Below are 58,833 nucleotides of genomic sequence, written 5' to 3' on the forward strand. Positions count from 1 at the left end.
CAAGTATTGCAGTAGATTGTATTTCAAGTAAAGAGAATTGGACCGGGGTCCACAGTTCACTAGAGGTGTCTCTCCCATAAGACGAACAGCATGTTGGGTGAACAAATTACGGTTGGGCAATTGACAAATAAAGAGAGCATGACCATGCACATACATATCATGATGAGTATAGTGAGATTTAATTGGGCATTACGACAAAGTACATAGACCGCCATCCAACTGCATCTATGCCTAAAAAGTCCACCTTCAGGTTATCATCCGAACCTCCTCCAGTATTAAGTTGCAAGCAACAGACAATTGCATTAAGTATGGTGCGTAATGTAATCAACAACTACATCCTTAGACATAGCATCAATGTTTTAGCCCTAGTGGCAACAGCACAACACAACCTTAGAACTTTCTGTCACTGTCCTGGTGTCAATGCAGGCATGAACCCACTATCGAGCATAAGTACTCCCTCTTGGAGTTAAAAGCATCTACTTGGCCAGAGCATCTACTAATAACGGAGAGCATGCAAGATCATAAACAACACATAAGCATAACTTTGATAATCAACATAACAAGTATTCTCTATTCATCGGATCCCAACAAACGCAACATATAGAATTACATATAGATGATCTTGATCATGTTAGGCAGCTCACAAGATCCGACAATGATAGCACAATGGGGAGAAGACAACCATCTAGCTACCGCTATGGACCCATAGTCCAGGGGTAGACTACTCACTCATCACTCCGGAGGCGACCATGGCGGTGTAGAGTCCTCCGGGAGATGATTCCCCTCTCCGGCAGGGGTGCCGAGGCGATCTCCGAGGATCCCCCGAGATGGGATCGGCGGCGACGGCGTCTCACTAATGTTTTCCGTATCGTGGCTCTCGGTACTGGGGGTTTCGTCACGGAGGCTATTTGTAGGCGGAAGGGCAAGTCAAGAGGCGGCACGGGGGGCCCACACCACAGGCCGGCGCGGCCAAGGGGGGGGGCCGCGCCGCCCTAGGGTTTGGCCACCCCGTGGCCCCTCTTCGTCTCTCCTTCGGACTTCTGGAAGCTTCGTGAGAAAATAGGCCTCTGGGCTTTTATTTCGTCCAATTCCGAGAATATTTCTTTACTAGGATTTCTCGAAACCAAAAACAGCGAGAAAACAGACAATCGGCACTTCGGCATCTTGTTAATAGGTTAGTTCCAGAAAATGCACGAATATGATATAAAGTGTGCATAAAACATGTAGATAACATCAATAATGTGGCATGGAACACAAGAAATTATCGATACGTTGGAGACGTATCAGCCGCCGCCATCGCGAAAGTCCAATTCGGGGGACAGAACTCTCTGTTCCGGCACCCTGCCGGGGCGGGGAATTGCCCCTGGAGCCATCTCCACCGCCGTCTCCACCGCCATCTTCAGCGCCATCGCTGTCTCCATGATGAGGAGGGAGTAATTCACCCCTGGGGCTGAGGGCTCTACCGTAGCTATGTGGTTAATCTCTCTCTCTGTACTCCAATACAATGATCTCGTGAATTGCTTTGCATGATTGAGATCCATATGATGAGCTTTGTATCGCTACTAGTTGTGTGCTACTCATGTGATGTTATTAAAGTAGTCTATTCCTCCTGCATGGTGTAAAGGTGACTAGTGTGTGCACCGTGTGGTTCTTGTCGTAGGCTATGATCATGATCTCTTGTAGATTGTGGAGTTAATTATCATTATGATAGTATTGATGTGATCTATTCCTCCTTCATAGTGTAATGTGGACAAGTGTGTGCACTATGTTAGTTCTTGGTTTATTTTGCAATGATCTATTATGCTCTAAGGTTATTTAAATATGAACATTGAATTGTGGAGCTTGTTAACTCCGGCATTGAGGGTTCGTGTAATCCTACGCAATGTGTTCACCATCCAACGAAAGAGTGTATGTAGCACATAAGAGAAAGAGTTATTTATTATGCGATCAATGTTGAGAGTGTCCACTAGTGAAAGTATGATCCCTAGGCCTTGTTTCCAAACATCGAATCTCCGTTTATTTATTGTTCTGTTGCATGTTTACTCGCTGCCATATTTTATTCAGATTGCTATTACCACTCATATACATCCATACTACTTGTATTTCACTATCTCTTCGCCGAACTAGTGCACCTATACATCCGACAAGTGTATTAGGTGTGTTGGGGACACAAGAGACTCCTTGTATCGTGATTGCAGGGTTGCTTGAGAGGGATATCTTTGACCTCTTCCTCCCCGAGTTCGATAAACCTTGGGTGATCCACTTAAGGGAAACTTGCTGCTGTTCTACAAACCTCTGCTCTTGGAGGCCCAACACTGTCTACAAGAATAGAAGCACCCGTAGACATCACTGCACTGCAACAGATAGCTCAGAACAATCAAGGCCATGGAAACCATGATCACCCTGGATCGAAGCTGAAGAACTTTCAGAACACCAACCCTCCGATGTTCAGCAAGACTGAAGAACCCCTAGATGCAGATGACTGGCTCCAAACAATGGAGAACAACCTGGAAGTTGCGGGAGTAGAAGCCGCAGAAAAAGTACTGTTCGCCACCCACTACCTGCCAGGACCTGCCAGAGCCTGGTGGACAAGTGCCCGTGCAATGAATGCGGGACAAATGATGACCTGGGAAGACTTCAAGCTGAAGTTTAGCAAGTACCATGTACCCCAAGGACTGATCAAGAAGATGAGAGACGAGTTCCGTGAACTCAAGCAAAGAAGAATGTCCGTGGTGGAATACCGCGACAAGTTTCTTACTCTGTCAAGGTACTCCCCGGATGAGACCGACACCAACGAGAAAAGGAAGGAAAGATTTCTGAACGGACTGCATGACGAGATGCAAACTGTGTTAGTGAACATTCCGTTCGCTGACCTAGAAGCCTTAGTGGACTCAGCCATACAGATGGAAGGGAAGCTGCATCAAGCCAACGAGAACCGCAAGAGAAGAATGATGAACCAGAATGGACCCCACCATACACAGAAGCACCGCAACAATTCAACTGGAGGATTTACCCCAAGACACAACAAGCCAACTGCTCAGACTTATCGCCCAAACTACATCAACAACATGGAGGACCCCCGAAGCTCGGAGGTAACGACAACAACCACCACAACAACAACAACAACCACAACAGCAACAACAACCATGGGAACAACAACAACACCAACACTAGCCCGAGGACTGGAAGCAATGCCATCCCTGTCACCCCAAAGGAAAAATCAACGGTAACCTGCTATGAATGTGGAACTGTTGGACATTACTCCAATGAGTGCCCCAAGAAACTGGCAAAGACAGCCCCCAATACCACTGCACCTTCCCAGCAACAGCGCCGCTTTGCCGCCAGAAGGAACCAGAACAACCACAACGGCCGTCTCTACCACATGAATGCCACTGAAGCCCAGGAAGCACCCCAGGCCATGCCAAGTATGTTTTCCCTGTTAATCCAATTTCTCAATCTCTCTTAGGAACCTAACTTTTCTTAAAATCTCGGGATGAGATTTGTTTAAGGAGGAAGGGTTTGTAACATCCCAAATCTTTAAACAAAGAGAAAATGAATTTCCCTTTTTCCAAAAATGAGAACCAACAAAAACTTCTATTACAAATTATGCTATGCATAGTACTCATGCTTAATTCTTGTGCTATTGCCATGATTGTTGGTTGATGTATTTTGAAAATATCTTAAACCCTAAACCTCACCCTCTTTTCACCATCCAAGATAAAACAAAATAAAAAGAAATTAAACAAGGAAAGGGCCTATGTGCCTATGACTATTTTAGTGAAACTTTTACTTAGACCTTTCTACCTTGTGTAGAGGTTTTGAAAACATTAATCAACCCTACCTAGTGCTCAACAAATCAAATCCAAGTTGAAAACAAAGTAAATTAAAAAGAAAATAAAAATGCCATAGAGGCAAATGAGAGTAAATAGCCAAATTAGGAAATTTAGAATCTTGACCCTAAGACTTGTTGTGAATGGTTGGATCACTCCTCTATACCATTTCAACAATCAACAACATCATTTGGGTCAAAAGAAATCAAATCAAATCAAAGAAAAATCAAAAACCATGTGGCATGTGATAATGGTCACTTGTGCCATTTTTAACAACCTATCCACTTTGAGCCCTTTTATTAAGAGATTCTTAAACCAAACCCTAACAACTCTTTGCACCTTATCCAAGACCTCATCAAGATGAACATTTTTCGTGTTGACCACTTTGACCAAAGCTTTGACCATTGCTCCATTTAGTCAAGCCAAGATGCCACCTTGAAACAAATTCTAGATTCCCTCCACTATTTGAATTTTCACAAAACCTCTCCAAATTTCAAACCAATGCCACACATAGTTGCCCAACATCATGTAGAACACATCCATGCAGAAATTTGATCAAAAGTAAATGCTAGAGAGATCATTGCATTAAAGGGAAGAAGTACACATAGAATCAAATGGAGGTACAACCACTTTACTCATCACTTTCTCACTTTCTCTCTCTCTCTCTCTCTCTCTCTCTCTCTCTCTCTCTCTCTCTCTCTCTCTCTCTCTCTCTCTCTCTCTCTCTTGTCATCCTTGATAGTACACCATGTACTCTGAAAACACATCAATGAAGTGACACCACCTTGGCCATGATCACCATACTCAAGTATGCCACTCATGTGCATGTACCACATACACTTTTTGAATAAATCCAATGTGCACACATCTAGCCTCTCCAACCTGGTGCACCATGTCAAATAGCTTCACCTCACCACACTCACACTTGCAGCACCATGGTTACACCAGAATTGGGCACAAATGGATCATGCCAAGCCCATATTGGACACCACCATGCCAAACCCTGCCATCCTACCTCTATGGTCACTCTCACCTTGTCCCTTAGTCTTGCCTCATCATACTGACCACAACCATGCCAGAGTTGACCTAGGGAGAAGCTCTGAACCTCCATGCCATCACATGTCAGCATGGTGCTCACCACCACGCCCAACCCTACCCTGGACCTCTCCTCTCCACCTCACCTTGCCAAACTAGCTACCCTACTCATGTTGAATCTACTAGACATGATCCCACGCCAAATCGTGCACGACATAGCCCTGGCTGCGACGTGATCACTACGCCTGGGCGCGCTAGAGCGTGCACCAGCACCACTCTGGACGCGCCAGTACCCGACGTCGCCTCGTCGCGTCTGTCCTCCTCTCCCTCTCTCCTTGCGCACACGCACTCTACACCACTCCAGTACCTCGCCAGACAAGCGCCATTGGCCGCGCGTGCACCGTCGCTGTCGCCATGATCAAACTCTGCCGCGCCCGTACTGCAAGAACGACGCCCTCTCCTGCACGCCTTAGTCCATCATTTGTCGTGCCATCACGCTCACCAATACCGCCTAGACGTCACCTATCTCACGCACCCCTCGCCTTGCCCCTTCCCCGCTCCAGACGGCTGCGCCATGATCGACTTCGCCCGCACCCCACGGCCACCTCGCGTTCCTATAAATAGAGGCCATGTCAGCCTTCATTCTCCACAACAAACTTGCTTCCCTCCCTTCACTCGATCTCCTCGAACTCTCGCCCGTCCACATTGTGCAGTAGCCAGTCCCAATTTCACCGAAGTCTGCCGCGACGGTAGCTCGACGACGCCGTCGATTGCGACCACGTCAGCCCCTCCTGCGACCCTCCATCAAACCGCCGTCGTCTCCAACGCCGATCGCCCGCCTCGCCGACCCCACCGGACGTCGGTAAGCCCTCCGTCGCGGCCCCTCTGCCGCGCCCAGGGTTTGCTCCCCATCGATGAAGGAGACGAGCGTGAGCCGTCGATCTTCGTTATAATCGTGCGTCTGGAATTCGTCCATACCGTTTCGCTAGCTAAGTCACACTGACGTCTGGGCCCACCTTGGCAGGCGGCCCGCTCGCGCCAGACGTGTAGTTGGGCCAGCCCAGCTCGTTTCCCCTCTTCTGGCCCGTTTAGTCTTTCCCGCCCAGGCCCATAATTCAAATTCGTTTAATCTCTTTTAATTTCAATTCAATACTGATGCTCACTTAGAATTTAAATAACTTCAAATCCACCAAACCAAATTGGACTAATTTTATATGGTTGGAAAGCCTATCAAATGCTCTATCCAACCCCACAGGTTTCAAACCAAGATCTGTTGTAGAATTTGAATAGTAAAAATAACAAGTTAGGGACTTTTCAGATTTCAAATAATTATTAAAAATCAACCCTAATGAGTTTTGAGGTGAATCCAATTGCTATGATTCGCATTTTCAATTATCTATTTGTTTATGCAAATATATGATATGGTTACTGTACATGATCATGGGCTAGAATCCAAAATTGTCTATGTAGTCAATACTAGCCCATTTAAACTATGTTCAAATTTAAGATTTCAAATCTATGAGGTGTAGCACCTCATTTAAATCATATTCCCGAGTGGTATGAAGTAATGTGATGACCTCTATTGCATGGTCTTATATATGCTCACTTGAGGATCTTAAATCACATAGTTATTTAAATGGCATGAGATGATGAATCTCATTTAAATCATGTTTCTCAAATGATAAGTGTGAAGTGTTGACCTTGGTCAACATGTGATCATACATGGTTATTTGAGGAGATTAAATTTTAACAAGATTCAGTGAGAGGAAATTATTTCTCCCAAACTAAAGAGAAACCCTAATCCACATTTCAATGAGAGGAAATTATTTTACTAACACTAAATCAGAAAACCCTAGCTTAATGTTGAGTAATGTTAAGTGATGATGCTAGATCATTTGTGTAAGCCATTAGGGCTAATTAAGTCTACTTAAGCATTGTTTGGTGATTGTATCCTCGTATTCGTTTATAGACGCTAGTACCGGAGACTATCAAGAGGAGGAGGTATTCTACCAAGAGGAAGGAGAAGAGAACTTTGATCACTACCCCAACCAAGGCAAGCTATTACCAATGCAAGCTAGACTAATGCAAGTTATAGTGTTGCAAGCTATACCCTTGCAAATTACCTAAGTGCAAAGTTCTACAAGAGCAAGGCACCATTACCTTTTCTTTATGTCTAATGGTCCTATCCCAAGTTTTTACTCTACAAGCTTTATTGAATCTTATTTGTCAAAGTAATTTTTGATTCATGATTCACTTAGTTTAGTTATGGAGTAGTACAAGAGCATCAAACTTAGCTTAGAGCAATACAAGTTGCTTAGCACCCCTCATGACTAGTTGCTATTGCTAATCTAAAATTGACTACTCTAGATGGGAACTTCTGAAAACCAATGACTTTGAAAACCTTAGAATGATGAGTCATTCTATTGAAAGATTTTTGAAGGTGAATATGACTTGTGAATAACTTGGTGAAATTTACCAAAAAACCGATGGTTGGGTTCGGATGCGATACCATTCCAATTCTTAAGTATCCCCACAATACCTGAATCTGGGTAAGGCTTAACTGGAAACTTATGTATTTTAGTATGGGTTCCCTCTGAACAAGCGTCATAGGGGTTATGCAGAGGCTGCCTCCATTGAAAGTGAAATGACGTGAAATGAGGTGAATGTCCTACCCAAGCCCTGTGTAGTTCCCGGGTTGACGGTTTGTTTTCACCGGGAGGCTAAGCTCATGGGGAGAGGTGCCTATACTAGGGTATGTAAATGAAAGGTTATGATTGGTAGTTCGCGCACTGCGTGCGATAAATCAGGGCCAGTTACCCCTGACGTAGTATTGCAATTATTGTGGCACAAGTGTACGACCTCCGCAGAGTGTAAACCTATTCGAATAGCCGCGTCCGCGGTCATGGACAGTTGGAAAGGCCATACTGTTCCGTCATCAGAATTTTTCTAAAATATGAATGGTGACTTGTGACTTGAGTTTGAATTATGACTTTGACTTTGAATCACAACTGAGTTGTGGGAATGACCCTAATGTTCCCACTTGAGTTAAGTTAGGCAAAGGAAGAGTCTTTGTTTATAACTGATTACGAAATAAAATTGGCTTTATGCAAATAAACTTAGAGCTTACCATCCCTTACTACAGTTGATAGTACTTACACTAGTTTTAGTTTGCGAGTACTTTAAAGTACTCATGGCTGTGTCCCTGGCTATTCAAATGCCAGACTATGAAGAAGAGCCCCAGTACCAGGATGAAGGACAGCAGGACGTCTACGACAACTAGGACCACTCCTGACGTCAACAGTTGCCTGTGGAACAGATGGACCACGACCGCTACTACTTCGCTTCCGCTATGTATTTTGTATTTGGATCTCTAGATCCCCTATGTTGTATTAAGACTGGATCATGTGATCCTTTGTTGTAAGACGATTATGGTATGTAATGAATGATGTGTTGTGATATCAATCTATTATGTCTCGTAAAAACGATATTCCTGGGATTGCGATGAATGGCATAATAGGCATCTGGACTTAAAAATCCGGGTGTTGACACACATCAACGCAACCTCCTTCCATTTCTCTCGCCAATTTAAACCCTTGTTTCATGTGTAGCACCTTCTGCAAGTTGCGAATAAATATGATTGATTTGGTTAGTTGTTTGTGTGTAACACCTTCACCAATTCCTCACCAATTCCTCTCTTTTTCAGATGACCAACTCTTATATATGTGTTTTGTTTTGCTCACCAAGTCCTCTCTGGTTGTCCAAGTCGGTTTACTTTTATTGTGTTACTACATTTTATTAGTTCTTATAATTTATTATCTCTCATAATATATGCTTTGAAAATTCAAAGTTTGCCTCTTTTTTTGCAAAAGAAACATGTAGCTAATAAAAAATAGTGTCACATTTGCACTAAACCACTTGTTTCTCAAACACGTTATACCAAGTACTCAGTCTGATCAAAGGAGGCATCTTAGGACATGAATAACACAATATTATATCGGCGACATATGACCACTTGTCTTTGAATACAAAAAATATACAAAGCTCCATTCTGAATAAATACAAGAGTGTAAGAAGCTGTAGAATAAACATGGCTAAGCTCTTTGTGATATCCAAACCATAAGTACTCTTAACAAGAAACAATAGGATGTTTATTTTATATTTTGTACATGTTTATTTTTCTTTTTATTTTAATTTATATTGATCTATTTTACGTAGTTTAATATTTAATTATTGTAGTTTCCTATTTTTCGTTCTATTTTCATTACTTTTTTTAATTTCTTGTGTGTAATATATATATGTTTAGTTTCTATCCTATTTCTATCTCACTTCGTACATGAACATATTTCCAAATATTGTAAAAAAATAACATATTTTTTCTTTCTATTTCATTCCAAAATCACTTCTTATTATTTAAGTATTGTATCAACTTGATTCACCCACTTACAAAGAAGTGTCTGTATGTATCATATAAAAGGTATATGAGTCACCTACATTGTTCTTATTAAAATATTTCATCTCACTCACAAGAACATGTGATATATTTTTTTTGGCTCAAAACAAAATCTATTCAACACAAAAATATCTCTCAAGAAAAAAAGTATCGTAAACATTTTTTAAATTCTAACAAATTTATCGGATGAAACTGGAAACGAACTACAAAAATCGAACAAAGCAATAATAAGTAAGAAGTTCAGAAAATTAATAGAAAAATAATAGATAAAAACTAGAAACAAACCATCAGCTGAAAGAGAAAATAGAACATAAAAATGAGTAAACTACCTGTTAACCCGGTCGATGAGGTGACCGGCGTTCACGCAGCTTCAACACATTCCTGACAAAAGCCGGGAATAGGACTATAAGAGTACTTATGTTGGAGTTCTTCCATATGTTCTGTTGTGAATATTATGGTCTTGCCACACAGCAGAGCACATATCAGATAACAGATATTATAGCCATATCTAATTTGTCTACATTGAACAAGCTTGGTAAGAGCATCTACACCGGCTCCCCCATACGTCCCCGATAGCGATTTAAGGGCTGGGAGCGAAAATGAGCTCGCACCGGCGCGCCCCAAACGACGCCGGCTAGTTTTCGAGTTCAATAGAATCGTCGGCAACCCCGTGCCGGCCCCTTTGCCAAGGACGCGAATCGGGTGCGCGGCGCCTCGCGAGGCGGGAAATTTTGGGTGTGGGAGCCGCCTATCAGTGACGCCAGGGCGCCGCGCGGGATATTTTACCGCCATGACGCCGGGCCGGAAACTCTCCCGCAACGATGCCGCGCGGGAAATTCTCCCGCCACGACACCGCACGGGATGTTTCCCGCCTCGTCGGCGGTCTATATTATCCCTCCTCCCCCGCCATTGCTGCAAAAACCCTAGAAAATACCACAATGTGAAATTCATGGGACAAGGTGCAGGGGCGAAGCTAGAAAATTATTCCCATGGGGTCATTTCTATTTCCTCTCCATTTCACTGGTGTCATCCTCTATAACTGCATAGTAGTTTATGCTAATTAGTGAAGGATTTCTTGATTTTCGTTGGTGTCAGATTGACCCCATTGCTTCAAAGGCAGCTCCGTCCCTAACGAGGCGGTGGCCACGGATAGAGCCGCCTACTTGACGTTCGTGGCGGAGAGAGCAGCGGGAGATCGACGACGGAGGAGCAGCGAAGAGACCAGGGGAGAGAGCATGGGAGAGAGCTCCGGTCGATCGTCCACCTCCACAGAGCCGGGTGGGCAGTAGGTAGTAGGCTAGAGATAAGCAGATTTCAAATATCATCAGAGGTCGAGGAGTGAATAATGTTTTACTCAGATTTGGCCGAAAATATTATTCATTTCTCGATCATGAATACATTAAAATGAAACTCTAAGTATAAATATTTAGTTTATGTAAAAAACTTATTTCGGGGCCGCAGGTCTGGGTGCGCTGGTGTAGTAACAGCTTCCCAAATAGAGGATGCAGTCTACGGCGTCCTCCGTACGGAAGTGTCGGCCTCTGCCGGCAACTATTGGGGGCGCCGATGGAGATGCTCTAAAACATGAGTCGCAATCCAATGATCCGTTATTGGCATAGTGGCATCGGGTACCTATGTGTTTGTCCAAAATGTTCGTCCCTCCTGGGGTAGCCGACGATAGGAGCCAAACGTAGCAACACATCCGGATACCGGCTATGTACGCTAGACCCAAATCTGTGTGATTGGCAAGTGTAGCTTGCACCGGCGGATACGGCTACAGAGCAGGCAGGCGCACATGCATAAGCATGTGCCTATCCCTTGCAGCAAAAGGAAGGCACCTTCTCAAGCTGTCACTGCGTTTAAAAATCCTGTGACCAAACAGCAAGGAATGAGATGCCGGCTGCCCTGCATGTTCCGCCCAATTGCTCTGCATGTGACAACAGTAATTCAGAGTATACTAAACCTGCTTACCTGCAAAGTACAGTTCCGATCGATACGAAGCAGAGTTGCAGTAAGCTACACGCGAGGATTACATAGGAGTGGTATTAATACAGAGCTTCATCACGGTTTTGGTCGGTCAGCTGCATGGAAAGTTACTCACTACCGAAAGTAGCAGCAATGAAGAACAGATAAAGGTCGGAGATTCAGAAAGCACGCATTTTGATTGATGAGATGCAAAGGGGAAACCAACCAACCAGACAGACAGACAGAACACTCGGCCTCAACCAATCTGAATTACACAACTCTTAGCTACAACCTTCGCCCAAAATGCCGGGGTAAAAATCGAGTACAAATCAGGGGGAGTAGAGAAGAATCACAATTGAGCTAGCAGCACCAGCCAGCGGCGGCAGAGGACGCAAGAATTAACAAATTACAGGCAACCGGAACGAACAGATCGAGTTTTACATACATCACACGCGCCCAAAGAATCGCAAGCCAAAGCAACGCACGCACCAAATCCTATCAACAGCGACGGCAGGAGGAAGAGGAAGAAGAAACAGCGACAACGGTGGGTTGTCGTGAGGCCGACGGGCCGGATCTCGATCACGAGGGCATACATGGAGCGGCGGTCCCCTCGCTGGCGATGAAGCCGTTGTTGTTGCTGTTGTTGTTGTCGGGTGCCGGGTGTTCCGCGTTCTTGAGGCTCTGCTGCTGGTAGATTTGCCTCAGCCTCTCTATCTCCTTCTTCAGCGCCTCCTGATGAGCTGCGCATGCAGAGGCAATTTGATTCACAAAGTGTTAGCAATGGTGAGAATTGTGGTGCTAGAAATTGGGGTAAAAACTGCAAGAGGTGGGTGGGCGGCAATGGCGGTCACCATCTTTGAAGATCTTGTCCTGCGCGAGCGCCGCGATGCGCTGCTTGAGGTGGCTGTTCCCCAGCGTCAGCAGCGAGCGTTGGTGGTCGAGGAACGCGACGCGCGGGGACAAGGCCGACACCTCCGTCTGTTTTCACACAAAATTCAAGCTCAAGATTCACGGCCCAAGATTCAAGCTCCAAAGGAGTAACTGTTATGCATAGTAATTCGCACCTGGAGCGACGTGACGCTGCGCTCCAGCTCCGAGATGTACTGCAGCTTGCGCACGCGCGACCGCTGCGCCGACTGCCGGTTCGCCAGGATCCTGCAATTGTTGTGACAAGAAATTGGGGAATTCTGCGTTTCCGAATTGTGCATTGTGGTAATTCTGCGAGAGCTGGGAGCAAGGAAGCGAAAAAAATCACCTCTTGACCCGCTTGGGGTCAGCTGTGGCGGGCGAGGACGTCTGCCTGCCGTCGCCGTTGCTGTCGCTCTGCGCCTCCTCGGTGTCGCCCTTGTCGTCGTTGATGCTGTTATGATCGGACGGCGACGACGCGCTCGCCTGCTGCTGCTGCTGCTGCGTCGGCGGCGGCGCCGCCAGGTGGTCGGAGAACATGGACATGAGCTGGTCGTCGTCCAGGCGGTCGAACTCGTGCGCCCCGACGGCGCCGGCATTGCCGGCGTCGTCGAGGAAGGCGACGGAGTCGCTCACGGTGCGGCGGTGCGCGCCGCGCTTGGCGGCCGAGAAGTCGAGGAACTCGTCGACCCACGACGGCTGCCCGTTGGCGGCCGCCGGCTGCGCAGGCGGCGGGAGCGGCGGCATTGGCGCGGCGAGGAAGGCGCCCATGGATGGGCTGCGCTGGTGGTGATGGTGGTGGCGGTGGTGGTGGCCGCCCCCGAACTCCGGCCAGGCCGGCGCCATGGTGGGGACCTTGGGCGGCAGCTGCGCCATGGCCGGCCGCGCGCGCGCCTGCCTGCCCGAATCCAATCAACCCACGCACGCACGCGACGGGGAGCGCGCGATCGATGGCGCAACGCCCAAACCTTTGCAGCGCCGGGGACACGACCGGTAATGTAGCCGTGCCCGCCCAAAACAGAGCCGGCCTCGTTTTAGCTCACGTTTCTATTCCTGGCGCCGCCGCCCGCCGGCGCCGCCGCGCGAGCTATGGCCGCGGAGCTATATCGGGCAATGGGAATGATAGGGACAGAGGAGAGAGAGAGAGAGAGAGACTGGAATTGGGCTGTGTGTTTGTGCAAAGAGAGAAATACTAGAAAGCAGATATGGATGGGGGAGGTCACATGAGCAGAGGAGAGGAGAGAAACAGCTAGCACCAGCTTGCGCTTACAAGCTGAAGTGGCGGGAGCGGAGGGTGGAAATGGCGCGTGGGTTAGGCCCATAGGGTTGATTGGTGGACTATATCACTGACATGTGGGCCTCCATGTTTTATTTGTGTGAATAATGAGGCTTCCATGCTTTTGAAGCTCATTTGTGTTGGGGCAGGAGCTATGACGTCATTCCTTGCGGCAACCACTGGAATATTACAGAACGATCTAAAGAGGGTCATAGCTTATTCAACTTGCAGTCAATTAGGCTATATGATCTTTGCTTGCGGCATCTCTAACTATTCGGTTAGCGTCTTTCATTTAATGAATCACGCGTTTTTCAAAGCATTACTCTTCCTGAGTGCGGGTTTGGTGATTCATGCCATGTCGGATGAGCAAGATATGCGGAGGATGGGGGGCTTGCCTCCTCCTTTCCTTTGACCTATGCCATGATGCTCCTGGGCAGCTTATCTCTCTAGCGGCCCGACGCAAACAGATGCAAATTAATCGTTTGCATTCGTGTGGTCAATAAATTGGTCTGCACCCAGCATAGCGGCCGGACACAAAATATCTGGTTTGTCGACGGGATGCAAACACGACCCAAATTTGGGGTGAAATGCATCGGCGCGGACGCCCCACGTGACCGCTCCTTCCTGCCTTGGGCCCGCCTGGCAGCACCCCGTCCGCTTCGTCTTCTGCGCGGCATCGCAGTATTGGCGGCCTCGCTTACGCGTTCTACACACCAAATTAATGGCGCACAATGCATCGATGCAGGTTCCCCAAGCCTAGCGATGGGTAAATGCGCACCACTAGCCCACCGCCCCCTTGGCTGCCTTCGGCGCATAAAATGGGGTGTGAGGCGCACCCATTTCGTCACACAACCCTAGCCGCCTCCTCAATACCAACTGTAGCGCCACCACCCACCTTCTCTCCATCCACCTTCTCCTCAGGAGCTGCATGGCGGGTCTTAGGGGCCGAGACCACCGTGGCAGGGGCAGTGCGGCCATGTTGGATCTGTCGTGCCTACACGCTCGCCGTCACCATCGCGCTTTTCCTCCCCTGTGGACTAGGAGTGCCCCGCGACATGTACTTCGAGTTCGTCGTCCACATCACAGAGGACCCTCTCGGCAGGAAGAGGCTCCCGAACAAGTTCGCGGAGTTTCTCACCGGCCGGGAGCCGGCCGAGGTGCATCTCCATGAAGGCAGCTGCAGAGTTTGACGCTAACCCATGGGGGTCATTTTCGACGAGAAGGAGCCATGTACCTCGACTAGGGTTTCGACAAGTTTGCCCGCGAGCACAACATGGAGGTCGGGTGTCAGCTATGAAAAAACATCTCTCATATTATGTTTTGAGTGTTTGATGTCAATGTATGTGATACACTAATGTTTGGTTAAGTGGTACAGGGATTATATAGATACATTTGTATGTGTGTTGGATGTGGTCTGTGCTGTCAAAAAGAATCAGCAAAAAGTTCATCAGGTCGGATAATCCGGGCCGGATATTTCCAAAATATCCGGCCCCCAGTTTTTCGACTAAGGACCTCGAGGAATTGTCTGCTCGATATAGGGGCCGGACATTTGCCCGGATATTGTCCTGGTTTTGTCCCGGGCCGGATTATCCGGGCCGGACATTTCGGAAATATCCGGCCCCTCGAAAAATGGCTAAGGACCTGAAGAAAAGCGAGTCTGATGTGAGGCCGGACATTTGGCCGGACATTGTCCCGGTTTTGTGCTGGAGGCCGGATTATCCGGGTGGGGGGGGGGATTATCCGGCCCTTACTTAGGCCGGATTATCCGGTCCCCCGGAAGGCTCAATGGCTGGATTTTGGGGAGGGGTATTTATACCCCTCTTCTTCTTCCTTCCCCCTTTGCTCAATCATTGCAAGAAATATCTGCCAAGCTTCACCACCATTAGAGCCACCTCAAGAACTCAAGATTTGCAAGATCTCCTTCCTCCCCCAACCAAAGCTCTTGATCTTTGGAAATTCGAAGGAGAAGCCACCGATCTACATCCTCACCGAAGCGATTTTCATTTCCCCCTCATTTGTTTGAGGGATCTCATGCTAGTGTTCCTATTTGGTTCCCTAGTTGATTTGTGTTGATGTGTTGTTGTTGATTGTTGTATTGTTACGGATTTGGGAGCCTCCAATTCGGTTGTGGATGTGTTCCCCAAGAACCTTGTAAAGGCCCGGTTTCCGCCTCGAGGAAATCCCTTAGTGGAAGTGGGCTAGGCCTTCGTGGCGTTGCTCACAGGAGATCTGAGTGAAGTCTTCGTGACTGTTGGTCTGGCTTTCGTAGCGACCACACTCCTCCGAACGTAGACGTACCTTCTTGCAAAGGAAGGGAACTACGGGAATCATCTCCGTGTCATCGCGTGCTCCACTCTCGGTTACCTCTATCCTATTCTATCTCTTATATTGTGTTGCTATATCTTGCTTAGTTGCTTATCTTGTCATATAGGTAAATTCACTTAGTTGCATATCTAGAGAATTTACCTTTGTGTCAAGCCTAAATTGAAAAAGAACTAAAAATTGATTAGCACCTATTCACCCCCCCTCTAGGTGCGGCATACGATCCTTTCAATTGGTATCAGAGCCTCGGCTCTTATTTCGGGCTTAACCGCCTAAGAGTATGCCGGGGGATGGGCTCGCGGAAGGGGCCGCTAAGATGGTCTCCATGGATGACATCAATTCGTTGAGGTCCTCCATGGAAGCTCAAATGGAAAGCATGAGAAAGATGATTTCCGAGCTTTTGACTCCGGTCCTTCCTAGGGCTCCCGTAGTAGAGGTAAAGGACACGGGTGTGTTAGAAGAGGGAGGTGCTTCGGTATTACCCTCATCTACCCAACCCGTGGATGGTGATAACTCAACTAGTGGAGGTGAGAGCTACAATCGAGTGGCTCCACCTTTCCTATCTCCCGATATACCGGTTCCCCATCCTCATATGAACATTCGGGGCGACCCACCTAAGTTTCCCATTGATAATTTCGATACTTGGCAATTTGAGTTTCGCTCTCATGTTTGCAGTGCCTCCAATGAACTTTGGAGAATCATCTTGGAAGGCTTCAAGCCATACAACCCCGACAAGTTGACTAGAAGAGAAGCGGTTGATAGTCAACTCAACAACACCGCCTTGCACATGATTCAAACTAGTGTGGGGACAAAGGACTTGCATCGTGTTCGGAACTACACCACCGCCAAGGAAGCTTGGGATGGTTTGGCCGCTAGTTGCATTGGAAGTGAGAGCACGAGGAGGAACAAGTATAATGCTCTTAAGAATCAAGCCGAAGGTTTCATGAGGCTACCGGATGAAGATCATGAAGTCATGTATGGAAGACTTCTCACCGTTGCCGATGCCTTCCGGCTTATTGGTGCCACCCACATCAATGAATCTTGGATCAAGGAGAAGTACATTGAATGCATGATGCCGTTTGTACCCATTGATGTCAAGACTCTTGTCGGGAGAGAATGATATTCCTCTCTCACTTCTCAACAAGTCGTGCACGAGATGCAAGCTCTCAAGGTGCTTGAGCAAAACTCTCATGATTCTCGCAATCGAGCTATTGGGATGACAAAAGGGTCCAACCTTGCCTTGGCGGTCAACTCCGTTGAAGAAGTGTTTTCTCAAGAATCTTATAGGGCATCTTGGAGTATGTCCTATCCGGAAGACTTGGAACACCACTACCATGACCACATGGCATTCCATGCTAACTCTTTTTGGGTTGACCCATCCCAGGCCAAGGAAGACAACATCAAGAGAAACAACTCAAGAGGGCCCACAAGTTCGGGCCCAAGGACAAGATCGTGCTACAATTGTAATGGCAAGCGTCATTTCATTGCCGAGTGCCCCTATGAGAATAGGGAGAATCATGGTGGAAGGCTCATTCCCAAGGACAAGAGCAAAGATTCAAAGGGCAAATATTCAAAAGCCCCCAAGAAGAAGTTCTACAACAACAAGACCAAGAAGGGCAAGAGGCCCTCAAAAGTTGTGCTAGTGACTAGGGAAGAATATTCTTCCGATGAAGTGGAAAGCTCTAGTGATGATGAAGATGAAGAAAGTTCAAAGGAAGTGGCCGCCATTGTCACTACCAACATTCCCTCTTCATCACTCTTTGAATCCCCCAATGAAAGTCCTCATATCAAGAATGCACATTGCTTCATGGCAAGGTCTTCCTTGGACACATCTATCGTGCTATCAACTCAAGAAGAATATACCTCCGGAGATGATGATGTTGATGATGAAGAAGATGCCACCTCTAATGGATTGGTAGCTCTTGCCTCCTCTCCACTAACTCTTCATCACCAAGTGAATCCCACAATGAGGTCATTCATGTGGAGGAAGAAAGTTGCCTCATGGCTAAATCCTCCGAGGTATCATCTCCTAACCCCTCTACGCCTAACATTTCAAATGATCTAGGAGTTGATCTTGCTAGTCTAAAAGTGAAACAAGAAATGCTTGAGTTTGATGATTTCATGCTTAACCTACAAGGTAATACTAAAAAGCATGTTTCAAATCTCATGGTTCGTATGGCCCAACTAAATGGTACTCTTGAGAAAAAATGCCAAATAGAGAGAGAAGACGCTCTTGAACTACATGCTCTTAGAAATGCTCTTGAGGAAAGTCAAGAAACCATAGCTTCTCTTGAAGAGAGGTTAGATAATCTTGGAGATCCTCAAGATAAAATCAACAAACTCACTAAAGCTAGAGATCTTGCTAGAGCTAAGTCTAAAATGCTTTCAAAGGAAAATACCAAATTTGGTGTTGATCATGAGAAACTTGTGAGAGATCTAGATGATCTAGACAAGGCACACAAAGCCTTGAAGAGTGAATACTCTCTCCTCTCTGAGTCTTATGAGCAACTTCAAATTAGGCTCGCTTCATAAGACATACCTAGCACCTCTACTCCTTCATGTGATCATGCAAATATTATTGAGGAAAATGCTAGGTTGAAGGATGAACTTGCTAAGGCCTCCTCTCCTCAAAGTAAACTTTCCTTGAATGATCTCTTGAGTAAGCAAAGATCAAACAATGGGAAGGAGGGCCTTGGTTACAATGCCAAGGCAAAGAAGGCAAACAAGCAAAAGGCCAAGCCCGCACAAGAAAAGAAGAAAGCCATCACTAATGGTGAAGCCCCCAAGGGCAAAACCATAAATGATGATGATGCGGGAATTGCTAACCCTCACAAGAAAAGAAGAAAGCCATCACTAATGGTGAAGTCCTTTATTTAAAGATTATTATGGTGATGTTTATGCTAAATATGTTGGCCCATCTGATGGTTATGTTGCTTGGTCTATTTGGGTCCCAAAGACCCTTGTTGCTAACAAAAGAGGACCCATTGCGAAATGGGTACCTAAATCCAAGAATTGATCTCATGTAGGACTATGCCATCGGAGGTTCAAAATGGGTACTTGATAGTGGATGTACAAGTCATATGACCGGCGGCAAGAACCTCGTCAAGGAGTTGAGGCCTAACATAAACAATATCACCGTCTCCTTTGGCGATAATTCTACATCCGAGGTATTGGGTTTTTGCAAGGTTGTGGTTGCACACAACATTACTCTTGTGGATGTCATGCTTGTCAAAACCCTTGGTTACAACTTACTTTCCGTTTCCGCCCTTGGCAAGATGGGTTTCGCCGTCTTTATTGATAATGATGTTGTGGTCCTCTTGTGGAGCAAGACTCTAAAATCGCTTTCGTTGGGTATCGCGAACATAACTTGTATGTGGTGGAATTTTCGGGGACCACCACTTCAAGTGCGATGTGCCTATTCGGAAAGGCGGATGTGGGTTGGTTGTGGCATCGCCGCTTGGCCCATGTCAACATGAGAACTTTGCAAAGTCCTCACAAGGGGAACCATATTGTGGGACTAATGGAAAATGTGTCTTTTGCCAAAGATCGTGTTTGTAGGGCTTGTGTTGAAGGAAAAATGCATGACTCTCCGCATCCAAGCAAGACCATTATCTCTTCCAAGAGGATCTTGGAGCTCCTTCATGTGGATCTCTTTGGTCCCGTTACTCATGCCAGTCTTGGTGCGAAGAAACATTGCTTGGTGATTGTTGATGACTACTCAAGATACACTTGGGTCTACTTTCTCAAGACGAAAGATGAGACTCAACAAATATTCATTGACTTTGCTACCGAGGTGCAACGCCAACACAACCTCTTCATTATGGCAATAAGAAGTGACAACGGCTCCGAATTCAAGAACTATACACTCAATGATTTTCTTAGTGATGAGGGGATTCGTCATCAATATTCCGCTGCTTACACCCCTCAACAAAATGGTGTTGCGGAGAGGAAGAACCGGACTCTTATGGATATGGCAAGATCTATGATGGCGGAGTATAAATCTCGCTATAATTTTTTGGGCCGAAGCCATCTCCACCGCTTGCCACTCTTCTAACCGGCTCTATCTCCGCAAGGGATTGAACAAGAATCCATATGAAATACTCACCGGGAACAAGCCTAATATCTCATACTTCAAAGTTTTCGGGTGTAAGTGTTTCTACAAAATCAAAGGAGTTCGTTTATCTAAATTTGCTCCTAAAGCTTTGGAGGGTATATTTGTTGGTTACGGTGCCGAATCTCACACTTATAGAGTCTATGATATAGCCTCCGGGATTATCATCGAATCTTGTAGTGTGAGGTTCGAAGAAAATGATGGCTCCCAAGTGGGGAAAGTTGATGTATGTGCAGGTGATGAAATACCTCAAGATGCCATAGTAAGAATGGGTGTGGGATTTTTCCGCCCCATTGAGGGACACGGTGTGGCGTCTCGGGAAGGACTATGCTCTACCACGGTGGAGCCCTCATCTTCTCAACATCAACAAACCCCATCTCTTGAAGCAAATGATGCACCAACCCAAGAACAAGAACAAAACCCTCTCTCTTGTGTGCAAGATCAAGGACAAGATCAAGGACAAGATCAAGGACAAGATCAACCAAGGATTCATGATGGATCTGATGAATATCCTTTCAACATTCTCCTCTCACCGGATAATTTCCAAGATCAAGCACATGAGGATGAGCAACCTCAAGTAATTGAGGAAGCTCAAGTTGAAGGTCAAGACGGGGACCTAAATGATCAAGTTGATCAAGTGACACCTCCAAGGCCAAGAAGAACCAAGGAGGAGATCGAGGCCCGTCGTTTAGCAAGAAGAGATAGGACCCTTGAAATTCGTGGACACACACATGACAAGGTCCTTGGTGATGTTCGAGCAAAGGTCTCCACAAGAAGGCAATTGGCTAACTTTAGCAATCATCATGCTTATATCTCCGTAGTGGAACCCAAGAAAGTGTTTGAAGCCCTTGAAGATTCGGATTGGGTGGAAGCTATGCACGAGGAACTCAACAACTTCAAGCGCAACAAAGTATGGACCTTAGTAAAGAAGCCAAAGGAGTGCCGCAATGTTATAAGCACTAAATGGATATTCAAGAACAAGCAAGATGAGTTTGGAAATATTGTGAGGGACAAGGCAAGATTGGTGGCTCAAGGTTTCTCTCAAGTTGAAGGAATTGACTTTGGAGAGACCTATGCTCCCGTGGCTCGCCTTGAGTCCATCTGTATCCTTCTTGCTTATGCATCGCATCATAACTTTAAGTTACAACAAATGGATGTGAAAAGTGAATTTATTAATGGTCCTTTGCATGAAGAGGTTTATGTTAAGCAACCCCCGGGGTTTGAGGATCTCAACTTTCCTAACCATGTCTACAAGCTTGATAAAGCACTTTATGGTCTCAAACAAGCTCCTAGAGCTTGGTACGAGCACCTTAAAGAATTGTTGGTAGACCGTGGGTTTGATGTTGGGCTAATTGATCCCACTCTTTTTACTAAGAGGGTTAATGGGGAGCTTTTCGTTTGCCAATTATATGTTGATGATATTATCTTTGGCTCTACTAACAAAGCTTTCAATGATGAATTCTCAAAGCTTATGACCGATAGGTTTGAGATGTCTATGATGGGAGAGATGAAGTTCTTCCTTGGTTTTGAGATCAAGCAATTGAGGGAAGGAACCTTCATCAATCAAGCAAAATATCTCCAAGACATGCTCAAGAGGTTCAAGATGACCGAGATGAAGGGTGTGGCCACTCCTATGGTCACCAAATGTCATCTTGCACTAGATCCCAATGGTAAAGAGGTGGATCAAAAGGTATATCGCTCCATGATTGGATCCTTGCTTTACCTTTGTGCATCTAGACCGGACATAGTGTTGAGTGTTGGTGTGTGTGCAAGGTATCAAGCTTCTCCTAAGGAGAGACACATGATGGCTCTCAAAAGAATCTTTCGATACTTGGTTGATACCCCAAGATATGGTATTTGGTACCCCAAAGGCTCAAGTTTTATTCTCAATGGATATACCGATGCGGATTGGGCGGGTGACAAGGATGATAGGAAATCAACTTCCGGGCTTGCCAATTCCTTGGTAGGTCCTTGGTGTGTTGGTCTTCTAAGAAGCAAAATTGCATATCTCTCTCCACCGCCGAAGCCGAATATGTTGCCGCCGCAAGTGGATGCACTCAATTGTTATGGATGAGGCAAACTTTAAAGGAATATGGTGTCATTTGTGACAAAGTGCCTCTATTATGTGACAATGAAAGTGCCATCAAGATTGCCTATAATCCGGTGCAACATTCAAGAACGAAGCATATTGAGATCCGGAATCATTTCATTAGGGATCATGTTGCCCGTGGTGATATTGAGCTTATCTATGTTCCTACCAAAGGTCAACTTGCCGATATATTCACGGAGCCTCTTGATGAAGCAAGATTCACTTATTTGAGGAATGAGCTAAATATCATTGATTCAAGGAGTATAGCTTGACCATCTTGCAAACACACCTTTGTCTCAAAACTTTATTTGGTTTAGATGTGGGCATGGAAATAGGGGGAGTGCGGTTTAAATTATTGAGCTATCCCTCCCCCCATAATGCCAACATTAAGAAATCATTCTCTTAATATCATATGTTGATATGTGAGCTTCAATGATGAGTAGTGGCTTGGACCCAAGATATATCTTCGCGGTGCCATGCCACAATACTCATATATGGTGGCCTAGGCCACCACACTCTTCTTTGTGAAGAGTTGGAGTTATTTGGATCTTATCGCCTTTTATTTGACAACTCCATGTTCTTATGGGAAATCACTCTAGTTTGGCCTTATTTGCTCATATCTTGCAAACTTGAGTGATCATGTACCATTAACAGTTTGAGTCTTCTAAACCTAAGCCTACACTCATCTATAAGCCATTTCCATCTTGCTCATTTGTCATGTTTGGTAAAAAACTTGGAGTTTGAGGTTTCTAGGTCGGATGATCTAGGTTGCCCCATCTTATTGGTAAATATGCATCGTATATGTGAGGTGATAGTTTATTGCACCACATATGGGTCCGCAAATAACCAACTAAAGATAGGCGGGATTGACGGTGTTCTGGAATTTTCCAGAACACCGGATAATCCGCCCCCAGGCGACCCGGAAAATCCGGCCCGGCCGGATTATCCGCCCTAAACTAGGGCCGGATTATCCGGCCTGGGCAGATCTTGAAAGGGCTGAGGACGAGGCCGCGGGGGTGATGACGCGTAAAGCACACGCCCGTTGGGAACCCCAAGTGGAAGGTGTGATGCGTACAGCAGCAAGTTTCCCTCAGTAAGAAACCAAGGTTTATCGAACCAGTAGGAGTCAAGAAGCACGTCGAAGGTTGATGGCAGCGGGATGTAGTGCGGCGCAACACCGGGGATTCCGGCGCCAACGTGGAACCCGCACAACACAACCAAAGTACTTTGCCCCAACGAAACAAGTGAGGTTGTCAATCTCACCGGCTTGCTGTAACAAAGGATTAGATGTATAGTGTGGATGATGATTGTTTGCAGAAAACAGTGAAGAACAAGTATTGCAGTAGATTGTATTCGATGTAAAGAATAGGACTGGGGTCCATAGTTTACTAGAGGTATCTTGTAACGGCCCCGGATAATACCCCTAATAGATTTGTTTGTTATTTTCCTTTTATGCATAATCATGACATCATGCATCTCTCACCTTGCATATTTTTGCGGAAAGCCAAAATTATTTGCAGTAAACCCTATTTTGATTTCTCTTGTATGGTTTAATAAAAACCTTCCTCTGCTCTTTTCTTATTTTAACAAAACTCGAAACAAAGATATTTGGAATATTTTAGACAAACTAGTTTTACTAAAATATGGTTTGAAAATGTTGTCCGCTCCCGGTATCTTTCTCTTTTCTTAGCATCTTTCTTCCCAGTTTTGACATTCTTTTCCATTCCTTTGATCATCTATCAAGTGTATAATTTCCCAGATTTCTTTGATTAAAAACGTAAGAGCTAACTAGCTGGTCAATTCTCTGTTTCTGGAACCGACTGAAGCTAAATCTCTTTTTCCTGTCCTCCTCCTCACGATGAGAGCGTGAGCTCTCTGGCTCACGTCACCTGCGTGCGCCGTGCCCGCACTAGCTCATCTTGATATTTTTCTTGGAAGCCATCCGCAGCCACACAACGCAGCCCGCCTCCACCTGCTCCTTCCTCCTTTCCCCTTCTCCACGGCAAGGAACCAGAAGAAAACCCCCATGGCCGCATCTCACAGAAACGTTGAACGTGTCGTCGCCTCCGACCACCCCTCGCCGGTCTGAAGCTACGAGAAGATGCGCCTCGTCGAGCTCTACGTCCTTGTGCGAGGAATCATGCTGTAGCTCTTCCAATCGTCGACAATGTCGTCGTTTCTCCGCTCCGGTCATCACACTCCGATGAAGTTTTCGGCCGCTACACGCCTCCTCCGACCACCCGACCACTTCTACACCTTTCTGGTCAGTATGCGCACCACCCAGGTGTCTCCTCGGTCCTCCTCCACCTCCCAGTTGTTACGCCGGCGTTGACCGCCGTTCCTCCCCGCAGATCTTCGTCGCTGGCGCCGTTCCGGTTGTCCTCCGGCCGAAGCGCCTCCACCCTCTGGTTCACCGCGCCGAGGCGCACGTCCGCCGCCATCTCCTTCGTACCGGTTCGCCCGGAAGCGCTAGATCCTTCCTCGACTGAGTCTCCGCCATGGCCACCGAGTTCCGCCTCTGCTTCTTTTAACTGGTCGCGATCCTGCTTCCTGTTGGGTCAAAACAGCCACGGCCTCTTCCTAAACATAAACCTGTCCTAACCCAGTTGTGTTGCACGTTGCATTTGCTGCTGAACCACCCAGGCAACCCAGGTTCGAATCCATCGAGAACCAAATTCAACTCCTTTTTGTTTCGCCTGTGAATGCAAAGTTTGTCCCCACGATTTCTGGTTAAAGTTCTGAAAGTTTCCCTTATGTACAAGATCTGAAGCCCAGCGCATTGTTGTTCCCTGGAGTTTCAAGGTGAAGGTTCTGTGTTCAATACCAGCCCGATGCACCTCTTTTTGTTCCAGGTCCGGCCCAGCCCGTGTCCCTGCTTCTATCCCCTTTTGAAAATCTTGTTTAATTTATATCTCCTAATCCGTAACTTGGATAAAAATGTATTTTATATGATATTCGATCAGAAAAATGTGAGGAACAATAATATGGCATCTATATACCAGTTTGTATCTTGCATCATGCCATGTCGTGTTAGTTTGCATCGCACCTAATAACTAATATGCGGAGTAATTGGAATTGCCGGATACGGTTTCCCACTCCGTTTAACTTTGAATTAGCACACACATGCCATGTATTTCCATGCTAAACAACATTTAACTTTGCCGGTAGAAAAATAACCTGAACCTAATAATTGTGTGTCGGAATTCCGATTCTACCTAAATTGGATAGTTGCACCGCATCATCGTTGCCATGTCATGCATATCTAATCATGATCATGCTGGATCTTCTTTATCCGTAGTAGTAAGACTTGCATACGTTGTGTGTTCCAGCATTTGCTTCTTCCCGGATAGGATCACGAAGTGGTGTGGTGAGATACGACAAGTTCTCCGGATGTTCCTCGGCAAGCTTTAACGAGCAAGCATTTCCCCTATACTTCGCCCCTGCGAAGTCGCTCACCTATTTTATTTTGCCTTCTCCCTCATGCTATCCTTAAGTTGCGTTCTTGTCTCGTGTCCTTTCCACTTGTTACCTCAAGCAGCCCATATTGCCACCACCACCTCCTACAGCTATTGTTTGGTTATCGGGTCTGCCTTGCGAGTCGTAGTACATGCTAGTGCTGTTTTATCTCGTTACCGTTGTTGTTATCTTATCGGGTTATATGTTGGGAAGAACCATGGTTACTTTAGTTGTTGACATTTGTTTAGCGGAGGCATCGGTGGGTCGACCGCTCGTTTTGTGACGGCTCACTTGTGTTTCCTAAATATCTTAGGACCCCGAGTTCTTGTTATCTCGTTCCGAGACCGAGCGCTCTAACCACACGTGGGTATGCTTACCGGGTCTCCCTCGACCACCGCCGGAATCTACGCCTTTGTCCGAGTGGCCACAACTAGTTTGAACGTTTTGTTTCCCCCGGGCGTGCAAGCATGTTTCTTTGTGGTCAGATGATATGATGTTACTTTTGGGGAAGCCGTGAGTGCCTTGTAACCCCGTTGTCTCTTGCACGCTCGTAGGTTGCGGTACGTATTGTTAAGAGGTCATCCTCTAGTGGGCTCTGATCCTCTTAGCCGTAGACGCAAACGACTAAGTCCGCTTCGGAGCACGGCCGGACTTCGATACGGGTTAACTTAGTTAGGTGGCTTCCTGGACATTGTTGTAGTGAAGGAGAGTGCGTGTCGTGATATCCACTCGTCGTAAGTGGGTTGATCGTGCGTGTGGGAACATTTGGGCACCCCCGCAGGGTTACAATCTTATCGATAAGCCGTGTCCGCGGTTATGGACGACTTGGAGTCGTATGACTCGACCATAGACAACTTACACTCGTTGTTTCAATCCTAATAACTTGTGTAGTAAGTTAGCACAACTTCAATAATAAATTGTTAAAACTTGACAACCGTGTGAGTGCCTTTGCCGTACCTCTTTGCGAAGGGGAACACATCGGCTGTGTTATGTTTGCAGAGTTTAGAACTGTTAGCTTTTGCGCTCTCTCATCTATTCTGATTAGACGAATGTTGTAGAGTGTCTCTATAGGTTTTTAGTGCTTGCGCGCTGCCGCTTAACCCCACCATATTGCCTATGACGTTCCTCTTGCGTCCTCTAAGTCCCCTGCGTGCCTCAAGTACAAAGGACGACCGGTTGACGAATGCTTATACGTCTTGAAGTCTTGTTAAGTACGAACCCGTACTTATTGTCGCTTCTACGGGATATAACCAGGGCAGTATAAAGATATGTTCGAAGAAGACGACGTTAGCAAGGTTACCCTTCCGGCTTGGCCCGGGCAGGGTTATGGACGCCGCCGGTTATCTTCAGGACTCTTAGTCCAATTTGTATCTTGTCCGTACTCGGACGTATTCGATCTTCTGTATGATTTGGATCTTTGTATTGTATATTTGTATCTTGACTCGTTGGAGTCGTTGTTGTAATATATGTATCTTGTGGGCTCTATTGTAAACCTGTTGTAATATTACCGCTCGTGTTAATTCCTCTGGCATCACGTGTGTGATCCGTCGCGCACGTCATGTCGGAGGGCGTCTCTGAATCGATATCGTGCAGATTTCGGCGGGTTCGCTGGGATCCTCATGGTACCGGTTCCGGGGCGTCACATATCTCTCCCATAAGATAAATAGCATGTTGGGTGAACAAATTACAGTCGGGCAATTGACAAATAGAGAGGGCATGACAATGCACATACATGATATGAAAAGTATAGTGAGATTTAATTGGGCATTACGACAAAGTACATAGACCGCTATCCAAGCATGCATCTATGCCTAAAAAGTCCACCTTCGGGTTATCATCCGAACCCCTTCCAGTATTAAGTTGCAAACAACGAGACAATTGCATTAAGTATGGTGCGTAATGTAATCAATAACTACATCCTCGGACATAGCATCAATGTTTTATCCCTAGTGGCAACAACACATCCACAACCTTAGAACTTTCTCGTCACCGTCCCGCATTTAATGGAGGCATGAACCCACTATCGAGCATAAATACTCCCTCTTGGAGTTAAGAGTAAAAACTTGGCCGAGCCTCTACTAATAACGGAGAGCATGCAAGATCATAAACAACACATAGGTAATAGATTGATAATCAACATAACATAGTATTCTCTATCCATCGGATCCCGACAAACACAACATATAGCATTACGGATAGATGATCTTGATCATGTTAGGCAGCTCACAAGATCCAACAATGAAGCACATAAGGAGAAGACGACCATCTAGCTACCGCTATGGACCCATAGTCCAGGGGTGAACTACTCACTCATCACTCCGGAGGCGACCATGGCGGTGAAGAGTCCTCCGGGAGATGATTCCCCTCTCCGGCAGGGTGCCGGAGGCGATCTCCGAATCCCCCGAGATGGGATTCGCGGCGGCGGCGTCTCCGGAAGGTTTTCCGTATCGTGGCTCTCGCATCGGGGGTTTCGCGACGGAGGCTTTAAGTAGGCGGAAGGGCAGCCTCGGAGGGGTCACGGGGCCCCCACACAACAGTGGTCGCGCGGGCCCCTTGCCGGCCGCGCCGCCCTAGTGTGGCGGCGCCCGTGGCCCCACTTCGTCTTCTCTTCGGTCTTCCGGAAGCTTCGTGGCAAAATAGGCCCCCGGGCGTTGATTTCGTCCAATTCCGAGAATATTTCCGTTGTAGGATTTCCGAAACCAAAAACGACGAGAAAATAGCAACTCGGCTCTTCGGCATCTCGTTAATAGGTTAGTGCCTGGAAAATGCATAAATATGACATAAAGTATGCATAAAACATGTAGATATCATCAATAATGTGGCATGGAACATAAGAAATTATCGATACGTCGGAGACGTATCGGCATCCCCAAGCTTAGTTCCTGCTCGTCCCGAGCACGTAAACGATAACAAAGATAATTTCGGAGTGACATGCCATCATAACCTTGATCATACTATTGTAAGCATATGTAATGAATGCAGCGATCAAAACAATGGTAATGACATGAGTAAACAAATGAATCATAAAACAAAGACTTTTCATGAATAGTACTTCAAGACAAGCATCAATAAGTCTTGCATAAGAGTTAACTCATAAAGCAATAAATCAAAGTAAAGGTATTGAAGCAACACAAAGGAAGATTAAGTTTCAGCGGTTGCTTTCAACTTATAACATGTATGTCTCATGGATATTGTCAATGTAAAGTAATATAACAAGTGCAATATGCAAGTATGTAGGAATCAATGCACAGTTCACACAAGTGTTTGCTTCTTGAGGTGGAGAGAAATAGGTGAACTGACTCAACATAAAAGTAAAAGAAAGGTCCTTCAAATAGGAAAGCATCGATTGCTATATTTGTGCTAGAGCTTTGGTTTTGAAAACATGAAACAATTTTGTCAACGGTAGTAATAAAGCATATGTATCATGTAAATTATATCTTACAAGTTGCAAGCCTCATGCATATTATACTAATAGTGCCCGCACCTTATCCTAATTAGCTTGGATTACCCGGATTGTCATTGCAATACACATGTTTTAACCAAGTGTCACAAAGGGGTACCTCTATGCCGCCTGTACAAAGGTCTAAGGAGAAAGCTCGCATTTGGATTTCTCGCTTTTGATTATTCTCAACTTAGACATCCATACCGGGACAACATAGACAACAGATAATGGACTCCTCTTTAATGCATAAGCAATTAGCAACAATTAATGTTCTCATATGAGATTGAGGATATATGTCCAAAACTCGAAACTTCCACCATGATTCATGGCTTTAGTTAGCGGCCCAATGTTCTTCTCTAACATTATGCATGCTCTAACCATTAAATGAGTGGTAAATCTCCCTTACTTCAGACAAGACGGACATGCATAGCAACTCACATGATATTCAACAAAGTGTTGATGGCATCCCCAGGAACATGGTTATCGCACAACAAACAACTTAATAAGAGATAAAGTGCATAAGTACATATTCAATACCACAATAGTTTTTAAGCTATTTGTCCCATGAGCTATATATTGCAAAGGCGAATGATGAAAATTTTAAAGGTAGCACTCAAGCAATTTACTTTGGAATGGCGGAGAAATACCATGTAGTAGGTAGGTATGGTGGACACAAATGGCATAGTGGTTGGCTCAAGGATTTTGGATGCATGAGAAGTACTCCCTCTCGATACAAGGTTTAGGCTAGCAAGGTTATTTGAAACAAACACAAGGATGAACCGGTGCAGACAAAACTCACATAAAAGACATATTGTAAACATTATAAGACTCTACACCGTCTTCCTTGTTGTTCAAAACTCAATACTAGAAATTATCTAGACTTTAGAGAGACCAAATATGCAAACCAAATTTTAGCAAGCTCTATGTATTTCTTCATTAATGGGTGCAAAGTATATGATGCAAGAGCTTAAACATGAGCACAACAATTTCCAAGTATCAAATTATTCAAGACATTTTAGAATTACTACATGTAGCATTTCCCGATTCCAACCATATAACAATTTAACGAAGAAGATTCAACCTTCGCCATGAATACTATGAGTAAAGCCTAAGGACATATTTGTCCATATGCAACATCGGAGTGTGTCTCTCTCCCACACAGTGAATGCTAGGATCCATTTTATTCAAACAAAAACAAAAACAAAAACAAACCGACGCTCCAAGCAAAGCACATAAGATGTGATGGAATAAAAATATAGTTTCGGGGGAGGAACTCGATAATGTTGTCGATGAAGAAGGGGATGCCTTGGGCATCCCCAAGCTTAGACGCTTGAGTCTTCTTAAAATATGCGAGGGTGAACCACCGGAGCATCCCCAAGCTTAGAGCTTTCACTCTCCTTGCTCATATTGTATCATCTCCCTCTCTTGATCCTTGAAAACTTCCTCCACACCAAACTCAAAACAACTCATTAGAGGGTTAGTGCACAATAAAATTTACATGTTCAGAGGTGACATAATCATTCTTAACACTTCTGGACATTGCACAAAGCTACTGGACATTGATGGAACAAAGAAATTCATCAAACATAGCAAAAGAGGCAATGCGAAATAAAAGGCAGAATCTGTCAAAACAGAACAGTTCGTAAAGACGAATTTTAAAGTGGCACCAGACTTGCTCAAATGAAAAATGCCCAAATTGAATGAAAGTTGCATACATATCTGAGGATCACTCACGTAAATTGGCATAATTTTCTGAGTTACCTACAGAGAATTAGACCCAGATTCGTGACAGCAAAGAAATCTGTTTCGCGCAGTAATCCAAATCTAGTATGAACCTTACTATCAAAGACTTTACTTGGCACAACAATGCACAAAACTAAGATAAGGAGAGGTTGCTACAGTAGTAAACAACTTCCAAGACTCAAATATAAAATAAAGATACTGTAGTAAAAACATGGGTTGTCTCCCATAAGCGCTTTTCTTTAACGCCTTTCAGCTAGGCGCAGAAAGTGTATATCAAGTATTATCGAAAGACGAAGTATCAACATAGGTGTTGGGAGTTTTCTCAACTATGCATTTTATCTTATCTATATGAGTTTCAGAGGCTCCCTTTTCTTAGGTTTGCTACCCTCGTCAAACAAATTTTCAGGGACAAGCCAACCATAGTTATTCTCTAGAGCGTCATTCATTCCCAGGAGCTTACAAGGTATTGTTGTCTTAATCTCCCCACCATCATTAATATTATTAGTATACCTTACTCTCTCCATGTCCATCTTTTCAAGGATACTAACAAAATTGGTATAAGAGCCAAGCATATTGTATTTAGTAAAGACCTTTCTAGCCTCTCTTGCTACACCGCCAAATTCTTTAAGAAGGGTTTCTAAAACAAAATCTTTCTTTTCCCCTTCTTCCATATCACCGAGTGTGAGAAACATGTGTTGGATTATAGGATTAAGATTAACAAATTTAGTTTCCAACATGTGAACTAAAGAAGCAACGAGCAATTTCATAAGTAGGAGCAAGTTCTACCAAGTGTCTATCTTCAAAATCTTCGAGTGGTACTAACATGAGTGAAAAAATCTTCTATATTATCTCTCCCAATTATAGACCCACGTCCTACCGGTATGTCTTTTAGAGTGTACTTAGGAGGAAACATGGTGAAATAAACAAAAAGTAAATAAAGTAAATGCAAGTAACTAATTTTTTGTGTTTTTAATATGGAGAATGCAAACAATAAAGTAAAGCTAGCAACTAATTTTTTTGTGTTTTGATATAATGCAGCAAACAAGAAAGTAAATAAAATAAAGCAAGACAAAAACAAAGTAAAGAGATTGGATTGTGGAGACTCCCCTTGCAAGCGTGTCTTGATCTCCCGGCAACGGCGCCGTAAATTTACTTGTCAGGCGTGCGGTTGACGTGGGAGTTAGAAATCTATGTGGTGTAACTTTTCTTCGGATCCCCGCAACGGCGCCGGAAATTTAGCTTGATGACGCGTAAAGAACACGCCCGTTGGGAACCCCAAGTGGAAGGTGTGATGCGTACGAGCAGCAAGTTTCCCTCGGTAAGAAACCAAGGTTTATCGAACCGATAGGGAGTCAAGAAGCACGTCGAAGGTTGATGGCAGCGGGATGTAGTGCGGCGCAACACCGGGGATTCCGGCGCCAACGTGGAACCTGCACAACACAACCAAAGTACTTTGCCCCAACGAAACAGTGAGGTTGTCAATCTCACCGGCTTGCTGTAACAAAGGATTAGATGTATAGTGTGGATGATGATTGTTTGCAGAGAACAGTAAAGAACAAGTATTGCAGTAGATTGTATTCGATGTAAAGAATAGGACCGGGGTCCACAGTTTACTAGAGGTGTCTCTCCCATAAGATAAATAGCATGTTGGGTGAACAAATTACAGTCGGGCAATTGACAAATAGAGAGGGCATGACAATGCACATACATGATATGAAAAGTATAGTGAGATTTAATTGGGCATTACGACAAAGTACATAGACCGCTATCCAGACATGCATCTATGCCTAAAAAGTCCACCTTCAAGGTTATCATCCGAACCCCTTCCAGGTATTAAGTTGCAAACAACGGACAATTGCATTAAGTATGGTGCGTAATGTAATCAATAACTACATCCTCGGACATAGCATCAATGTTTTATCCCTAGTGGCAACAGACACATCCACAACCTTAGAACTTTTCGTCACCGTCCCGCATTTAATGGAGGCATGAACCCACTATCGAGCATAAATACTCCCTCTTGGAGTTAAGAGTAAAAACTTGGCCGAGCCTCTACTAATAACGGAGAGCATGCAAGATCATAAACAACACATAGGTAATAGATTGATAATCAACATAACATAGTATTCTCTATCCATCGGATCCCGACAAACACAACATATAGCATTACGGATAGATGATCTTGATCATGTTAGGCAGCTCACAAGATCCAACAATGAAGCACATAAGGAGAAGACGACCATCTAGCTACCGCTATGGACCCATAGTCCAGGGGTGAACTACTCACTCATCACTCCGGAGGCGACCATGGCGGTGAAGAGTCCTCCGGGAGATGATTCCCCTCTCCGGCAGGGTGTCGGAGGCGATCTCCCGAATCCCCCGAGATGGGATTGGCGGCGGCGGCGTCTCCGGAAGGTTTTCCGTATCGTGGCTCTCGTGCATCGGGGGTTTCGCGACGGAGGCTTTAAGTAGGCGGAAGGGCAGCCTCGGAGGGGTCACAGGGGCCCCACACAACAGGGTCGCGCGGGCCCCTTGCTGGCCGCGCCGCCCTAGTGTGGCGGCGCCCCGTGGCCCCACTTCGTCTTCTCTTCGGTCTTCTGGAAGCTTCGGGGCAAAATAGGCCCCTGGGCGTTGATTTCGTCCAATTCCGAGAATATTTCCTTTGTAGGATTTCGAAACCAAAAACAGCAGAAAACAAGAATCGGCTCTTCGGCATCTCGTTAATAGGTTAGTGCCGGAAAATGCATAAATATGACATAAAGTATGTATAAAACATGTAGATATCATCAATAATGTGGCATGGAACATAAGAAATTATCGATACGTCGGAGACGTATCAGGGGGAAAACGGTTCATACCACCCCCCACGCGCCTCTCTCTCCTCTCTCTCTCCTCTCAAGGTCGCCGGAGCCTCTCCTCCTCGCCGGAGTCGCCCCGTCCACTCCCTCCCGGAGTTTTTGGGTGGATCGGGTGCTCCTCCCTCCTAGCTACCTTCTCCTCCAAGCGGCTTTCGCAATGGATGCGGGTATGACTCACAATCCCTAACCCTAGGTGTTGTGATTTGTATGTGCTATTTTCTTGGTGGATTTGGTGTCTAGTTGTTCCAAATCGCTTGTAGTGTACTCCTCTTGCATGCTATAAGGCCGATCTGTTCATAGACAAGTTGTTGATTAAATAATCTGCTAGATTCGCAGGGCCGGATTATCCGCCCCCCGCGAGGACCGGATTATCCGGTCTGGCCGGATTATACGCCCCCTTGGGGCACCGGATTATCCGGCCTGGAGCTTCATCGCCACTGCAGTTTTGATTCAATCTATCTTGTTTTAGACTTGTACCAGCTTATAGTATGTTTCTAGAGTGCATTACTGTATCATACATGACTTATGAGCATTATCTTCTCTTTGCTATCCGTCTTTGCTATTCACAGGTCGTGTTTCTCGAGGTGCTCGGAGACGCCCAAGGGGTGATCGGTCAAGTGATGAGTTCACGCCCAACGCTCCTCGCAAGTCCTCAGCATCTAGGCAGAAGAACAAGGCTACAAGGGAAAACTACAAGACCATGGACCCTGTCTCTTATTCCGCTATCCGCATGAACAACTGGTATGAAGACCTCCCAAGGGATGAAGAGACCGAGGGCAGGAAATACTGGTGCATGGAGCAGGAGTACATCTACAAGGATATTTATGAGCCCATGCCGAAAGTGCGACCCATGCAAGCAATCGATGTGGAAGTCCTTGTTGAAAATAATCATTTTGAGGATGCCATCTGGGTGACTGGTAGGATGGGCTTGCAGGATCTGATGAAGATTAGGTGTGACTACAGTCCAGAGTTGGTTAAGCAATTCTATGCTACTCTGGCATTCAAGAAAGATGAAGACCGCACTATGGAATGGATGTCTGGCTCCACTCATTGTGTAGCAACCTTGCGCCGATTTGCCTGGTATTCTTGGAGTTCCCGCAGGAGGAGGTCGTCGTCTTCATGGACCACAGAAGACAGATAAGAATGTGCTGTTTGATCTTTATACCTCAGCTGGAAAAGTTGGTTCTACCAAGGGGCTGCTTCCCATCTATAGTCAGTTGCTCAGGTTCTTTCGGGCCACCATCTCTCCAAGTGGTGGTAACAATGATGCTCTCCGGGGAACTCTTGTGGATCTTATGCACCTCAGCTTTAGGTGTGCCCGTGATACTAATGAGGAAGGTAACTACACTATTGATGTCATGGACTTCATCTTCAATGAGATTCATGATGCCATGGTATCCCGGACCACCATACCTTATGCACCATATATCCAGCTCCTCATCAACAACTCTGTGGCCGGGGATGGTGTCGACTTGAGCGGGTACCCTTTGGTAAAGCATTCTGTCAAGAAGGCTTACAAGCTTAAGCCAGTCTCCTCTGTCCAGCAGCGATCTGTTTACCTCGATCCATAGTGTTGCTTCCGGTTGACGATGTCGAAGATCTTGAACGTGCCATCGAGATCAGATCCTTACGCCTCTAATTCCCACAGACGGCGCCAATTGACAAGGGATTAACTTGTCAATGCCTATGGATTGTAGGCTAGGGTTTAGTTAGAAGTAGAGGGCAAGTAGATCTCGAAGGTTTCAGCACGAAAAGTGCTCGACGATTATGAAAACTAGGGTTTGCGGACAATGATTCGATGATCTCCTCGTCCCTCGACTCCCCCTTTATATAAGAGGTGGAGCCGAGGGTTTCGTTTTGTACAAGTTACAGAGTCCGGGACGGTTTCTAACTCATCCCGCCAGATTACAAATAACACTTTCTATTACAATTCTACTTTCCTTAATATATCTTGGGCACTTGAACCTTCTTATTCTTCGGGTAGTGGGCCTTCATTTAAACCCCGGGTACTATCTTTGGCAGGCCCATTTGGGATGCCTATGTCAGCTGTACCTCCACCTGACTCCTTCATGGGTGATGCTCGTTCTAGTGGTTTTGCTCCAGCTCGCCATCCTGATCTCCCAGTTATGAAGAAACAAGTAAGCAGGCTTAGTTGGTTTCAGTGTCACATCCTTTGCATGAACATTGAGATCCATAAGGAGAACTATGCAGCCAGCCGAGAGCGTTCTGAGATTAAGCATACTCAGGCGGTTATTCTGCACAAGCTCAGTGATGAGCAAGGACCCCCACCTCAGCCTCCAGTTCACCCGAGTTACAGTGGGTGGCATTCTGCACAGGTTCCGTGGAGTGATCTTGATAGTTGCATTCAAAGGTCCAGCCTCACTCGCCGCTCTCCGGATGCCCCTGACACTGATGAAGAAGAGGAAGAAGAAGAAGCGGCATACGAGTCCGATGATGAAGATGCCTCCGAGTGATCTCCATGGGGCGAGTAGCATCGCGCTTGTCCCCTTTTTGGCGTTTCAATGCCAAAGGGGGAGAAGTGTTCTATTAGGAACTCTCTCGGGGATTTGCATGGTTTGGGCACAAGCATATGCGTTTATCATTCCTTTATTGCTTGTGTTCCATCTTATTTGAACTATTTGCTTTGGTTGTGTTCCGTTTAAAACTATGTGCTATGTGGTGTGAGACATTGTTATGGTTTTCGGATTTCTATATGTTGAGATCAAGACTATTATATTATGTGTGATGCTATATCTCCGTATCATATATCTACACATGGGTATGACTTCTAGCATCCTATCTCAACTTCATATATGTATATGTCTCTTGTTAGAGCTCATGATGGATACCTCTAGTGTTGAGGCACCTCGCTCCTATGTGTTGTGTATTTGTATTCAAATGCAAATTACTTATATGCACACATGTAGGGGGAGTGCCTCTATGATTGCCATCATGCTTGTCTCTATAGTGATTCTCTTGCAAATCCGTATATTGTCATCAAACACCAAAAGGGGGAGATTGAAAGAACATCTCTCATATTATGTTTTGAGTGTTTGATGTCAATGTATGTGATACACTAATGTTTGGTTAAGTGGTACAGGGATTATATAGATACATTTGTATGTGTGTTGGATGTGGTCTGTGCTGTCAAAAAGAATCAGCAAAAAGTTCATCAGGCCGGATAATCCGGGCCGGATATTTCCAAAATATCCGGCCCCCAGTTTTTCGACTAAGGACATGAGGAATTGCTGCTCAGTATAGGGGCCGGACATTTGCCCGGATATTGTTCTGGTTTTGTCCTAGGGCCGGATTATCCGGGCCGGACATTTCGGAAATATCCGGCCCCTCGAAAAATGGCTAAGGACCTGAAGAAAAGCGAGTCTGATGTGAGGCCGGACATTTGGCCGGACATTGTCCCGGTTTTGTGCTGGAGGCTGGATTATCCGGCGGGGGGGGGGATTATCCGGCCCTTACTTAGGCCGGATTATCCGGTCCCCGGAAGGCTCAACGGCTGGATTTTGGGGAGGGGTATTTATACCCCTCTTCTTCTTCCTTCCCCCTTTGCTCAATCATTGCAAGAAATATCTGCCAAGCTTCACCACCATTAGAGCCACCTCAAGAACTCAAGATTTGCAAGATCTCCTTCCTCCCCCAACCGAAGCTCTTGATCTTTGGAGATTCGAAGGAGAAGCCACCGATCTACATCCTCACCGAAGCGATTTTCATTTCCCCCTCATTTGTTTGAGGGATCTCATGCTAGTGTTCCTATTTGGTTCCCTAGTTGATTTGTGTTGATGTGTTGTTGTTGATTGTTGTATTGTTACGGATTTGGGAGCCTCCAATTCGGTTGTGGATGTGTGCCCCAAGAACCTTGTAAAGGCCCGGTTTCCGCCTCGAGGAAATCCCTTAGTGGAAGTGGGCTAGGCCTTCGTGGCGTTGCTCACAGGAGATCCGAGTGAAGTCTTCGTGATCGTTGGTCTGGTTTTCGTAGCGACCACACTCCTCCGAACGTAGACGTACCTTCTTGCAAAGGAAGGGAACTACGGGAATCATCTCCGTGTCATCGCGTGCTCCACTCTCGGTTACCTCTATCCTATTCTATCTCTTATATTGTGTTGCTATATCTTGCTTAGTTGCTTATCTTGTCATATAGGTAAATTCACTTAGTTGCATATCTAGAGAATTTACCTTTGTGTCAAGTCTAAATTGAAAAAGAACTAAAAATTGATTAGCACATATTCACCCCCCCCCCTCTAGGTGCGGCATACGATCCTTTCAAGCTACACTTCTTCTACGAAGTTGACGACGAGATGAGCGATCCTGCCACAGGAACTACCACGGCGATGACTCCGGCAACGACAACGGCAACAACGACGGCCGACTGTAGGTTATAGGGTGTTCTTTTTTGCAGCGAATATGGCAAGGGTCAGTTGAAGCCACTAGTGTAGGTTTTTTGATGTTCTTCCATTGGACCTACTATAGTGAGGACGCACAATGCCTCTAGTTTGGATGATTGGGTGTTCTTTTGTTCGCAGTGAATAAGGTGAGTGCCACCAAAAACCCCTAGTTAGGTTTTCTCATTTTGCAGTGTTTTAAATTTATCAAAAATGTATGTAGTATGTCATCTATCAATGAAAAACTTTAAAATCAGCGAAATGCGTCCTGCCGCTAGGGACACCCCAGACGCAAATGAACAACCATAGTAAGAAGGCCATTTTAGCATCCACGGACCGACACAAAGGGACGCGCGGTCACTTTTGACTCTGAAATGCGTCGGGCAGCTGGAGATGCCCTTAGACAAAGTACCCAAAGACAACACATCAGACGTGTACTACCTGGTGGGATCTTAATGACCATAAGGGCTTCTTTGGGTTGTAGGATTATAAAACACAAGAATAGGGAAAACACATGAATTTGGTAGAATTGCAGGTCCAAAGCAGGAGATCTTAAATCATAGACAAGCTGCAGTAATAGCTATTTGGATGGAGCACATGAAAAACATAGAAAAAGTGTCTCGGTCCTACACGAATGAGAGTAAGAAATATGTTAGAGAGGATGTTAAGATTCCATGAGATTTAGGTGTAGGAATACAATCCATATAATTACTGAAGCTCCATTCCTTTGATCCAAAGGGCTTGCTAAGGGAAAATCCTATGATTTGGATTCCTCAAAATTGCCTCTAGAAATCCTTCAGTTCAAATGGGCCCTATGCTGTTTTGCAGATCAAACGGTTGGCTGCTAGTGGAGAGGGACCAAAATGCCATAATTCTCATGGTGTTTTATTTTACAGTAGAACTCTATTAGAAGCTTGCTGGTTTAGAGATGAAGAGTTTGGCATGATAGCCTAGGTAAAGTAAAGTACAAATCCTACTCTTTATAAAAAAATATATATTAATATCGCGAAAATACCAATTACATATAGCCGGTGTAACAACGAAATGTCCTAAAATACTTTGTGGATGCACACAACCCTTGTAGTTGCACAAACCATTGCCAAGACAACACTCGAAGTTATTTTTTTCAAAAAATGAGGCCTTCAAGAAGGAAACAGTACACACGCGTCACCGTCGCCCGATCATAGATCTTAGGTTTTCACCTTGAAGAAAGTCCACGCTCTCAAAACAATGCATTCGACAAGGCCATTCCTAGACACAACCAATTAAGAACAGATTTGGGGCTTTCCACCTAAAAGATAAGACTTTGTACTCCTCCTGTGTGGCCACCCCCACTTGTCGATGCCACTGCCTATCGCCAAGCAAATCGCATCGCCTCGAAGACTCGATTCACAATTACTAGGCCTCGGACCTCAGCCGCCATGAAATTTTCCGCCACTGCCTTCACCACAAAAATCAAAACACCGACATGTCCAATAGTGTCAACAGACAACGAAGCTCCATGCCACGCCCTCTCAAAGCGATCTGGGCTGAATAAAGGCGCACACGACTAAATCGCATCCAATCTAGCAATCTACATGCGTCAAGTGCCCAATGAAGATCTCCGACATAGCCTTTCTGAACTCATCAATGGCCAGATCCATGAGATCAGGCATAAAAATAAACACTATCTTGGCGCGAGAAGAACCATAGGACCGCCTCCCTTATTAGGTAGATCGGCACCCCCCCAGCGCCCGTTGGCGCCCAACGATAGGACGTAGATCTCAGTGGGCACCGCTGCCACCATCCGCACCACACAGAGATGAGGAGATGAGCCACACGGAGCCCCCCCCCCCCCGATCCAGCTGTCGTGCCACCCTCACATCCGCAGCGGCCACCAAAGTCGCCAAGGAAGTCCGGGGCTGACGCCCCGGCGTCCATCTATACCGGAAGAGACGCGCCGTCAGGAAGCTCCAGCCAGAGATACCACCACGCGAGAAGGAGGGGCCCCCCGCCGCTACTGTTCGCATGAGGGGATGAGAGCCTGTAAACGCCGTCAGCCGCGTGACCTTTGACCTGCGGCGTCCTTCGGCGGCAACGGGGGAGCAGGGATGGAGGGGAGGTGGGTGGCGGCGGCTCTAGGTTACTCCCAAGACGCCTAGCCTGGGCAAATCCTATTTACTAACCTATGTCGCAACTATGAATGCGATGCCGCCTCACTATACCTTTTTTTCATTTCTTTTTCAATAACTTCCTGTTTTGTTAGTACATTAAACTTGCTCCTTTTGGCCGACAAGTATTTAGCGCAGGAGGGAGTATTACTTTTGTGTATTTTAAGAAAAATCTTGTAACCGAACACATAAGTATCTTTGCAAAACACATGAGTTTTTTCTTTTGAAATATATGAGCATATTCGATGGAAATTAGTGTTCGATTTCTTGAGTTTTATTCCTGGGAAGAAACGATGTGCTGCGCTCCCGGAACTTCACGCGCGAACCGTGTCGCCGTCGGTGCACGAAAGAGGTTATCTATAATATCTAAATAGGAGCAACCCACTATGTGATTTCTCTCAACATGCAAGCATGCCACATCATCCCAATTCTTCCTATTGGCTGTCACCCTCCCCATTATGTGCTTAGGCATTGCATGCAGCCACGTTATTTAATCTATTTTTAGCCCAAAAAAAAGATCATCATTCCCGCAGACCTCTGTCTCCTCTATCTTAACTTCTTTCAGCCCTCCTGCTCCTCCATTATTGTTACTGGAGCTTCCTCTTCCATCTGACGACTATCCATCTTCTCTTATACATCTACCAAACAATTCAGCGCTATTATGTCCCATTCTCCTCACCTTCTCCGACTTGAGATGGCTTATATTTAATTTCTACATATGCTTCCCCAATCCATTCCCATGGCAGTCCAGGTCCAATTCCGGAAGCTCTCTCATGGATATACAGTCATTCCTCTCCCTATGCTATGTGCATCTCCGCCCCCAACACAGGTATTCCATTCTCCTAAAAATTTGTGTCTGTTAATCCACAATGTCGATAACTAAAATCTTCTGCATCCCACTCCTTTGCATTATAGGAGCTTGCTGGTGAGTAACGATTAAGGATATGCATACCGAGAAAACAAGAAAGTTAAGGTGTAGATCTCAGTTCTGGTTTTAACTGTATTTTGTACCGTGATTTTCCTCATAGAAATATTATGTAGCATAACAATATTGTGTCGATGTAATCTACTACAGAGATTTCTTACCATTCGTGCATGCAGACTGATTATTGTATTCTTCTCTCCTTGGCTATCTAATCTTGCACCTATATGTGCTGGTTTTTCTCCTATTCATGTCAGACATAATAAGGGGACGGATATTGGCAGGCATAAATCAAGAAGGTAAGGTCATTCTCTGAATTGTACGACCGATATTTCTCCTTTGGCTCATTTGCTTTCCACATCTGTTTAGCTGTCCGTATGTGACCTGAGCTGGTCTCACTAATCTCTATTTACTCCAAAATATATCTGTTCATTCTAACTCATTTATTCCATGCATGTTTCATTATTGGGTCCTGATGTACCTGAACATGTTAGCTGTCCATGGATAGCTCTCCAATTCTCCATAGAGCAGGTTGCAGAGAATAGCTCTCAGTCCATTCCTGATGCCATTAGTTATGGGGAGAAAAGGAAAAAAAAAAACATGTATAATGTGGTATTTCTTCTTTGTTTATGTTGTCAAGAATTCTGGCTTTGTAGGTTGACATTTACGGAAGGACTAAATTTCAGATTCTATATTATAAATACTGAAGATTTAAAACGTATGATTTGATCATCGATTTCTACACATATATTTATATGGAAAATTTTGCACCGCAGTAAACTTAACTAACTTCGGAAAATGTTGCTTTTCTCACTTCTTGAAATCTCTTTCATCTGCAATGATCGGATTTGTATTCCTTCTGCTTTCTTTTAGTAATGTTATCATAAATTATACCCATCGTTGATAATTGTTGTAACTTATAACAACCGTTATTTGGATGGCTTGATATGTTCTATCTCTTTGTGTCGTATACACCTGCAATTCCTTTTTTTGTCCACCGATTTTTTTTCCTTCCAATCATGCATACATCTATTTCATTAAATTGTTAATTTTTGGTTGTGGAATATGTGGCAAAGAAGCATTTTCGTTTTTTTTTTTACTTTTGTCCAATGTATCCAAATTTCTTGCTAGACTAGAATTTCCGCCGCAACGCGCGGGGTATCATCTAGTGAACACAGTCCATGGGCACCGCCGACCAAATTAAACGAGAGCTCTGGGGCTTAACGGCCGCGCTCAAAAGTCAGAATTTTTGACAAAAGAGACCACCTGCGCGAGTGAATTATCAAAAAGGACCACCTCCGAAAATTATTGTCAAAAAAGACCACCTACGCCGTGGCGGCACGCGTGCCAGGCGACACGTGTCGCCTGCCGCCACAGCCGGAGGCGGCAGGCGGCATGTCCATATTGTGCTGATCTATGAATAGTAGCCCATTTTGATTTTTTTTAAATATCTCAAAAAATTCGAAAAAATACCTACATGTAGCTAACTCTATGCACTACAATCGTACAAAAATTCACTGTAAAATACGTTATATTTTGGACTCAGCAAAAAAGACAAATTCAACAAATTTTGTATCTAGCGTGCACTGTTCATCGATCAGGAGACTATTTATTGATCATTGTGGACATGCCCGCCAGGGGCAACGGCGGCAGGCCCTGCCGCCTCCGGCTGTGGCGGCACGCGACACGTGTCGCCTGGCACGCGTGCCGCCACGACGCAGGTAGTCCTTTTTGATAATAATTTTCGGAGGTGGTCCTTTTTGACAATTCACTCGCGCAGGTGGTCTCTTTTGTCAAAAATTCCAAAAGTCAGGGGGGCGGGCGGTTAAGTAAATTAAATTAAATTAAACAGACGGGACCGGCCCCCACGTGCTGACGTGACCCATAGGTTTGCCCCTAGGCCAAGCTCCTACTCCCTATTCTTGTGTTCAGGTCACCGTGGCACTCATCGCCGCGAGTTTTTTTTTTTCTTTCTTTTGGCCACAGTGGCTTGCATGTTGCTCCATGATACCGCCAGCAACGAATAAAATGGTACCAAGGTAAGTTTGAGAAAATTTGGCAATGCCATGCGGTGGTGTGCGTTGCATTGTCAGTCATGTTTGGCGAAAATATAACATGATCCCAAACCATACATTATACCACGATACAATTTACAGAATTCTAATTTACAAGTTTCTAAAAGTTTCAATTTTTTTGTTTGTACACATAAGATGTGTGCTTACATTTTATGAAAAATTTGGAACAAAACTCGAAAACACACGGAGAAACAAAAAAAGACAAATTGATATAGAAAAACAGTGTCATTCATGTTTTCTATTTTTGACACTATTTGTGTTGAATTTATCTTTTTTGAGGATCTAAAATTCTATTCATTGTTAACACACACATCTTGTGAACACCGACAATATTTTCTAATTTTTTTAGACAGTTGTAAATTGGAATTTTGAGGAATGGTATCATTGTATCATTGGAAGTTTAGGATCATGTGATATTTAAGAGAGTAAAATCGAACATATCCGTGTTTGACAATCCGTGTTTGACAATCCTGGTTTGACAACAAGGGGTTGTTATATATACTGGACACCTCGAAGAGAGCTCGGGATACATTTTTGCAGGACACTATTTTCTTAAACAAGTTCAACATGATAACAAAATAAAACCATGATTTGTTGGTCTAACTAGCTCACGGATACACAAACTTGGTACTCCAAAAAACGAAAATCCTAGTTTTGGAGAAAATGACTATTTTTGTACAAACGCATTTTGAGTATACACGGTTTACACGACAAACATCCTCGGCTGTGGAAGAATCCACCTGGTAGTGGAGCGTGCCATGTAATGGTGTTGTGTCGGCCATCTCTACAGGTTATCCTCATCGGTGGCATGCATGAGAGACCCAAGCCATTGTGATGTACCTTCCATGCTACTAGGGTTTCATTGCATTGGCGACCGCATCCCGGTGGTGAAGGAAACATCATGCGGAATATTGGTCTCCTAGCTAGCTCCATGCCCGTCTTGGCATGGCCTCCGTAGTCGGCATCAAGGAGCTTGTCGTGTAGATCGATCAATGAGTATTGTTCCAATAGATGGTCGTCCACTGCCTTGGCCTATCTTGGCAGTGGCCGTGGAAATGGCGGTAGTGGTGCCGACTTTATTTTGTTTTTTATTTCTTTCATTTTCTTCCTTAAATGAGAGCATGGTGTTTTCCTAATGTGATATGATAATGAAGATATTTAACAACATGTCTTCTAAGGGCCACAATGTGTGAAACGGTCTAACACGCCCACCTCTTCAGGTGGGGGCATGTGCTTCTCTTCAAACCCTTACGCTGAGCCTTTTCTAGCTTCAGCAGGGTTCATCTACGGTATCTGGTGGGAAAAAAATCCTATGGAAAAAATAAATTTATAGCTTGGGCACATGTAGCCCATTACTTTCAAAGTTTCAAAAAAAATCATAGAATCTAGTTGTAGCGCGCAAAATCTCAATTCAAAACCCTTTGTATTCTGGTGCATGAAAATGACTAAATCGGGCAAATTTTGAAGTTTTGAAAATATTCATTGCTCCATATACTCGCATCCACGCTTTTGTTGGCTTTGTGTAGCCTAGAATACAAAGCATCCTACTTATATTTTGCACGCTTGTAGTATGCATCATTAGTTACATTCAGACTATTTTAGTTTTTTATAATATAAAATATCATTTACGAAAATAAAGAGCTACATGTAGTTTGAGCTCTAAAAAGTTTTGTGTAGTTTTAGTTTCCAATCGGATGCATGGATAAGATGCTATTGGCCGGCGACTTCAGTGGTCCGTGTTGACGTAACTTATTTTAGTGTTTTACAAGAGTCTTCATTGGACGTGTTTTTATAAAAAAGAATCTTCGTGCAACTGGACGTATTTTTATATAATGTTAATTATGTAATATTATTAATCAGTAAGTTAAAGATTACACGAATTATCACCTCGCAGCTCAGGATTTCAGGGTGTAAAACATGCACACCGTACTTTTTGTACGGGGCAACAGCAGACAAAGCGTTAGTATGATCAGTGGACCACAATGTGCAGGATCGATTGGCTATACGTTTGGTTTAGATCAATGCGCGCATAAATCTGAGTCCCCATGTGTATGCATGCCTGCTTGTGGTCGTGCTAAGCACATCTTGTCTGATAGCTCCAATACAGCGGATCTACTTTCTACTACCGTGTTAGTGATCGATGCAGCTCTTTTCAGGGTAACCATATCCACGGTTGAAGCATTGACCGTGCGCCGTTCATCTTCCCCTTCCACAGTACAAGAGTACAAGACTGGTCGGAAATTTGACCGTCAGCTAGCATTGCTCGTAAGTTTGGAGTGTTGATTCCGGGGATCACAAGTAAGTTGAAGGTTCGACCTGTCTTGTCCAGTGATCCAATACGCTGACGACACCCTCCTGCTCCTGCGCGCGGACGATGACCAAATTATCCGTGCCAAAGAGCTCCTCAACTCCTTCTCGCGTGCTACCGGTTTGCAGATAAACTTTCAGAAGTCTGCCTTCGTGCCTATCCACGTCCCTGATTGGATGCTCTACTGCGGCCTTCCCCCAAACCTACTTTGGTTTGCCACTCACGGCGCGCAAGCTTCGTGTTCAGGATCTACAACATCTGGTTGTTAAGGTTGAGAAGCGGGCGCCTGGATGGAAGAGCTCCCTCCTAAACCTTGGCTCGCGCTTAACGCTCACCGACGCCGTCCTCTCGGCCCTGCCCACCTATGCCATGAGCGTTATCCCGATGCCTGTGACGACTATTGACCACATGGGCATGCCGCGACGTGGGATGTTGTGGAAAGGGAAATCTGCGTGTTCGGCCGGTGATTGTCAAGTCGCCTGGCACGACGTTTGCCGCTCTCGCGTCGAGGGTGGCTTGGGTGTCCGCGATCTCCGCAGTCACAATGTCAGCCTACTCCTGAAATTCATCCACAAGCTGGTTCGTGGCGACGACACGCCATGGACACGATGGGTCCGTCGCTGGTATGGAGAGGGCGGCAGCCCACCGCTGCGGACAGACACTCCGGCCTGGCGTGGGTTCAAGCGTCTGTTCGCCACTTACCGCGGGCTCACCAACGTCATGGTGGGCGACGGTGCGGCCACCTCGTTTTGGTTCTACAATTGGCACGCCGCGGGGCCTCTGTTCTCTTGCCTCCCCGCCCTGTTGACTCACTGCACGGCTCCCGCGCTCACCGTCACCGACGCCCTCCATCACGCTCGCCTCGATCTCCCGCTGCAGGATCGGCTTACTATCATGGCGCAAGGGCAGCTGGCCGCCCTAGAGGCGTCCCTCCGGCATGCTACCTTGGCTGAGGAGCAAGACTCGCGCATGCTCCCAGGAGGGGCCAAGTTCACCGCGGCGGGAGCGTATCGCGTCATGCACTCCTCGGGTGTGGCCATGCCCTTGACAGACACCAACTGGGTTAACTTCGCTCCACTAAAAGTCCGGGTGTTCTTCTGGATTGCTCGATACGGGAACACCAGGACGCGCGCGCTCCTTCATCGGCATGGGTGCCTTCCCTCCCCGCGCTGCCCCTTCTGCACGGAAGATGAAGACCAGCTCCACCTCTTCTCCAGATGCGCACGCCTGACGCCGTTGTTCGCCGTCGTGGGAGCCCCTGCCACAGCCGTGTCGGACGACCTGGAGGGTGTCTACGCTGCGCTTGCCGGCGCGCTGCAACCTCACGCCTCCCTTGTCCGAAATTCGCTGGTACTCCTGCTGCTATGGATCATTTGGAAGAGCCGGAATCGTATGGTCTTTGATGATGTCCGGATGCGCACTCGGTGCATGGTTGCTATGCTGGTGGATCACTGTGAGCTCTGGCTTCACCGTCTGCCCCGTCGCGCCTCGCGACACTCAGTAGATGCGTGGCTGCTGCAGCTGCGGGAGAATGCCCTGTGATGAGTGTGTTTTCTGTTTCGAGTTGGACTTCTCTTCTCACCCCTTTTGTACCTCCCCCTGTACCTCTCTGTACCTCCCAGCAGCCTGGCCGTTTCCACGTTGGAATAAAGAGTGAGAAAAGGACTTCAGGTGGGGGCTTTTGCTTCCCACCGTTGAGTTATCAAAAAAAAAGTTGAAGGTTCGATTTAGTTTAGCCTGTAAATTTAAGGTTTGTCTTGGACATTTTTTAAATGTTTTGAAGTTATACTAAGCTTCCAAACAATTTGGCAATGGGAATGCATGCATGGCACTATAGGTCAGGTAAGTACAATTTCCCCTTCAGTAGGTAGTGAATATGTGTTCCTAGGCTAATATGACCTACTTATACAATTTTCAGTGTTATTAATATTTTTCTCTTGTGCTCTTCGTCTTTGGTGGCCTTGACTTGAGTGGACCGCTCTCGACAAGATGACGCCATTGCATGTGGACTTTTGACAACCCCTGCTTCTTGGCTGCCGCCCCAACGATATCGCTGCTGACATTTTCTCCATTTGTAAATGCGAAAAAAAACAGAGAGTCCGTTGCAATATTGAATGTTTGGGATCGTCACATTGAGTTCTGGGATGGATTTGAGGGGCGTCATGTTCCCAAATTTGTGGTCTTGTGGGCAAATCTTTGGTATTGACCTTATTCATGATTCGCATGACTCCACCTCTTATTCTCTTCGTGCCTCTCCAGGTCCGGTAAATACACCTCTACCCCAACTTATCATTCTCAGTTCTTGGGGGCAACATCTTTATCTATGAAATCGTTTTTGTGGGATGCTTGGGCGCCTCCAAAGCATGAACTTCTAACCACATGGAGTTGTATGGTAAATTAGTCTAACTGCATGAACGGCTTGGTTGGCCATACAAAATAAATTATGAATGCTAACCACATGGAGCGCTAGGGTTAATTAGTCCAATTGTATTATATATTCATGAGCTACCATTTTAATGATGATTATGGTATTGAAAACTATATTTGGTCATATATATTTCTATTATGATTCTATCTATAATAAAAAAAACATATATAGCCAACCCTTTGCTGGATAAATTCGTCAAATCAAATTTATGAAAATATTAGCAATCAAATTTATAAAGGTTTGACTCTATAAAACCAAAACTACAACCTCTTATAGGGTAACAATGCAAATAGAGTAATAGACGCATTGAGGCATCAGCTGTACGTAGCATGATCTTTGCGTAGTACTGCATGCTAAACATTCACAGTTCACTTTTGCATTACCTTCTGATTTGTAAATGTCAACCGTGTCAACTAATTCCCTGGTGATCAATGGAGAAAGAGTAAGGATACATGAGAGATAGCAAGATTGGAATAGCTAGATTGGATGATCACCATACATGGTAGGGGTGTAGTATATTTATTAAGTGCTGCCTCCACCATGTGCCACTCTACGTGCCATCAGTGCATCACACATGAATAACAATCCTCCCCCCTCGTTGGTCCCTGGCCCCAAGCTAGCCATGATCCACCACATGCACCACGCATGCATCTTTATTTCTTGATTGCCTCTTGCCCGTTGATTTTCCTCAATTGCCATCTTTTGGACCATATACATTAGTAGTATATAGTATTGCAAAATATATTGGAAGTTCAAACGGAAGCCAAGTCCCGGGAGCACTTCAAAAAAATCATATTTCAAATGTTTCAGAATAATCTGAAAAGAGTCGGGTGATGTAGTCAATGATTTCTACTACAAATGCTGCAAAATCTCAATGTAAAAAACTTTGCATTCTAGGCTACACAAAATTGACTAAATTGTTGATCCGAGTATACTGAACAACGCATATTTTTTAAACTTCAAAATTCATCAAATCTTGTCATTTTGTGTTGCGTAGAATACAAATAATTTTGCACCTGTGTAGGATACTCATTGACTACATCCAGACTTTTTTCTCCTTTTCTTTTTTGTGAATTCCAGACTTTTTTTCTTCAGAATTTATTTTTGAACTTTGAAAATAAATGGCTCCCCTCGAGCTGGGCCTACATTTGTCCAAACTTTGGACATTACCTTCCCTATCACATCATATTCTGTTTTTTTTTTGGGAATGTATCCTATAAATACCTTGGGGATAATTAATCGCCTGAAATGGTAAACACAATAGCTGTCCACCGCTCTCAAGCCCAATACTCCATTAGTTATTGGTCGATATGCTAGATTTTCTCTCCAAATCGATCAGCCAAAGTCGGCAAGTTAAAGCTTAAGACAAACAGCCGATGTTCCGCCATTGGAACGTACCACTACATGCTCTACTTCTCTAGGGCCAATAAATTTCAACCATCAATTTTTTTAGATCTTCTCAACCAACATGATTGTATGGCCGAGTGCGGTGCTCATACCCGTTCGGTTTTTAGAGCAACCACATATTTCATTAATAGAAAATCAAGCTGCATGAACAAACAAACATGGAAATCGAAAAATAGATGCGGTATAGCCAATGCGGTGCTCGCACACGTCCTAATCGTTTTCTAGAGAAACCACATATTTTTTTTAATAGAAAATATAGTTGCATGAACAAACAAACATGGAAATCGAAAGATAGACGTAGAAAGTTTTCATAAAGAACCCTAAAGGATAGAAAAATACAGATCCATCCCTAGGTTTTTTTCACTCGCTAAAGCCAGCCGCCACCGCAAAACTCCAACGTTGCCTGGACCGTTGGACGCACGTTGGAAGAGATGACACACCTCCACCAGTGCCAGATTCAAAGAAGCACCAACACGAACGAGGTTTTGTGGGTCGATGAACAGGCCACTGCAAGCAGCAAGGCACATGCATGTCGTTGTCGCACATCATTACATCGATGAAACCGAGGAATAACGACAGATCCACCACCTTCGGTCGAACATCATTCTAGAGCATCCACCTCACCCAGCCCCTAGCGCCGCCATGGATAACAACGAAGGCTAGTGACACACCAAGAAATTGATCTCGCCAGATCTAAAGAATAGCGAGAAGACTAAGTCGCTGATCTAAAGGACCGACAATCACATGTTGCCATCAGAGACGATGTTGGAAATATGGCGGACGATGTGGAAATAGAGTTGAGACATAGTTATTCCAGGCCCGGCCCTGGGGCAGGGCGAGCGGGGCGGCCGCCCTGGTCCCCGGCGACTCAGGGGCCCCCAGCTAGTACTTCTCTATACGACTATACATGGATACACACCCTTGGTCCTGGCCCAAAGCTCGACAAAGAAACGCACAGATTCATTTGGGCATCCCGCAGCCACGCACATACAACGACCAACCCTAGCAGCGCGCGGCCGCGGAGCGTTGGCGCGAGAGCGGCGGTCACCGGATGGAGCTCGACGGTCGCCGTAGAGAGGCCACCACGACCTGTGTAGCTACGCGTCTCACCTTAGTGCAATAGTGCATCGGCCGGACTCTCTGACGTGGAGAGGACGCACAATGAACCAGCTATCAGAAAAGGTATTGGATGATTTTACTGACTGTGTGCTTAACCATTGAAATAAGTAGTCACCTACGTTAGTACGTAGTTCCTGTTCTCATTCATCGAGTAATTTGACAATTGTAGTTTTATTAAAACTGTTTTAAAACCTTTTCTTGTACGTAGATTTACAAATGAAGAGACTCTGAAGAGTGAAAAAAAAAACTTTGCACAACAACTTTGCATGAAGTTTGAGTACCCAAATTCATGTGGTTGAACATGCCGCAATTCATGTTGTTCTGATCATTGACAAGTGAATTTAGGATCCACCGTGAGAAGAACTATTTTCATGTGCAGCAAACTCATTGAAGTACTAAATTTTCATCAGTCAAACATCTTTTATTTTGAACTAGCGTAGAAATATATTCTAACATATAGAACTTCAAATGTACATAGTATAAAAAGTAATTATGTGCGAAGTTTAATGTGGCTTTTTTAGTACGATTTATGTGAACATTTCATATATGGATGTATTGATAATGCATCTAGTGTTATCTCAACGGCCCTTGATTGTAGTTTCGCCCCGGGCCCCAAAAATCTCAGGACCGGCCCTGAGTTATTCGCTCGATCGTTCGCCGAGAAATTGATCTCGCTTGATCTAAAGAACAGCGAGAAGACTAGCCACCGATCTAAAGGATCGATAAACACATGTTGCCATCAACTCAGACGCTCTTGGAAATATGGCGGGCGATGTGGAAATAGAGTCGAGACATAGTTATTAGCCCGATCATTGCTCCTAGCATCCCAACAATGCACCACATCAGACAAACCATAACCCTAAATTGGAAGGAGCCGGGTCGCCGTCGCCGCCTAGGAGATGAGGAAGAGCCGAAAACCCTTCGATGTACAAATCAGATCCATGCCGCGCCCTAATCGTTAATCGTGCATGGGTTGCATGCCGCGCGCGGGTTGTGTTCTTTTTCGTTTCAATGGCAAACGATGCATTGATGGACTTCCCGGTAGCAACTTGCATGTGGGATCTCGGGAGCTTCCATGCATGCACTGCGTGTATCTAGATCCTCCTTGTTTTCCTTACTGGCTGCCGTCTACAGTGGTTGGGAGCTCGACCTGCATCGATTTGGATCAGTACTCGTGTGATCGTCCCAGCCTCTTGTTCCGTCCCGTGCATATATATAGCTAGCTTGCTGGGTAATGTGCACGGATGTGTTAGTGACACGTATATATATAGTGTCGTTGCGCATATGGGTGCATGTGTTGATGGTGAAGGGAGGACGACGAGTGCGTGCATGGCATGGAATGGAATGGGGGCGAGACAACTTGAATCGGGATCGATCAGACCACCATAGGCATGATCGATCATGCATGTGATGTGATCATGTGACGTGAGTGATGGAGAGATATCACCTATTCACCTTGCTTGCATAATAACCCAAGGAAAGGATTAATTGACGAGCCGTCCGTCCTGCGTTTGGTTGGGTACATAACATAATGATGATTGATGAGAGGGTAGAAAGGTGCTAGGTGCATGTGCGTGGTTTGTAAACATGTGAAGATAAAAACACTAATTTGGTCTATGAAGTTACCCTTGGGTGTGGGTATTGGTTATCAACTTGCAAACCGTGAATTGCGGTCACGAAGTTGCCCGCGAGAGCGATTTGGTCACTCCGTCACAACGGCCATTAGTATGCTGATATGGCTGACTGTTTTTGAGTGAATACCCTCTAAAATTTTATTTCTTCTTCTTTTTCATCCCCTTGGTCCCCTTCCTCATTTCTAGATGGCTTTGTCGCTGCCATCACCCGCAACAGAAATGTAGGTGCATAGAGAGGCATGGATCTGGAAGCGCGAGCATGTGAGGCAACAACTGGCGAAAACACTTGGAACGGGGATCACTAGACATGACATCAGAGACAATGTGAGGGTCGTAGCACCGCTGCGCACGACGACAACTCGCCTCATAGCATCAGGAGGAACTAGGAGAATTCTAGGAGGATCGGTGCTCACCCTGGAGTCAATTAAGGTCTTGGTTGGTCTGGAACGGAGGAGGAAGAAGGCGAAAAAATCAACGGTGGCAAGCTTCAGACGGTGACGGGGAAGACAAGGACACATACGTCAATTCCGGGCGGCAATAGCCGATTCTTCACGCGAGGAGGGCCGGGCCATCAAGGCGGAGCTCCTGCGCTTGTAAACTTGGTCTAGGGAGGGCTATAATGACATCGTGCTAGGACGGTGGTGAAGGTGACACCGGGAATCTGCACTTCGTCTGGGGCTACTTCGCCCTTGCCCCAATGACGAGCAAGGCGCTCATGCTGGGTAGGTGATCCTCGCCGGCTCTGCGTGTGGTCGCCAATGCAAGAGCTTGTGCAGTCGTTCGCGGAAGATACGCTGCCCCTGCCCAATGTCGAGCAGGGTTCTCAGGCTGGCTTGAGCCATGTGACAGCGGAGCTCAAGGAGTAGATCGATCAAGGCTGGAGAATGGGGGAGCTTGCGGGGAAAGGAAGGAGGATCCCTGGGTGACGGTATCGTAGCCGAGGCCGGAGGATGGGCCCGAGGCTGTGTTCTTGAACAAGAGGTGTAATAACGTGGCAATGGAGACCAACTAGTAATCGCCTTCGAGATCTACCGGCAGTTATTTATGTGGCTTTTGCAAAAAAAAAAAGTAAGGTCAAAGATTTAGTACCTAGAAGAAATAAAATTTAGGTGCGTATTCGTAGAAAAATAGATGTCGATGTGACGTAGTGACCAAAACGCTCTTAGGGCGGTGACCCACAGTTCAGTTTGCAACCAATGTGTACATTTGAAGCAATTTTATGTACTTCCTCCGTCTAAAAATAAATGTCCCAACTTTATTTAGATACACGTATATATTTAATTAAAATATATTTAGATACATCCGTATCTAAATAGAAGTGAGACACCTATTTAGACGGAGGAGTACCAAATTGGCTTTTTTCACATGTGTCACTAGTGGAAAACGGGGCTATAGGCCCGGTTCATTTGGGCCTTTAGTCCCGGTTTCCAAACCGGGACCAATTAGGCGGGACTAAAGGTCCCCCCTTTAGTCCCGGTTGTAAAATAAACCGGGACTAAAGGTCCCGCCACGTGGGCTGCCTGGCGCGCGTCGAGGAAAAAACCCTTTAGTCCCGGTTTGTAACACGAACCGGGACTAAAGGTTATTTCGTTATTTTTTTTATCTATTTGGTTCCCAATTATTTTTCGCTCCTCTTTTTTTCCTATTTTTTCAGAATTTCTAGTATTTCAGTTATTTAACTAGTTTAGTTTCTAACTCCACTTAATCTCTAACTACCCTTAATCTCTAGTCAAATTACTTACTCATGGTCCAACTTTCCGCTCGGTCACTCATCCTCCCACTACTCCAGCACTAGCACGCTTAACTTCCAAGTTCCTTTCCCATCCCGCTTCCAAGTGCTTCGCGCGCATGTTGTGATACTAGTATCATATCAATCCTATTAACATGTTGGTCGATGTCACACTTATTTATTATTCGAATTCCAAATAATTATTTTAATAAACAAAACTAATAACGTACATGTTGTGGTAATGGTATTATAATTATAATTTTTTAAATTTGTATTATAATTGTTTTTTTAATTTATTATTTTTTAATATTTTTTTGCCAAACTTGAAAATTTGAACATCTAAAAAATTGGCTAACTTTATGGTTAAGTAATAGTAATCTTTATGCATGATGTAATTATTATTTTAAAAAAAATAAAAAAATAAAATTCCGAATTTCTGGCAAAAACTAAAATCTTCCTGCTTTCATATTTTCATTTAGAATTTTGAGAATCTAAAAATTGGCTAACCGGGTAAACCCGGTGAATTCGGATGTAACTTTTTCCCAGGATTTTTTTGATATATTATACGTTTTTTTTCGACGTCGTACGCAAAAGTTATTCCGGTTTTACCATTTTTCAAAACATTTTTGCAAAATAAGTGAAAATTTAAATTTTTTAATTTTCCCTAATAGTAGGTTGCATAACATACAAGAATCCGAAAACATTTTATTTTTTGAATTTTGTATCATTTTCTTTTCTATTTTACAGTGTTAAAAAAGGCGATCCAGGGGGGGGGGGGGGGGGAGGGGCATGGGGAGGCAAAAAAACCCTTTAGTCCCGGTAGGTAATACGAACCGGGACTAAAGGGTTTTGCCCCATAGACCACCCTTTAGTCCCGGTTTGTATTACCAACCGGGACTAAAGGGTCCAAACGAACCGGGACTAAAGGGTTTTCATGATGAACCGGGACCAATACCCTCTATTGGTCCCGGTTTGGTTCAAAACGGGGACTAAAGGGTGGGACGAAAGGCCTCTTTTCCACTAGTGTGTATCCGGCCGGCTTCTTAGTTTGTGGATTAAGTCGATTCGAAACGGCGAAGCTCCTCGACCAAGCTTGGCTAGATTAACAAAGCTAACTGTAGATTTGAAAGGGATTTGTTGGGCAGCTGCCATCCCCTCCCACACGTGCCGCCACCTTCCACCACGTCTATTTCGCAATCTCGCGAGATGCCAATCAATCCCTTGCATGCACGTGCCACAGTTGGCAGGCGCCAAGGAGATGCCATACGTTTGTCACCACGGCACCACGCACGTAATCGACACGATCCAGGACCGCACACCGTCGGAGCATAATACGCACCCGAGAGGACCGCCCACATGCATGTGGTCTTAAGACGTGACCGAACGGCTCAGTATTTCGGAAATGCGTGCGTAGGATATGTGTGTGCTCATGCAGTCATGCTCATAGTCATAGGATGAGTGAATGCGTATGCGTGTATATGTGAGTGTGTATGTTTATATTGTCCTTCTTAGGAAAACCAAACGATAGCATATATGTTCTGACAAACCGTCATGTATATGTATGCACGATCGCAGTAAGCGTATAAACTGGGCTTATTGCACTCCTCCACTTCCACGAATCAAATTAACAGACCATGTCCAGACGTAACTTTTGGCTGACATGACACCGACGTTGCCACGGAAGTTGCCAAGTGCCGACCATAGTTACTGGTTAAAAGAAAAAAAATCTACTTAAAGTTACCGTTGGAGAACCGTGATATTTTTCGGAGTGTGTACTTTGAGCCATTTCGTGGTGAAGCTTAAATCAAAATTTCCTGTCCATATTGTTAATCTTCTAGTAGAAGTAACTAGGGTTATGTGGAATCTGTTTTTTTTTAGCCGTTGCATATCTATCTTATGTGGTAAACCCTAAAAGAAAAATCTTCTCAAAGTTATCGTAGGAGAACCCTGATGTTCTTTGGGCTATTTTTGTAGCCACTGCGTATCTACCTTTTAAGTGATAAACCTTAAAGAGAAGTCTTCCCGAAGTTACCGTAGGAGAACCCTGAAGCTACTGCGGAAGAAGACATATACCGGTAAGATTACGGCTGAAAAATTAGCGTGAAGATTAATGCACATCACCATTGAAGAATACCCCGCGCGTTGCTGCGGCATATTTGCTAAACATTAGATGGTATACATAGACCAGCATATTAGGCAAAATAAATAAGAGAAATAGAAGAAACAATATTTATTCGGTGTATGTGAGAGGCTATGAATACAGTCCTCTCGATAAGTATGTACAAACCAAACTGTGGCACATATCATAAGGTTTTTCCGCATAAACACCAAAATTTAAAAGTTACAGTTATTAGTTTATAAGGAAAAAAGGGCAGGATAACACTATTCATTCAAAAATTGGCATTACTATTTGGTCAAGAATACCAATCATTACTTCTGCAATTTCTTGCACTGTATAATTGAAGAAAGGATAAATAGTTGATACATCCATAAGAAAAATAATGTTGCTAATGCATAAATGATTATTCAAGATGAACACCTTGCATTATTTATACATGAACATCATCGTAGTCATCGCATTGCTCTGTGTCTCCCTTAGGACAAATTGTTGGAAGGTTGAGAATTAGTAGGAGAAGCTTACTAAAACATAAGTGCAAAATCAGATGGTCAAATGGTAAGCATATGTCGAGAAGACAAAAATGACATTATTAGCCCTTAAAGAAAAAATGTGCAAATCCAAACATAACTTGGATATACTCATACAGAGTTGATGTACAGAATTAATGAAACAATTTAATACAATGTATGCATGTTGTAATTGAGCAGTGAGGCAACATCTCATCAGCCTATAACAGTTGTAAACTGAAAGTTAACCGAACTACGAAATAATTCATGCAAAGCTGTACTGGCGGCTCTCACCTGGCTCCTTATTTCTTTGGAATAAAGATCCAAAGCTGCGCCTTGTCCTTATAGGTGGTAACTTGAAGCATATCTCATGCCACAAAGAGCTGCAGCCTATCCAGAAATGATTTCCGTTGATAGTGATATAAAGAAATATTTTCAATAAACTCCATCAATATGATCTTACATGGACAATTTTTATGGCCGAGGCAATGTATAATAAAGTGCATATGAGCCCTGGTGGACTTGAAAGTTGGAATATGTGCAATACTTTTTGGAAGAAAATCGCTGAACAGGGGGAAGTCAAAGCTTAGTCATCTCCACCGAGAATTATTACCTAGCTGGTTTCTCTGTTATCTGAAAGTTGAAATCGATACCTGTGAGACGATGCTAGAAGAGATCCAGTAGGGAGACTGAAGATCAGGCAAAGCAGTACCTCAGCTTGTTGGCATTTTTTTTTCTTGACGCTGTGACATAACTCCATTGGAAATCCTTACGGAGATTTGAAGATCATGCAGTTGCTGGGTTGCTGCACTTCACTTGCCTGGCGATCATGGGGGAAAGGGGGATAATTCTGTGCTGGTGTACCATCATCGCCACCTTCCCTTGACGTGGGCATCGACGCTACTGGAGACATAAATCATTGGTGACTGCTCTTGCTCTTCTTGGCCTTGCGGGCAGCGGTAAAGGCGAGGCATTATCTTATAAAAATCGGGAAGGGTTGGGAAGGGGAAGGGGAAGGCATAATCTCATAAAAATTGGGCATCACTCTTTCGTAGCTTTATCTGAAAAACTCAGAGTCATCACAAAATTTAGCATAGTAGCGCGATAAAGTTCAGAGTTGTGCATAATATAACTCGAGCTAATTTAAGAGGAGATTAGAGTTTATGAAAGCGCTCTGGCTGCGTGAAACGATCTCATTCATCTTAGGGCTAAGACGACGGGCCATAGCTTTCGCAATGATCTTCGGGATCGCATGGATAAGACTAATAGGCCGAAAGTCCGCAATGGTATCCGCGCCATCCTTCTTAGGTAGAAGCACCAGATTGGCGGTATTGATGATGTGGAAATTGCGCGTCCAAACCTCAGAAAAGGCGTTGATGACCCTCATAAGATCGTCTTTAATAATGTCCCAACAGGTGCGGAAAAAAGCTATAGAGAAGCCGTCAGGTCCCGGGGCCTTATCCGAAGGCATTTCAAGAATGGCCTCCTTGATCTCATTCTCGGAGAAAGGGAGATCCAGGTCTTCTAAGGAATGAGACGTGAGGTTCAGGGCCTCCCAGTTGAAGTCCAGCTGGCGAGGAGGGGGTCGACCTAGGGCTTGGCGTAAATGGTCGAAGATCAGCTTGTCCTTTTCTTCGTGTGTCACAACCCAACCATCATTATGTTTGAGCCTTAGGATGTGGTTTTTGCGCTTCCTAGCATTAACCCGCAGATGGAAGAATTTTGTGTTGGCATCGCCCTCCCGAAGGTATCGGATTCTGGAAGCTTGGCGCTTACGGGACCGTTCCAGGGCAGCAAGACCTTTCACCCGCCTTTTAAGGTCAGCGCGAAGGGTTCTTTCCTCAAGAGAGAGGTCTCGAGATTCTTGCGCAATGTCGAGTTGCAGAATGACATCCAAAGCCATGAGGAGCTAAAGTTTGCAGTCGGAGAAGAGGCTTTTACTCCAAGATTTCAGCCCAAGCGCCGTGGTCTTTAGCTTGTGATTTATACTGTGGACCTGCTGGGTGTGTGTAGATCCAACATGTATGTCAGAAACACCGCCCGCAAGCTTCACCGCAACAAAGTCCCATCCCTCCTCATCAAATTGGACATCGCCAAGGCGTTTGACTCGGTACGTTGGGACTACATGTTGGATCTCTTACAACGTCTCGGCTTTCCCCAGAGATGGCGTGCTCTTTTGACGACCCTCTTCTCAACGGCTTCTTCACGGGTCTTACTTAACGGGGTTCCTAGAAAGAAAACCCCTCATGGGCGCGGCCTCAGGCAAGGAGACCCCTTATCGCCTCTGCTGTTCGACATCGCCATTGACCCGCTTCAAAGGATCTTAGAGGAGGCTACGTGTGGTGACCCGGCATACCACTGCATGGTGTAGTATGCAAGTCTGATATAACACCAATGAAACACCGTTCCACTAGTATCATATCGCTACCCTGCATACCACCGCATGGTGTAGTATGCAAACCGATATAATTAATGAAACACCGTTCACCAGACTATATCGCTCAAAGGCAACGTAAAACACATGCGGGTCCAAGGCATGTCTATAGAATTACATACGGA

The 58,833-nt window shown here is 45.1% G+C and overlaps 1 protein-coding gene and 1 long non-coding RNA gene across 2 annotated transcripts; one reads left to right on the forward strand and one right to left on the reverse strand.

The window, feature by feature from the left end:
- Positions 1-11,859: 11,859 nt before the first annotated feature.
- LOC124664983 (basic leucine zipper 2-like) lies at positions 11,860-13,062 on the reverse strand. The gene is made up of 4 exons (XM_047202384.1): positions 12,536-13,062; positions 12,345-12,435; positions 12,132-12,258; positions 11,860-12,020 (listed from the first exon to the last, which is right to left on the reverse strand). The coding sequence occupies exons 1-4, from the start codon at positions 13,060-13,062 to the stop codon at positions 11,860-11,862; spliced, it is 906 nt and encodes a 301-aa protein (XP_047058340.1).
- Positions 13,063-23,953: 10,891 nt separating this feature from the next.
- Positions 23,954-24,830, forward strand: LOC124659304. Its single transcript, XR_006989532.1, has 3 exons — positions 23,954-24,247; positions 24,336-24,636; positions 24,747-24,830. It is a non-coding gene; the product is annotated as an uncharacterized LOC124659304 (long non-coding RNA).
- The last annotated feature ends 34,003 nt before the right edge of the window (positions 24,831-58,833 follow it).

The sequence above is a fragment of the Lolium rigidum genome, chromosome 6 (assembly GCF_022539505.1).
Source record: "Lolium rigidum isolate FL_2022 chromosome 6, APGP_CSIRO_Lrig_0.1, whole genome shotgun sequence".
Classification (NCBI taxonomy): Eukaryota; Viridiplantae; Streptophyta; class Magnoliopsida; order Poales; family Poaceae; genus Lolium; species Lolium rigidum.

What these genes read in the sequence shown, in the direction of transcription:
- LOC124664983 (XM_047202384.1), bottom strand. Translation starts at nt 13,062, where the DNA reads ATGGCGCAGCTGCCGCCCAAGGTCCCCACCATGGCGCCGGCCTGGCCG. An exon ending in GACCCCAAGCGGGTCAAGAG is followed by an intron (nt 12,436 to 12,535) that starts GTGATTTTTTTC and finishes CAACAATTGCAG; the next exon opens with GATCCTGGCGAACCGGCAGT. An exon ending in GGACAAGATCTTCAAAGATG is followed by an intron (nt 12,021 to 12,131) that starts GTGACCGCCATT and finishes CTGCATGCGCAG; the next exon opens with CTCATCAGGAGGCGCTGAAG.